Source organism: Schistocerca gregaria, chromosome 2 (genome assembly GCF_023897955.1).
Source record: "Schistocerca gregaria isolate iqSchGreg1 chromosome 2, iqSchGreg1.2, whole genome shotgun sequence".
NCBI classification, from domain to species: Eukaryota; Metazoa; Arthropoda; class Insecta; order Orthoptera; family Acrididae; genus Schistocerca; species Schistocerca gregaria.
Genome location: NC_064921.1, coordinates 755825616 through 755897704, shown reverse-complemented (window position 1 = coordinate 755897704; position 72089 = coordinate 755825616). Strand labels below are relative to the sequence as shown.

The 72089-nt window shown below is 40.5% G+C and overlaps 1 protein-coding gene and 1 long non-coding RNA gene across 3 annotated transcripts; one reads left to right on the top strand and one right to left on the bottom strand.

Annotated features, from left to right (window-relative positions):
• Positions 1-24775: 24775 nt before the first annotated feature.
• Positions 24776-25810, bottom strand: LOC126334952 (uncharacterized). Its single transcript, XR_007564791.1, has 3 exons — positions 25328-25810; positions 25133-25178; positions 24776-24873 (listed from the first exon to the last, which is right to left on the bottom strand). It is a non-coding gene; the product is annotated as an uncharacterized LOC126334952 (long non-coding RNA).
• An 18-nt stretch (positions 25811-25828) lies between these two features.
• LOC126334951 (uncharacterized) lies at positions 25829-57566 on the top strand. Of its 2 annotated transcripts, XM_049997697.1 has the most exons (3): positions 25829-26641; positions 54356-54469; positions 54817-57566. In XM_049997697.1, the coding sequence occupies exons 1-3, from the start codon at positions 26183-26185 to the stop codon at positions 54961-54963; spliced, it is 720 nt and encodes a 239-aa protein (XP_049853654.1). In that variant the 5' UTR covers positions 25829-26182; the 3' UTR covers positions 54964-57566. The 2 variants fall into 2 exon arrangements, with proteins under 2 accessions (XP_049853654.1, XP_049853655.1); XM_049997698.1 differs by having other exon boundaries at positions 54356-54896.
• The last annotated feature ends 14523 nt before the right edge of the window (positions 57567-72089 follow it).

Sequence of the window (72089 nt, the reverse complement as noted above, 5' to 3'; positions counted from 1 at the left end):
TCCTGGAAGCCCACACCTCCGCAGCCTCCCTGCTATACAGGTGGCCCTGGCTCTGGTCATACGTTGAGCTTTCTGTGGACTAACATGCATTTCTCCGCGTCGCGACAGATCGCGCTCAACCACAACGTGTCACCTTCACGCTGTCACCTGAAGAGCCATTGTTGCCACACAGAAACAACAGCACGATTCAGGCAGTGCCCCAATGAACTCAACTCAACCTGTTCTTCCGAACATTCTACAATGCTTACCGACTCTGCCGCCGTTTAATCCTGACACAGCAACAAAATGGTTCAAAATTGTGGACAAAGTGTTCGACCATTACAAACTTGACGAGTCAACCAGGTTTCAGTGCCTCATCATCCACCTGCACGACCAGGAGGACTTGATTGCTGATCTGGTTGATGCCCCAAACTCATCTACCCACTACACTCTAGCCAAAAAGACAGTTCTACGTAGGCTTCCACACTCAACTGAGGCAGCAATACGGCAGGTGCACCACATCAAGCAACTAGGCAATGACAAACCTTCCCAGCTCTGGAGACGTGCCCTGGTCAGCGCCGACCTATTCTCTGACACAGCTCTCCTCGCCATCTGGTCAGATAAACTATCTCCTCACATCTACTTTGCTCTGGCTCAAAGGTCTCCTGAACCTGTAGAGCAAAGAATGACAATTGTGGACAAGCTACACGATGCATCACTGCTCTATTTCGCCAGCCACTGCCTACCTGACAAGTCTCAGGTTCAGGCTCATCACCCTGCAGCCGGACGCGGCCGGGGCCGTACTGCACCGACTGTTCCGCCCGCTCCGGGAAGCAGTAAACAAGCAACTGGGACACCACCGGCTCCGCCCACGGTATGCCCCCTCCTGCAACCGAACCTGCTGCAGCCACCGAACCTCGGCCACTGCCACTGGCAATGAACTTTCCCCAGGAAATGCAACTGCACTAACCACACTGTTACTTCCACACACGGTTTGGTGAGGCAGCACAGAACTGCAGACCACCTTACTACTTCCCAGATGCCAATTGCAGGTAGGTCTGGATGCCGCCTTCTGCGCACAACATTACAGGCACTCTGCAGTGCTCCATTCTGTCTGGGAATGACCGGATAATTGCGGACAACTTTACATTAAAGACATTTCGTCGGGATACCTTTTCCTAGTGGGCACAGGCGCCAATGTTTTGCTGCTGCCTACGTCCTTAGCGTTGTCAGACATCTGCCCTCATCATACTTCACTGCAATCCGTGAATTCAACTAAACTACAATGCTCAGGTTCAACTTCCCACATCGTCTCACTCTCCACAAACTGCAAACTCAAGTGGACTTTTTTAGTGTGCAAAATTGACAAACCTATACTAGGCATTGACTTCTTGTGACATCACAAACTTTCACTGGACCTAGTGCGAAACACTGTGTTTCATCATCCGTCCAAGACTCACTTCCCCTGTGTTCCGTCGAGCTCCCCCCCCCCCCTCCTCTCCCCCCCCCCCCCCCGACACATGCTTGTCTTTGTCGACGACGTTACAAGAAACCACACAAGTGCCTTTCAAGCTTGAACATGAAACTCGCCTACGCAAGGAAAACTTTGAGCTCTCCCTCCTGCTCCATGAAACTCAGCTCCAGCTCTCCGATACAGCAAAGAAATTACAGACACTACAGCAAGGACAAAGCTAGGTCAGTAAGTGCACCGAATCTGCTTGCAATCCCAGCAATCAGGCCTCCGTGTGTTTACCTCCCGTAACCCCTCGCAACTGTGCTATCAAGACTGCCATAACGTGTACTGACAGTTCTGCAGGGCCACACCCCCCCCCTAACACGGCAGCATTTGACACTCGGCCTGACAAAAGTGCACATGTGCGACAAGCGTCATGTGTTCACGAACTGACAGCTCCTACCCTGCCCCTTGGGGACAGCACCTCAAACTATGAAATTCCAGCTCCCGCGCCCGCTGTGCGACCGCCACTGACAACTCAAACAGTGCACTCGTGCCAAGCATTACGCCCACGACTGTGCTGCCACAGGCCGCGCCCTCGGACAACGGACTCATTAAGAGCTCACGAGCTCTGCCGAGCTCACCCGACCACGATGCCACTGCTTCGGGCTGGCGACCATCTTGTCACGTTGACTCCTGGGACACTTCACTGCCTCGGCTCCCGTCGCATCTGCCGAGTGGCTCCGAACACAACTATGCCTCGCTTGCTCTGCCCGCCACACATTGTAAACAAACAGCCTCCTGTGCCACCGGCAACATTTCCATCATCACCAACGCTACGGTTCACAAGCTTTGCCTCATGCTAGGTCCCCCGATCTCCAGTAAACCACGTCGACTTTGTCCCGAGCACCTCTCTGACCTTAAAAATCAGATTTATGAAATACTAAGCTCCGGCGTCATTGAACCCTCTGCCAGTAGCTGGTCTACGCTCATACATATGACACCCAAGATAGACGGGTCCTGGCGCATGTGCGCAGACTACCGTCGACCAAACGCACGAAGAATTATGGACACCTACACCATACCCAACATTGCTGACTTTACCAGTTCCCTCGCAGGTGCGACCACGATCTCTGTCATTGATTGTAAATGGGCCTACCACCAGATCCCCATGGCACCTGAAGATATCAAGAAGACAGCAATCACCACCCCGTTCGGGTTATTTCAGTTCGATTCATGACCTTCAGCCTGAAAAACGCAACTCAGACCTGGCAACACTTCATCAACGAAGTGCTATTCAACCTAAAATTCTGCTTTGCATATCTTGATGACATTCATGTGCTCAGCTCCTCTGTCGAGGACAACATTCAACATGTGCAAACTATTATGAACACTCTCGCGGCAGCAGGCATCGAGACCAACCAGGACAAAATGCAGCTACATCAACCCGCTGTCATTTTTCTTGGTTTTCGGGTCTCTGCCGACGGCATTTCACCCCCCCCTGAGGAAGTACAAACAATACTAAACCGACCCAGACCTTCATCATTCAAAGAGCTCTGGCACTTTCTGGGGACAGTTAATTATTATCGCTGACATCTACCTCGGGCTATGGAGATTCAGGCTCCACTGATGGACGCCTTGGCAGGCACCCACACTTTTGGATCTCGGACCATCCCATGGACCCCTGCTATGACTGATTCTTCCACCGCCCTCATAAGTCTTCTTGCCGAGGCCTGCACCATTGCGCATCCTCATCCCAATGCGCAGCTTTTCATCACCACAGACACGAGCGATACAGCCATTGGCGCTGTCCTTAGCCAGACAATTGACGGCCAAACTTCGCCTCTGCAGTTCTTCTCATGCAAGCTCACCAATGCACAATGGAAATATTCCGCATTTGACAGGGAGTTGCTCGTGGTCTATGAAGCAACTAAGCATTTTAAGACTGACATTGAGGAACGCCATTTCTATGTGTTAACGGACCACAAACTGCTGGCTGCGGCCATTACAAACCTGCCAGCTGACCCACCTCCTCGCCGCTTCTGATAACATGGACTTCATATCTCAGTTCACCACTGATGTCAGAGACATAAAGGGTGCTGACAATATAGTTGCTGATTTTCTTTCACAAGTTGACGCCGTCCATTCTCTGTTAGACCTCTCTGAACTGCCTAACCTCCAACCCGCCAACGAGGAAACACAAAACCTGATTTCAGACTCTACTTCTTCACTACACTTCATCCGCACTACCTTCCCTGGAATTTCTGGTGAGATCTAGTGCGACGACAGTATGGGCACATTACGCCCTCTCATCCCAACCACGCTGTCGAGCTGTCTTCAACGCATTGCATAATTTAGCCCATCCCGGTGTTCATGTGTTCGCCCGTCTCGTAGCGGAGCGCTTTGTGTGGAGAAATGTCAACAAGGACTGCCATTAATGGGCATGCTCCTGCGTCGCGTGCCAACACTACACAGTACACAAGCACACTTCACCCCCCCTCGACTCCTTTTCGTATCCTCCTGGGCGTTTACAGCATATTCATATTGACATTGTCAGCACTCTCTCCCCCTCTAATGGCTTTCGTTATTTTCTCTCGTCTATCAACCGAACAACTCGCTGGGTCAAGGCTGTCTCCCTCCCCAATATTAAGACAGTAACTGTTGCTTGAGCTTTCGTCGAGTCATGGGTATCGCATTTCGGATGTCCAGCTATCATCACGACTGACCAGGGCAGACAATTTGAGTTGGCCCTGTTCAACGAGATTTGTAACATTTGCGACATCCGGCGCATCCATACCACTGCATATCACCTGCAAAGTAACAGGCTAGTAGAGCGCTGGCATCGCACTTTCAAGGCGGCTCTTTGATGCCATGACTCTCAATGGATGGAGGCCCTTCCCCTTGTGCTACTTGGCATTCGTGCGATCTATAAGGAAGACCTCAAAAGCACAACAGCTGAGTTCGTAAATGGCCAGAACATTGTTCCCCCTGACGAACTTGTGAGCCCTTCCCCTTCTCTCCCTCAGTCTGACTTACCTGTCTTCGTGGACCGCGTCAGACGCCGCTTCATCAACCTCCAAATCCCTCCGCCCGCCAGCCATTCCCCTCGTATGGTCCACGTCCTGAAATGTCTGTACAATTTCGAGTACGTCATGCTCCCAGATGACACTGTCCGTGCTCCCCTCCAACCTCCATACACCAGCTCATACTGAGTTCTCTGGCGCTCAGCCAACACCTATGACATCCAGATGAAAGATTCAGCTGTTACAGTCTCTCTCAACAGACTTAAGCCTGCTCATGTCGAGCCTTCTTCTACCCACCTTCAGGCCACGACCACGCCACTCACTGTCATGGCTCGTGACGCTCCAAACACTCCCTCCATGTCAGACTTACACACTCGATCGAGTGACTTCCAGTTCCAATCGTCGAGCTCTCCTCCGACCTTGCCCTCTACTCCAGTCTCATACACTCCATCAAATGACCAGATGCTCCCCACATCGAGCTTATCTACGATCACGCCCTAGCCGCCGGGCCCTTCACCGGTCCCTTCGACCTCTCCACCATCGCCTGCCTCGCCCTGACGAGGTTTCTCACCCCCCCCCCCCCCCCCATCTTAAATGTGCTCTCGCTCGAGGTGTTTGTGTCTGTCCCCCCAGACATAATCCACATCATCTCAATAATACTGCGCAATGATACACTGTTCACCATGTGATTCTTTTCATCCAGTGCTCATGACACAACCTCCGCCTTTCCCTGCCACCTGGTGAAATGTGTTCCCCTCGCACCCGAAGTCTACCTGGACATGCTTCGTGTGTTCACCATGCCCACCGGAGACATCGTCGTCGTTGCTCCGTTCCACCTGCAAATTGCCAGCCTACCTGTCGCCACATGACCAGTACAATGCCCGGCTCGCTTCAACGACTTCCAGGTTCAGTGGCCAAACCTTCCGTCATGACATCTACCTATGCAGCTCCCCGACGACGCTGTCGAGCTGACCGGGGTCCAGCTCCCGCCCACCATCCTGCCGACGCCTTAGTCACTCCCCCTCTGGCCTCTCAAGAGTACTCCGTACTGTGCGAGGGGGGGGGGGGGGGGGCGCTATGTGTCGCCGATGAGCTCGATACCAGCATTGATATGCATTCGTATTTGGACTCTGAATATCATCTTTGGACTCTTATCATTGTCTTTGGGCTGTTGCGCCATGTTCAGTTCTTTGTGAGCCTTGCATGTGTTAAGATGAATAAATGGGTGTTGTTTGGTGTAACCAACCCGACCTTCTCCCTCAAATCTGTCTTGCAACTCCAAGGAAATGTGTATTTTTGTCACCACATGTGTTTTGTTTTATTGAAATAAAAATAATATCAGTAGTCTTAATGAAACACACATACCATTTGGCTTGCTTTCTCCATATAAAAATAGTTCATTACAAAAGATGTTGATGTCAATACTTAAGATTTTTGCTCACATCAGAAAGCACCATCTGCTTGCAAGTTGCTTCCCCACCTCCCAGATATTTCTTCGTTTGTACTATTGTTGTACCGTAGCTGCAAATGCACATTGTCAACTTAAGGTTTAACTTACCATTGAGATCTCAAAATTTGCGAAGGAAAAATGTTCAAACTTGTCTGGAAATCAGGGAATTTCACTTGAGGAAACTTGTGGCAACCCTGATAACATGTGCTGTGTATCAGAAATCTAAGCATGAACATTTGACATAACAATACGATCAAAAACAGGAATAAGAAATTTGTGTAAAATCAAGCACTGTATTGCATGAAAATCACATATCAGAAAATTAACAAACCATATAATCAAAATGTCATGTGAAACCAATTTTCTATCTGCTCTACAAATTTTGTAATCAACTATCTCTTCAGCATATCCGACACAAATGCATATCTATTCAAGTATGTCAACAAAATACGATACATAAATAGTTCTGTCCTGGTCTCTGAACTTAAGTTTCCCCAGTGTCCTGGTCTCTGAACTCAAGTTTCCCCAGTGACTACACCTAAAAGGGGGTGCTCAGTTTCAATTGATTTTCCTGAGCCAGTCTAAAACTTTTTTTTACGCCTTATCCTTCAATTTAAACTTATAATTATGTGTCCACACAAGAAAGTAATATATCGTACAGGGTTGACGATCAAGTAAAAGTTTTTTTTTTTTTTTTTAAATTAAGAATATTTAATATCAATATCTGAAAAATATAGGTCACATTGAACATCGAATCAAATAACTTTGAAAGTGACTTTTTAACATAAAACTGTGTGCTGAACTTTAACAAATGGTTCATCAATGAAATGTAACCTGATAAAAGAAACTATTATGTAATGTTCCTTGTTGTAGTTTAAACATATGGCAAATGATGGTACCCCTTAGGGAAGTGGCAGCAAGAGACAGGAAAGGGCATCAAGTGCACTCAGTGTGTATGCCTGCGGGCCTCATTCAACATGTTGAAGACGCTATTGTGGCAGCCATTGAGGGAAAGGGTGCAACCAACTGCAGATTGTGATTCATGTTGGAACAAACAATGCCTGTTGTCTGGGATCTGATGTCGTTCTTGGGTCATTCAAGTGACTGGGAGAGGAGGTTGAGAAGACCAGTCTTGCACATGGAGTTTCATGAAATTCACAATTTGCAGCATTGTCCCCAGAACTGATTGTGGCACTTTGGTTCCGAGATGAGTGGAAATACTAAACCAGAGACTTCAAAGGTTCTGTGGCAAGCTAGGCTGTGACTTCCTGGACTTGCCCATAGGGTTGAAAACTGTAGGGTTCCCCTAAATAGGTCAGGTGTGCAGAATGCACCACAGGCTGCTACTCAGGTAGCTAACTGTGTGTTTGGTGGCACAAAAGTTTTTTTTTTTTAATTAGGCGACTCTCCATCCAGTCCAGATAATGATAGCTGTAGGAAAAACATAAGCATCTGTCTGAGATCAAAAGAAATGCCTACCACACATGAGAGTGTAAAATCCTAATGGTAAACTGCTGAAGCATTCACAACAAAGTGACAGAGTTTCAAGCACTCATGAAAAGCAGTGAAGTACACATAATACTATGTACAGAGAGCTGGTTGAAACCTGAAATTGATAGCATTGAGATTTTTGGGGAAAATTTAAGTGTACATCAAAAGGATAGGCAAATGGGAAATGGAGGTGGTGTATTTTTTGCAGTAGACAAGAAACTCAATTCCGATGAGATAGAAATTGAAGCTGCATGTGAGATTGTTTTGGCAAGTCTCAATATTATGGGTGGGCAGAAAATGATAATTATCCCTTCTATCACCTACCAGATTCATCTCCTGAAGTAGCTGAAAAATGTAGAGAAAACCTCATTTCACGTGTATGTAAGTTCCCCAATCATACAGTAATCATGGGTGGAGAATTTAATCAACCAAGAATTAATTGGGAAAATTACAGTTCTGTTAGTAGTGGGCATGAGAAAACACCGCAACAAACTTTATTAATTGTCTTCTCTGAAATTATTTTCATCATGGCAGCGACAACAACTGTTACCAAATTGTCTCGAATGAAAAACAGCCCACAGTTGCACCAAACTGTGTTTATTCTAAACCTTGACCATGGTTTCTGCTGTAATAATACAGCCTTCTTCAGAAGTCATACACACTAATAAATGGTGGAGGACATATGGTGTCATATGTAATTTTACTTATGTTCAAAACAGGCTTATGTTTGTTGAAGTGTTGACATGCTATGGATAGATACGTACCCAGTAGAACAGTTCATAAATGGGAGGCAACAAAAGAAAGATAAGCTTGACCACTTTTTAGTATACAGCTGCCTTTTATGTACTGCTAAGGTTTTCACTGATATATAATATGGAATGCTTGTCCATAAAAAATGGTTTGTTAAGTTTCATGCTGTAATTAAAAAAGTGGCCAAAATTTTCGAAGACAATGATGATTGGCTTTATCATTTGATTATGTACAGAACATCTCACTTCCATATTTGCTTTTGCAAGAATTTTTTTATCTCAGGCAGTTCTGGGTTTGTAGTATTGGGATACACAACACACAAATGGATGAAGGTAGGTTATATTGTCATGAGGGCCAACGTAAGAGAGGTCGTAATGAAATGTGAATCTTTCTGTAGCATTACATTGAGAACTTTGTTGACAACAATACGACAGAATGGCATTTCTCAGATATAAAGGCAGTCTCTGTTGTAGGTATATTTTAAAATTGACACATTTTACACTAGTGACACTTCGTCATAATTTCTTAGACTGCATAAACTGCACTGGTCAAAAAGCAGACTCTGAATGGAGCATAAGTGGAATTGTGAAATTTAAAACTGGAAGCCAAGTCATAGAGAAAACTGGTGTGTGGACTGGCTTCACTACAAGCCTATCCACACACTGGTTTCTCCATGATTTTGTTTCCAGTTTTATATTTTAATGTTGTGGTTACATTCCTTTCAATGTCTACTTTTTGACTGTGGAAATGCATCACTTTTAAAATAAATACCTGCAACAGAGACTGCCTTTTTATTCGAAAATTGAATTACTGTTGTTGAAGCAGGGTGGAAATAGAGAAACATTTTTAGAAACCCAGTTGTTCAGTGATGCATGTGAACACCAAAATCACAATTATATGAACGTAAAAATTGTTATTGGTCTTAACAGACAGTGGCAAATGTGATAAAATCTGTCACTGTTTCCCCATTAGAGGCAACTCTTATTTAATGTAATTAATGTGATTTAATGTACCACCTGACCGTGAGAGAGTTGCAAATGTCCGGCTTAGTGCTTATAGCAAATAAGTGTATTTCATCAGTGAATCCAACCACCTTGGTTCCATTAGAGTTTATGCATCAAAAACAACTGAAATTGTAGATTCCTTCATGCAGAAAGGCCATCGTATTATATGAAAAAAATTGGAAATAAGTACTAGAAAAGGCCGAAGCATTATTTGCTCTCTGGCACTTTGTGTACTACGAGTACAGTTCAGAAGAGAAAGGGCAAGTAGTTCCTAAACCCTATATCAGAGGACTGAAAGTCCATACCTTTAGTGAAAGCCAGGATCTATTTTCGCAGCAAGAACACTGGGCTTCCTCAAACAGAAGTTAGTTCCAACACATAAGAAAAGTTAAGATCTTATTGTGAAATTACTGTAGTATATTACAGAACCACAGTACCAACTCTTTTATAATTAGCTTAAGTTGTGGCTCACCATGGGAATGTATGAAGTTCACTGAAAAGCAGCTAGAACCAATCATCTTTTTTAACATGTTTTGTATTGATTTTTGTGTAAACTTAAGACAGTTTTGTGAACAAGTGGCATATCATCTTTTGTAATGTGTTTTATGTTTATTTCATATGGACTTGGGGAAATTTTCTAAACACTTAAAAATTGTAAGGTTAATATTAAACATATTTGGTGGTGTAGGTTCTGAATCATTCAGAAACAGTAAGTTATTTGGTTATCATTTAAATGTACAAGTACTTCATAACGTGATAATGTATGGTAATAATGTATTTTCTATGCAACAGTATGCTCAGGACAGACATATTTGCATTTATTATGATCAGAATACTTACATTCATACATTTTATATAAGTGCCTTAAACTATATCTGCTTCCTTTTTATTGCTATAAGGAGAGGAATCCAAGAGTTAAAAATCACCACAGCAGCTACAATTATTTTTCAAACGCAGTAATATTAGTCTCACATGGTGCAGAAAATGAACTGCTTCTTACTGCAGAAAGAAATTGTCATTAAATGATCAAACAAGTCATGAGTTATCTCTTTTTTTATATAAGTGACTCAGTAATGATAAAGTTCATAAGTGAAAGAGTGAATAGCTTTTTCAAAAAGTAAATATTTTTCCCTAATTCGCCTAATTTCTTCAAAACAACTAATAAATTTTAATGTCAAGCATTATGCGGCAGTTTTTACGCATCTCATTGTTCATGATATCAATATACCATAAACTGGGGTGAATAGGGACAGTTCTGTGTTTCTTTTGTCATCTCTGAACAGTAAATAACTTCTGTACTGAAGGTAATGTTTTTATATTGCATAGCAGTGCTCATGCAATCCATGCTATATCATGAAAATATGTTTTCCTTTTTATTGAACATGTTTATGTCCCTATTCCCTCCAATGTCGAGGTGAAAAGGGACATTATTTATTTATCATTGTGTTCCCTATTCAAATATCTGGTGGGTTGTATAGGGACATAATTTACCTTTTTAAGACGGACTTGATGATATTTATTACATAAGTCTAGCAGCACAAAGGAACTTTTGTTTATTTTAAACCCATACCTATAATTTTTACACTATAATTTACAATTATACAAATCAGGGGTAACAAAAAATGTGCAAACTGATTATCCAAACAAATCAGTCATTACAGAAATAGGTTTGGTTTGAAGGTGTAACATCCTCTTCGCACAGTTAGAGTCTTCAAAACACCAAGAATATCAGCTTTTGAGAAAACACACTCATCGGGCACAAAACATACACATTGAAGCACTTGTTCAATTGGCAAAGAAACATTTCACTGTATAGTCCATTTTCTTTATCAATTTCAGGAACCTTACCATTAGAAAACTTAACCTTCACCCAGTCTCCTTCCTTTAAATTGTGGCCACATCACCACTTTGAGCATCTGTGGCGTGCAGCGCCGTAAATATCGATATTTGTAAAGAGTGTAAGTGTGCTATCTTTGAGATGGAGAGTTTTGGAGGATGTTTTCCGCTAACGAGAGTTAGCCTCATGGCGTTGTATCGGTGTAGACGTGAAGTGCTAATAAATTGTCATATGAGAGAATACTAGTTGTTTACCTACAACTATCACCCAATTCCCTCACTGGTGACCCCGTTTTGTGTAATACGCGTTCAAGTTACGGCACGAAGTGTTATTTACGTGCTTACCGCGTCGGTTTTCTTTTCGCGATCGCGAGGGCCGGTGTTTTAGCTTCAGACAATGGCCTTTCAGCACTCACCGCCGCCCGGACCTCAGCAACATCTCTCCAGCATCCCTGCCGTCGTAGTGGATATGCCGCGAGATCCTTCGGAATCTTTCAGCCCGAACATGCAGTGAAATTCATCGAGTGCAGCCAGTTTCTGCCAACCGCCAACGGTCGCGGACTCTGGCTTTGTTAGCCTAGACTTTTCCACGTGTTCTCCACAGAGTGTTGTTCGGAACATTCCTACTCCTGTGTCGAACGCACAATTCAATACAGTTCGTGGTGTCGAGCGGAATCTTGCCACTTTGGAAAATCCAGCAGTAAATTCAATCCCGAGCCAGTTCCCGCCACGTGTGTATCCTTCCGTGCCGGTTAGTCAACATGTGCTCAATGCTCGCCAAACAGACAATATCACATCGAGTGTGCATCCTTGTGGACATGTGTGGGATCCTTGTGTTGCTCATAATCAAGTCAACAATTCTGTGCTGGACAGTAATTACCCGGACATTTACAACCACCCCCACCATTCACGGCCGAATGAATACAGAGTGCATAACGGACATTCACCAGCGTACGTAAGTACTAGCGGCTTCTCTCCGAGCTATCTAGTCAATGAGAATGCACATTGTGACTACGATTCTCACACTGTTCGTGCGTCCGTCGCTTCTCAGCCGCCCGCCCCCCCCCCCCCCCCCCCGGCGTCAAGTGAACTTTGCGATACCCGCATTACAGGACGCCAATAATTCGGACACTATCCTCTTCGTGCTCTACCCCCATCCGAAGAAATAGGTGCACCTCCACAGTGACTGCTGTGCCGAATCTGCCGAAACTACCAGACTTCAAACCCGCTCACCCGGAATTTTGGTTCAACCTGGTTGAGCAAACATTCAATGTCTGTGCTTTGGACGACGACGCGCGCTTCGTGTGCCTCATGAACCACCTTCACGACCGCGTCGATTTAATTTACGATCTGGTCAAAGCACCGCCCCTAGCAGAGAAGTATGCTATGGCGAAACAGACGATACTGGAGTGCGTCTCAAAAACCAGGAGAGAAAACGTGCGACAGCTAATTTACGAAGAGCGTCTCGGCGACAGGTCTCCGTCCCAGCTGTGGCGGTGCATCCGTCTTCTCGTCGACGAGCAAGTTATGCCTGATGACACACTCGCAGAAATCTGGACAGAAAAGCTGCCTCTGCCTGTCCAGACTGCAATCTCTGCGTATGAGGATAGGCCAGTAAATGAACGTTTACGTGCCGCCGATAGAGCTTACTCCGCCAGGCAGCGTGAGCTCCACGCACTGCATTCTGGACGTGACCGCACTAAGAAGCTGTCCAACACCACGCCCTTGTCTGGTGCTGCTAATAACAAGTTTGTTAAACTAGCCGCCCTACCTGCACCTCCAGCTCCGCCCAACGACAGCGCACCGGCCTCGGTGGAAGATTCTGGGTCGCATACTCCGTCACCTAGTTACTACCCACAGGAGCACAGGCCCGCTCAATCTTACTGTTTCTTCCACGCGAGATTCGGGGAGCAAGCACGCAAATGCCAGTCGCCGTGCTCTTACCCAAACTCCAACCGCAGGTAGGCAGCGGTGCCACCTCCTGCGACATAAACAACGTGCACCATCCAACGTTGCATTCCGTTTTGGACAACAACAGTAAGTGTGGTCGAGTCTATGTCCGAGATTTACAATCGGGTGTACGGTTTCTGGTAGACACTGGCGCAGATGTCTCTTTGCTACCGGCTCGCCTAGCGACCAATAAAGTGCAACCGCACAAAACAGTACTTCGTGCAGTGAACTTGTCTACCTTACAGTGTTCGGGTTCTACACTGTATACAGTGAAACTTTCGCCCGAGTGCAAGCTGAAGTGGACGTTTTTAGAGTCAACAGTTGAAGAACCTATTCTCGGAATTGATTTCCTCAGGCACTATCAGTTGTCACTAGATTTTGTGAAAAATACTGTGTTTTACCCCCCACTGAACATACATATTCCTTTCGCTCCGCCGAGTGACAGTTCGGCTAACACCAAACGTGCGCTGGGCTAAGAAGTGCCCAAACCTATCTTGGACAAACGAGTGGCTAGCGGAGCGCGCCGAGTCTCCGAACTTGCAGATGGAACGTAGGGAAATGCTGTTGCATCCCCGCGACATACATCACGAGTTGACCTCCACACAACAACGCCTCGCGTCACTACAAGCGGACGACTCGTCGGCTACAGACAAGGTTAGTCCGTGCCAATCTGGTGTTCCCGTGCCCGCACACATTAATGACAATGTTGTGAACTCTGCAAACTGTGTCAGCATTCCCCCTTGTAATGACAGTGTATGCCTGTGTGCTCATGTTCCATGCGTTTCGAATGAACAATTAACCTCCCAAGCCCGTGGCAATGAAATACAGCCGTCTGCTGTTAGGCCACACCCACTCGGGCCTACAGCGCGCGTAGCGGCACGGCCCGCTACCAAAAACCAGTGTACCAACCTCGCCCAGGTTAACATGCGTGCGTTCGCTACGCAGCCTTCGAGCGATTGGCATGCCTCAGCGCCACAGCTTTGCTTGCCTGCCACCGCCTGCTCCGCTTCACGGACATCTGACTGTTTTGCCGCGCCACGTATTGCAGTAGTCACTAATGGCACAGTTCACCGGTTACGTCTAACCGCTGGGCCGCCCATATCGCAACGCCCACGCCGCCTCAAGCCGGAATTTATGAAAATTGCAAAAGAAAAATTAGATGATTTATTACAAAAGGGAATAATTGAACCTTCTTCCGGTTGCTGGGCTAGTCCTATCTTGTTTGATCAAAAGAAAGACGGTACTTGGCGTATGGTCGGAGACTATAGGCGTTTAAATGCCCGCACCACCATTGATAAATACCCGGTCCCACACATTGCGGACTTCAATCATGCGCTTGCAGGTGCAGAGTACTTCTCTGTTTTGGACTGCAAGCACGCATTTCATCAGATCCCCATGGCTCCGGAGGATATTGAAAAGACTGCCATAACCACTCCCTTCGGGTTGTTTCAATACAAATTTATGCCGTTTGGGTTGAAAAACGCCCCCCAAACGTGGCACCGTTTCATCAATCAAACCTTATCCAATTTAGACTTTTGTTTCGTATACATGGACGACATATTGGTTTTTGCTCATACTTTGGAACAGAGTAAGGAGCGTGTTCAAGTCGTGACAGACACGTTAGCAGCTGCTGGTATAGAACTGAACAATAAAAAGACTCAATTGCACCAGTCATCCGTCACATTCCTAAGTTATGTTGTGTCGTCGGACGGTCTGAGACCACCGCAGGACAAGATCAAGCCTGTTCTTGAGATGCCACGCCTCCAGACCTATAGGGAATTACGCAGGTTCATCGGAACAGTTAATTATTACCGTAAACATTTGCCAGCTGCTTCTGCGGTGCAGGCACCTCTCACAGATGCACTCGCAGGCTCACAAACTTCCGGCACCCGCCAGGTCCCATGGACACCAGACATGGACAAGGCATTTAACGAACTCAAACAGCTGTTGGCCTCCGCTGTCACTATTGCTCACCCACGTGCGGACGCGACAATGTTTATCACTACTGACGCTAGTGACAGTGCTGTCGGCGCAGTACTGAGTCAGACATACAATGATGTTACGACACCCCTGCAGTTTTTCTCAAAAAAGTTAAACACTGCACAGAAGAAATACTCAGCATTCGACAGAGAATTACTTGCAGTGTACGAGGCCATAAAACACTTCAGAACTGATGTTGAGGGACGAGATTTCTATGTGCTCACTGATCACAAGCCGTTGGTTCCTGCGATAAAAAATCCTTCGTCTGATCCGCCCCCACGACGCTTTCGTCACATCGACTACATCTTGCAATTTACAAATGACATTTGCTACATCCGAGGAGCGGACAATGTGGTTGCTGATTTTCTCTCGTGTGTAGGTGCTGTCACAACCTTAATTGACTTAACAGACCTACCTCGGTTGCAATCGGCAGACCCTGATACCCTGCAGTTGATTTCGGACCACAGCTCCTCTCTCAAACCGGTACGCTCTACTTTCCCCGGCAGACCCTGATACCCTGCAGTTGATTTCGGACCACAGCTCCTCTCTCAAACCGGTACGCTCTACTTTCCCCGGCATACCTGAATTAGTGTGGTGTGATGAATCGACTGGTACGTTGCGGCCGTTCATTCCTAAGCCCCTTCAGCGCCAGGTCTTTGACAAATTACACACATTAGCACACCCCGGTGTCAAAGCTTCCACCCGTCTGGTATCTGAACGGTTTGTTTGGAGAGACATGCGCCGCAACTGTCAGTCTTGGGCCCGGACATGCTTGTTGTGTCAACAGAACAAAGTTTCCAGGCACACTTCCCCATCCCTTGGCTGTTTTGCCCAACCGCCAGGCCGGTTTCATCATGTTCATGTGGACCTCGTAGGACCTTTGCCCCCCTCCGAGGGTTTCCGTTACTTGTTTACAGCCATTGACAGGATGACTCGGTGGGCTGAGGCCGTGCCTATTCCAAACATTACCTCTGAGACAATAAGCCGAGCATTCTTAGATTCGTGGATCTCTAGATTTGGCTCACCTGTTTACCTCACTACTGACCAGGGACGGCAATTTGAGTCTTCAGTTTTCTCCGATTTATGTAAAATGTGTGGTATTGTCAAAATTCATACTTCTGCATACCACCCCCAAAGCAATGGGCTTGTCGAGCGATGGCATCGTACCTTAAAGTCTGCCTTGCGTTGTCATGACTCACTATGGACAGAAGCACTGCCCTTGGTGCTTCTTGGCCTTCATGCGACTTTCAAGGAAGATCTCAAGGGTTCCGTAGCCGAGTTTGTGTATGGCCAACCGGTGGTTTTGCTTGGAGAATTAGTCGCTCCCACCCCACTTCCTCGGCCCTCCGAACTCCCTTCACTTCTCGAGCGAGTGCGCTTGCACTGCAGCAAACTTCAGCCGCCACTTCCGGCTAGTCATACACCTCCGCGCGTGTACATACCGCGCACTCTAGACTCTTGTGGGTATGTGTTTCTCAGAGATGACTCAATCAAAGCCCCACTTCAGTAACCCTACACAGGTCCTTACAAGGTTGTCAAACGCTCCGGGAATAACATGGACCTCCTCATAAAAGACTCTGTAACCACGGTCTCACTCAACCGAGTGAAACCAGCTTTCATTGAGCCTCAGGTGGACCCCCCTGATTCGGCCCCTATCTCTTCCAGTCCTACTTCAAGTGGCCACTCATCTTCTCATACCATACATTCGGGTACTGATTCTCCACAGCGGGCTTCTTTGCCGAGCACTGCTTCTTCTCCGCTCTCATCTAATTCGAGTGGCCAAACTTTTCGAGGCTTCACTCCTCCCAGCCCTCGCAGTCGAGCTGCCAACCACTTGGATTCTACCATTGTGTCACCATCTTCGTGTGACAGCTCTTGGTCACGCCGTTCAATCCATGTGGGCTCCTCGTTGCCTTCGGCCACACTCCCTCGGCCGTCAGTTGATCATCCGAGGTTGTCGCCTGCGCAGTCCAGTGCACCTGCCACACCCCTCTCCGCAAACGCTTCTCCCTGCCATGGCTTCCCCACACCTACCTGCCGCCCCCCCCTGGCTCGTACAGGTGCCACCCAAGAATTCACAACACATGTACATCCTGATGACATACATAAATTATCTGTTGTTGTTGATGGTGATAAGGCGTGTGTGTTACTCTCGTGTGACAAAATTGAGGGAGGAAGTGCAGAAACTCGTGTGGTGCGTCGCTTTAAATTAAGCACAAGTGCTGCGTGTGGCAATTTGCGTGCCTTTGTTAGGCCTTCTGGCAAGGTGATTCTCCGCCTGCCTGCAGACGAAGTGCTACACCTCCACTCCAGGACAGGACGTCGTCTTTGGCCGCCGGCTTCGCTTGCTGATTTTGACGTCGACGTACCGGGTTTCACCCCCCAGTCTCCTACCAGTCGACCGCTTCCGCCTGACGCTGAAGAACTGTATGTTACCTTCCTAACTTCTCACCCCCCCCTCCCCCCATTCACAGGGACGTACTCAATACTGCGCTGGGGGGGGGGGGGGGGGGGGGGGGGGCGCTATGTGGCGTGCAGCGCCGTAAATATCGATATTTGTAGAGAGTGTAAGTGTGCTATCTTTGAGATGGAGAGTTTTGGAGGATGTTTTCCGCTAACGAGAGTTAGCCTCATGGTGTTGTATCGGTGTAGACGTGAAGTGCTAATAAATTGTCATATGAGAGAATACTAGTTGTTTACCTACAACTATCACCCAATTCCCTCACATCTTTTACAGAAGAGTTTAGCTCATCTGGAATGGTTTCTTTCTGACCCCTTGGAATACATACATTTTATAATTCTTTTTGTGATTCAATTTTGATTAAATATATACTATATGGTTTTCCCTAGTTACGCTGAAGTACCAGTGAAAACCCAATAAAATCAGTCTCAAAGTTTTCGAAATTCATGTGTTATTTTCGTGTTCCATAGATGCAAGTGTATCACTAGGATGTACATTGTGTCAGATTATTACAGTTATAACCATATCTAAATGGTCATGGGGTTACAAACCAAATCATATATAAAGATACATAAGGTTCAGGTGATTAGACAACACAAATTATAGTGGTAACAATGGTTGCACAAACAAATTATGTGTCTTACATTGTAATAAATATTAAAAGCATTCTGTCTTCAATTGATATACATGTTACATGGTCAGTTCTCAGAGGAATGCTTAAAATTAAACACATTGTACTAATTGTTACACACTGTAAAAAAAAAACTCCTGTAAAGAATAGAAAGGAAGATTCCATGGTGACTGATGTTACATTCTCAAATCAGTTTTATTATGATGGCATTTTATCAATCTATAAACCTATATTTTCTTTTGTAAAGATCTGGAATTAGTATTTAAGCAAGGAAGAGCATAAAAATTAAAGAACAAGAATGTAATTTATATTGTGCTCATGTTACAAATTTGGGACATCCTATTGCTAATGTGAATTTTACGTTATAAGTGTCCGCAAACAATTAGGAGTGTGGGTCAAGGTTTCATCAAAGAAAATGCAAATTAGGTTGGCATCCAGTGACATAGTTACAGATTTCTACAAATATTTATACCATGTAAAATATTAAAGTATATTAAAAAAAGCGCATGACTCAGTGTTACGCGACTCATGTTACTTGCTACTTATTGTCAGAAAAACTTTCTTCTGTGAGCATAGAATTGAAAACATGACGTTATTTAGCAATAAGATAATCTTGAGATCACCATTTCACTTTTTAAACACTATAAACATTACATGAGCATGACATCAGGAAAAATAAACTGTAAACTTAGTGAGAAGTCAGAGGACGGAATATATCGCCTTGCATCGACAATATCAGGTGGATTAATTTTTTTTAATAATTTTCTCCTGTGTGAACAGAATTTCATCACATTTCGCAAGCCATTTCCAATAGTGACCAGCATTCTCCACTGCATTGATTAGATAAGAATTTCCAAAAATTGTATGTACTTCTCCACATAGACTTATCAATTATATACTACTTTGTATCAGTCTCCAATTTTCACACTATCTATAGGCCTAGTTCCTTCAATATGATGATCTGCATCAGGGAAATTCTTTGGAGACAGCAGATATGTTTGTAGTACTCCTTTCTTGTAGTGAAAGCAGTGACTGCTTTTTTATGTTTGGTACTGATGATGCTGACAAAAATGTTTGAGCCAGATTAAGTTTCATACTGATTACTTGAATTTCATGAGTGGACATATGAAAAACCTGTATAGTTGTGGTACTTGCACATGAGTGAGTAAAAGTAAATGCATCAACTTCTACAATTTTTTTACTCCCTTTCCCAAAGTGCACCAATTCCATCTAAGGCTCCTTTAACATGGGATGCAGCACAAAAATTCCATTAGATTTCCACACAGAGGGACGACTGAAGTTGAGATACAAGGGCAGTAATATTTTTGTTTTTAAATTGTGAGGCAGGTCCATCGGACCAGATTGAAACTACCTTCAAATTTTTTTGGTATAGTTGACAGTACCTTGCTAATGTATGCAATCACAGTAACCTTGGAATGGGTTAAGCTGTCTGAAACAACAGCTGTATGATGAGAGCCTGAATGGAACAGTGAAAATACTAACTTGTGTTTGTGTTCAATACACAACTTGCACCTCGTCTAGATAAACAGAAATGTAATTTCAGCAAAATCAATATGCAGCAATGTAAACTCCTTATAATCTTGGCTGAGAACCATTTACTTTTACTGATAATAAGATGCAGACTGAAGCCTCTTTGTACAGCAGTGGGCAAGAAACTGAGGATTTGTGGAAATTTTGCATTTCGCTGTCCGCCGTAGAGCCTTCTTCTTTCACTTTAATAATTTTAGAGTCGTTTTCTTTCCTCTTCCTAATATACCATGATAAATTCACAACTTCCAGCTTGTCAATTTTATAGGCTTCTTTGAAAATTCTACCATTTTGACAATTTACATTCATTCCGTCAGCAAAGCTCACTGGGTGGCTGGCATTTGATGGATGATGTAAAACTGTTGCTGTAAGCTGAACTGTTACATCATGTTTGCTATGAAGGCTGCTGACACCATTTATGAAATTTTCGTGATTTACACTAACATATGTTTTGAGGTAGTTTGCTACGCAATTGAACATGAGGTGGCCGTACTTTTGCATCTTAGATATCACAATTTGAACTTCAGGGTCTTTCTGTTTGAACGCCTCATGTTTCCATGATGGACATGATTAAGTGATGAATGTGAACTGTATTTTTCTCATTATTTTCTCTAATCACTTTTGTGTCTTCCCTGTCTGGTGACTGGCAACTGACGTCACAACGGTTGAAACAAGTTACAAAGTCTCTAGTTTCAGAACTAAGGTCTCTTCTATTTATCAATATGGTGTCCAGTGCACATGTGAACAATATTAGTACTCCTAAAAGTTACAGTTACGTTGTAAAAAGTGGTGCCTGCGAAAAGTGTAAAGGTGAAATTGATAAGATAAATGAATGCTTAATAAGCCTCCAGAAAGTTATAAGCACTTTGACACGAGAACTCACTAATCTCAAAAACGAAAACCGCGAGTTACAAACAACGGCATCAAGCAAAATACGAGGTAAAAATGTAATACGGAAAACTACTAATGATTTGAAGCTCCTGTACACAAACCGTCACAGTGCAATAGTGGAAAATAATGCCTATAACGGCCAAAAGTGCGTTAATAATTCAAACACAGTTCCAAGTGAAAATACTGATTAAAAGTGCGTAAACCATTCAAACATTTTCCCTGCTTCTCAAGAACTGCCTACCAAAGCGCGTAAAAAAGTAACCTTCTCTCAACAAAATTCATCAAACAAAACCGGTCTCGTATGCACAAATAGGTTCAGTGTTTTATCAGAAGACAGCAGCAAATTCGTAAACATTGAAAATAAACATTACATCCAACAGGAGAATCAAATTAAAATTGCAAACGGTAAAATCAAAACCACCGGGAATTGTAGGCAGCAGGCAAAGAAATGCAATGTGCTTTTTCTAGCTGACAATCACGGGAGAAAGCTAGCTAGTATTTTACAAGAAGTGAATACGGATCTGTGTGCAACTGGCATCGTGATACCCGGCGCGAAGACCAAAAACGTTATTGAAGGTGTCTCAGAACACGGGAATACACTGAAGAACAGTGACATCGTTGTTTGTGTGACTGGTGTCAACGACGTAACTCATAACGAAGCCGGAAAGTGCATAACAGGTTTGAGGGATTTTTTAAACGTAAAAAACACTGTTGTTGTGAATATACCTCATAGACACGACCTCGTGTATAATGCGTGTGTGAATAAATAAATTCGTAAAACCAATGCTAGAATAAAACAATTATGCTCTACTTACGCAAAATGCAATGTAGTAGATATTAACAGACTGGCGAAAAATCTGCACACTGAACACGGTGAGTATCTGAATTACCAGGGTAAAAAATTACTCTGTCACGAGATAAGCAAAATTATAAACGAAATTCACGAACGCAACTGTCTAGTTTTAAAAGACACTATTTCTATGGACACTTATGGACCTCCTTTTTTAGGCAATACAACGTTACAGGGGAAGGAAGGGTAGAAACCACGATAAGGGAAAAATGCAGAAAAGTAATTAATTCAGATAACTGTGTTGTTTTAGATCAATCGGTGAAAATAAATGAACATACAAGACCTTGTGACATCAAAATACCTTTCTGTGCAGATAACAATGTTCTCCTTTTACGTATAAATGTACAATCACTTCGTGGTAAAATCAATGAACTCCAGTACTGGCTTGATAAAATTAATTGCAGTATATTGTGTATCAATGAACACTGGATGAAAGAGTCTAAAATAGGCTTGTGTGTTCCTCCAGGATATTTGCTAGTTACTAGCTATTGCAGAAGAAGCATTTCACATGGTGGAGTGTCAATCTATGTTAAAAGCAAACTAGATTTAGATTATTCAGTAGTAGACCTTAGCAAAATGTGCCTTGAAGGCATATTTGAAGTAGCTGGTATGGTAATGCACACACAAAAAATTGTAATTGTGTCAGTGTATCGAACTCCAAGATCTGATGAAATAATATTTATAGAAAAAATTAACACTCTAATTTTGCAGTTGTCCAAATATAAACAACATAAAATTATAATTGTAGGGGATATTAACATAGATATAAGGGCAAAGAAGAAAAATGTTATCTATATGGTTAATTCTCTGAAATCACTGAACTATTATTGTCTTAATGAAAAGCCCACCAGACAGTATGCATGTCTAGATAACATAATTAGTAATGTATATAAAGATACTCTTGAATGTGATGTAATAGAATTAGGAATATCAGATCATGCAGGACTATGGCTTCGAATAGAAAATACAAAACTCAACCCTAAAGAAAGACAAGTAACATATAGACTTCTAGGAGAATCCAATGTAAATAACATGATTAATGAATTACAGGAAATTGATTGGTCTCATAAAATTAATAATAATAAAACAACTGACAAATGCTTTACTATTTTCCTCGCAGAAATTAAGCACATTGTAGAAAAGACGTGCCCCACTGTAACAAAAAGACAACATCCTAATAATACACATAAGCAGTGGCCTACTAACAAGTGGTACACTCCAAAACTTAACAAACTTAGGATACTACTCCTAATTCTGAAGGATAAGTCTGGAAAAAGTGATCAAGACAAGGCAAATTACATGAATATGAGAAAACTTTACAAATCAGAAATAAAAGGGGCTAAGTGCAATGCAAATGATGAATATATTTTGAATTCCAAAAATAAATGTAAAGCAGCTTGGAAAGTCATAAAACAGGAAATTAATAACATCAATAAAGAAAACAACAGCCCTATAGACTGCGATACACTCAATGATTATTTTGTAAATAGTGCCACTACCACTCCACTCAATAATTCTACCACAGATGCAGAAACACTACTCATTCATACAAAACAGACTAGTGAGAAATTTACTTGGACCCCTATCACCCTAAATGACATTTGCAAATCGATAAACAAACTAAGCAATTCCAAAACAGAAGACTATTATGGACTCAGTAATTTCATCATAAAGCGTATAGCAAAGGAAATCAAAATGCCACTTCTCTCACTGTCAAACAGAGTACTAAATGAAGGAATTTTTCCAGAATGTCTTAAGCTCACAGTTACACTACCTATGTATAAAAAAGGTGATAAAAACCTCCCAAACTACTACAGACCCATATCAATAGTACCAATCATATCCTAAATAATAGAAAATTGTATGCATATGCAGCTATACAGCTATTTTGAAAGCAACAAACTACTAAATGAACAGCAATTCGGATTCAGGTCTCACCTATCAACTGTAAAAGCAATTGAAGCTTTGGTGAACAACGTATATGAAGCATATGAAAAGAGGCTGCATATATCTGGAACACTTATTGATTTAAGCAAAGCATTTGATTCAGTGTCTCTTGACATAATCATTAAAAAATTAGAATACTATGGTGTTGAAGATATACCACTCACCTTATTCAAATCTTATTTAAGCAATAGGTTACAGCTTGTATGTGCAAATAAACAGAGATCAGCAATACTCCCTATAAAAAGAGGAATACCCCAAGGCTTGGTTCTTGGGCCTTTCCTGTTCATTGTCTATATTAACGATTTCTCAAATTATATTCCATGTAAGAATATACTGTACGCTGACGATATAACACTAATAACCTCAGGTGACAATTTACAATCTGTCCTGGATAACAACAGAGAAATAATGCAAATGACTAGTCACTGGTGTCAGGCCAATCAACTGTGCATAAACAATACAAAAACAGAAGAAATAATTTTTAACCTAAAAGCTACAAAAAGTAAAAATAAAGCAGTGAAACTACTTGGATTGCACATAGACCAAAAACTGTCCTGGGAAGAACACGCCAATCACCTGTGCAGCAAACTAGCCCGTGTACTTTTTTTACTGTACAAATTGAGAAACAGTGTGAGCAAACAGCTGTTACTCCAGTCATATTTTGCTTTCTTCCATTCCCATCTGGAGTATGGAATTTTGCTCTGGGGTAATTCCTCGGGGGCTAAATGTATTTTCAGATGGCAAAAGAAGGCCATCAGATGTATACTAGGATTAGCACCCAGAGATTCCTGCAGAAACCACTTTAAATATCTCAATGTAATGACAGTACCTAGCATGTACATATATAACTGTTTAATGTATGCTAAAGAAAATCTGGACAAATTTAGCACGAGATGTGATGTACACACACACAACACTAGAAATAGTCGCTTGTTGGATTTTCCTTTCTCAAGGCTAGCTGCTGTACATAATAACTATAAACATTTGGGCATAAAATTTTTCAATAAGTTACCATACTCAGCTCGTACAGCCCCATTTAATAAATTCAAGAGTGTATTGCAAAATTGGTTAAAATGCAGTGAATTCTATACAAATGAAGAATTCCTAGGAAATACTCATTATAATATAAGCTTTTGATAAGTCATAAATGTTTTCAATCCATAAATAAGCTAAATAATTCTGTGTATATAAGTGTTTATTGACCTAACTGTACTCCATTGTAAACTTTGACAAAGCCAATTGTATGAAAAATACTGAAAGGCGAATAAAAATATTCTATTCTATATATTGTATCTACTGCCATGACTGGGTCTTTCAAACTTTCCAATGGATGAATTTCCACACAAGTCACTGAATAGTTCACGAACAACTACGACTTTACATCATGGTGAAGATGGCAAGAAACGTATGTTTTCTAACTCTCTCCCTAGTTTCAGCTCTTCTTTCTTCAAAAAAAGTCATTGCTTGTGTGCACACAAATGTAGAAACTTTAGTTTATGCTTCTATTGACTTTTGTAGCTTCTTCCAGATGCCTCCTCTTCAATTTTTCATATTTTTCTTCGCTCTTTAACTTTTCCTATCTCATTTTTTGTCTTTCCGCTGCTGTTATGAGCACTCTGTTCCTGTAACCTTAAAAAAATATAACTGTGACTCGAGATAACGTGACTCACGTTACACAAAGAAGTAAATAACTGAACAAGTTAGCTCTAACATTCCTCTTAATATAAAAACTTAATTACATGAAAATGACTCACGTTACATGAAAGTTCATGCTGTTGTATTATGTTATTTATCCTAACTTGGAATTTACCTACTTAAGTTTTATACCGTTTACGCAATACAAGAAGGTATATAACAGTAATACAAATAACGATATGCTAATTCTTACCTGCCAATTAGTTGAAATCGTGGCCCAAAATCTCCAATAACTAACACTGCGCCATTGCATGAAAAATATAAGACAGTATAAAAATTATGGAGGGAAAGCAATAATGAGCAACAAACATTGTTGCCATACAGTAAAAAGTTCAGTCGTATCAAACAATATATAAAAAGTACCAAATTTTTAAGTTATAAAACTTACAAATCTGCCCACTTTATATGGAATATCCCGAAAGAACTATTAGAAAGATAAAGTTTCAGCTGTCTTTTAAATTAAGTCATATCTCCAGTGAATGATTTAACATGAAATGGAAGTTTATTTCTACTTTTGTGCTAGTAGTTTTAGAGCTTAGCGTGTTCACCGACAAACAGTCTTCGTATAAATTCGTTGACAGGGAGCCGGGTGACGTGGCCGAGCGGTTCAAGGCGCATCAGTCCAGAGCCACAAGGCTGCTGCGGACGCACGTTCGAATCCTGCCTCGGGCATGGATGTGTGTGATGTCCTAAAGTTAGTTAGGTTTAAGAAGTTCTACGTCTAAGGGGACAGATGGCCTCAGATGTTAAGTCCCATAGTGCATAGAGCCAGTTTTTAAACTATTTTTGTTGACGGGGCCATTTCCGAAACATTTTCTTGCTAACTTCTCTTGACTATAGAACGAAAATGTCTTCTGTTACTACGGACGTAAAACTTTTTTACCTCCATCTCTGTCGGTACGCATGTTGCAAACAATATTTGTAGAATAATTTAGGCATTCAGGTTCAATTAAATACCAGTTGTGTAGACAAGGCATTAAACATAGCTATTTCAATGCCTCGTGTTGTATAGTAGTTGTGTACTCCGTTCTGATCTTCGACCATAGATTTATAGTCGAAGCTCGAAGGTTTTGATCGACAAATTTTCATCTCCATAATTATTCACTGCGGTGTATGTTTACTGTTTGTATTTTGTTTTCGCGGGAACAGTGGAAGATGGGTTGTTGTTGTTCTTTTGCATCAGTGTGTTTAAAATACTAGTATAGCAAGTAACGTTTTTGTAAATGACATTTTTGTTGTAGTTATGGCTTCAAATAAGGAAATTGGCGCAAAAAGTGAGAAGCGTGTGACTTTCAAAGATGACATAAAACTTAATACACAACAAGTGTCAGTTCCGTCTCGGATACCCGTTAGATCAAACTCCGTATCACGGCATAGCTGTAGTTCAAGAACTGGAGCAATTAAAAAATCGCCCAAGAAATCTCAGGCGAAAAAATCGTTAGTTAGAAATGTCGAGCAACCAGTATCAGTCAGCCGACATAAGGGACTATCCCAACGTGTCGATGTCCATAGTTTGTATTCAACAACAAGCAGTAAAACTAGTGACCTAGGCGAACCTCCGCATAAATATGCTGTCCCAGAATTGTACACAACCTTATGCTTGGCAAATGAAATCCGTAAAACAGCTCAAACAGTACCAAAGGCGACGATCAAAAGCACCAAGGATTTACCACCTGTAAAATGTCAAGTAGCGGAAGAAACGGTAAGATAAGTAATAACTTTACAGAAATCGCATACGTTCAAACAATCATGGCTTACATTACTAAATGTAATTAATTTTTAATCAGTCTTAAAAGTCACCTCTTGTCAGGCGTTCCAGCTGCCCATTTGATCATATGCAGTACGATGTACTAGATGAAGTCGGACATTCAACGTAAACTAGAATATTCATGTTTGCTAACATTCACTTTCACTCATTGATTAAAAACAGTGATACCTTAGGTTTTCCCTATCCATAATTCAAATACACTGTTATTTAGGTAGTATACATTTTATGCTTTGTAGTAATTTGTTAAACAATTTTATTTCTATATTGGTTAGTATGAACCTTTCTGACACAAACATGTTTTGATTGAGGTAACATCCGAGTTTCATTTTATTGTATTGTAATGGTAGGTCCTGTAGTCACAATTTTTCCTCATACTACGAGCAACACATTAAATTTTTTTAAAAAATATACATTATTATGTCTATCATATAGATGCATGATGCACTTTTAGATAAAAATTTGTGTGACGGTCTAGCTTGTAAAATAGAACAATTATTCATCTTTCAACGTGTTTACATGCATTCAGTGTTGTATAAAATTCATATACACTTAGAGTTTCAAATTACAGTGATTTTACAAGGATCCTTACCTAATTATACTGGGTTCTCATTCAGGAAGGTGATGGTTTAAACCAACTTCTGGCCATCCAGATGTAGGCTTCCCATGATTTCCCTAAATCGGTCCAGGCAAGTTCCAGGATGGTTCCTTTGAAAGGCATGGCTGTTTCTGAGCTTGTGCTCCATCTCTAATGAAATCAATGTTGATGGGATGTTAAACTCAATCTTCGTAACTTCCCCAATTATGTCTGAAGCAGGCTTTTACTTGGGTAACTTCGTTAGGAATGAAATTATTATACAAACTGATCAATTTCTTTCAAACCTAATATAGTATGCCACAATGAATCAGCATATCACATCAATGTCTTTTTATAGCTAAATAATTTGCAAATAATTATAATAATCACAAAGTCTTATACAATATGACAAAGTAAATCAATATATCACACTGTTAGCTTCATAAAATATTATGGTTTATAGTTTTGTGTACTCCCATCTCAAAACTGTATTGTATCTTGTCATCTATTGTACATTCTTGAAATTCCTTCGCTGTATAGAATGCTTACTTTTTATCCACTCCGTTATTACACTGTTAAATATATTCAGGAACACTGAATGTGCATTTTTAGGTAGTTTGTTAAAATGTTTGTTATGGTCCTGTCAATTGCTTTCGGAGTAGAGTAGGTGGATTGAAAGCCACACTGTTCAGGGCAGATTAGGTTATTATATTCAAAATATTGGTTCATCTGATGGGGTGTCCAGTGCTGTTATTTTATAAATAATTCGGATTAGTGAAATGAGTTGGTAATTGCTGTGCTACCTAACTTATCGACTGGCTTGATTATGAAAAATTAGAAAAGCCATATGGTCTTCAAGCCAGGAATTACTGGATTTAGTTATTGCTTCACTGACATGTGAGCAAGTTACGTGACTCCATTTAAAACATTCAGATGCTTAATTGGGTAATGGTTGCAGTAATCAGTCTTGCTCATGTTAACCTTAATGTTGGTGTCTACTTTAGACTCTGCAAAGAATTTATTAGGTGTATCAGGAGGAACTGGGATACTGTAATCTATCTTTTGTCAATTTATTTCAGCTTTGATGCTTTTCCATGCTGGTTTACGTTATTTAAAAAGTTAAGAATATATCCATCACTGGCCTTGCATTGAGCTGTCTCTTGTAGTATAGTGCTATCTTGACTGTAGATATTTATTTTATTTTATTTGCACGTCAAGTTCTTTAGGACCAAATTGAGGAGCAAATCTCCAAGGTCATGGAATGCGTCAGTACATGAAATTACAACATAAAAGCAATAACATAAAATAAAATGTTTGTGAACCCAAAAAGAGTCAAGTCATAAATTTAAGTAAACACAATCAACTATATAACATAAGAATCAGCTTAATTTTTCAAGGAAGTCCTCAACAGAATAGAAGGGGTGACCCATGAGGAAACTCTTCAGTTTCGATGTGAAAGTGTGTGGAATTTTGCTGACATTTTGAATTCCTGTGGTAGCTTATTATGGATACGGCAGTATACTGCACACCTTTCTGCATAAGAGTTAAGGATGTCGGATCCAAATACAGGTTTGATTTTTGCCGTGTATTAACCGAGTGAAAGCTGCTTATTCTTGGGAATAAGCTAATATTGTTAACAAGAAATGACAGTAAGGAATATATATATATTGAGAGGCCAATGTCAAAATACCCAGACTCGTGAACAGGGGTCAGCAGGAGGTTCGTGAACTTACACCACTTATTGCCCGAACTGACCGTTTCTGAACCAAAAATATCCTTTTAGAATGGGAAGAGTTACCCCACAATATAATACCATACAACATAAGCAAAGTAGACTAATTTTTGTGCCGAACAATCGCTCACTTCAGATACCATTCAAATAGTAAAAACGGCAGCATTAACTCTTTGAACAAGATCCCAAATGTGGGCTTTCCACGACAGTTTACTGTCCATCTGAACACTTAGAAATTTGAACTGTTCAGTTTCAGTAATCATATGCCCATTCTGTGAAATTAAAACTTCTGTTTTTGCTGAATTCTATGTTAGAAACTGTAAAAACTGAGTCTTACTGTGATTTAGTGTTTATTTTCTACAGGCCATGAACTTATGTCATGAACTGCGTTATTTTAAACAGAATAATTTTCACTTAAGCTTCTGTGGTTTTAATGAAGAAGAATGCCTGATTTATTTTGTGGTGTTAGACTTAGCTATGATTTTCTTCTTTTTAAAATGTGATATGTTGTTGAAATATTTCGAGAGACTTGATCAGTCAAGGCAGGAAAGGCTTGGAAATTGTATGTTGGAACTTACTTTATGCCCGGTCACAGGAAGTTCCTCTGTCCTTCTGTCACCTTTTGGTATGCCCTTATTGTGTATGCAAGTCAGATATAGTTAGTAAAAATATTTTGCTGCCATTATCTTGTATCCAGTTTACTTGATCATTGCTGTCTCATGGTTCCATCTTAATTTACTTATCATAGCATTGCCCTCCCATTCTAATCCTAACTTAAGGTTGGAGCTACTAGTGTTGTGATCTTCAAAGAACAAGAAAAATAACAATGTGTGGTGCAGAATGCGAAGAAGGCACCAGGTTTTGATTACTTTTAACATCAAATGTGGAGCCCATATTAATTTTTCTCATTGTACATTTTCTCCATACTCCATCTAAAGTGGACATGTATGAAACTTATGATCTTGTTAATAAACATTGAACATTAATTAGTTAAATTATTTATCAGGGATAGATTTTGAGAACAGTACTATTTATTACACTTTAAAACCTTTTTTCTGATATGTTTTGATGATGCATCCTGCTTAGTATTGGTTTTTAGTCAGTTATTTTTCCTTGCTCCATAGTATTCTTTTAAAATAACTTTCAGATACATGTGAGCTCTGCAGTGGATGCAACTAGATAGTGCACCACTTTTAATAAATAAGTTTTGTTTATATTGATGTTCTGATGTAAATTGTGATTTCGAAATGAAACTGTAATTAATTCGGCAAGTTTTGTATGTATATATCAGTAAAGATTGTTCATTTGTAAACCTAGTATTAAATTGCATACCAGAAGACCTCAGCACCCTCCACTTTGCATTGATCGAAATGAGAGGTGCGTTGCTAAAAGACTGGAACAGAAAAGGGAGGTAATGACAGTGGCACGTAAAGTGCCCTCCGCCACACACCGTTGGGTGGCTTGCGGAGTATGAATGTAGATGTAGATGTAGAGCCAATGTTGCTCACAACATCCTTTGCTACCTGTAATACTGGAGGGCATATCATTTATATAAATAAGGAACAGGAGTGGCCCCAACACTGATTCCTGGGGCACCTCCCACTTGACTGTACCCCACTCAGACCCCACATCACAACCATTCTCAACATTGTGAATAATGACCCTTTGCTGTCTGTTGCTGAATGCTGAATCAAAAGGTGAACAAATTGTGAGCTGCTCCCTGTATTCCGTAATGGTCCAACTTCGGGGGCAATATTTTGTGATCAACACAATCAAATGCCTTAGTTAAATTAAAAAAAAAAAAAAAAAAAAAAAAAAAAAAAAAAAAAAAAAAAAAAACATGCCAAGCATTTGAAACCTTTTGTTTAACCCATCCAGTACCTCACAGAGAAAAGAGAATATAGCATTTTCAATTGTTAAACGACTTCTAAAGCCAAACTTTACATTGGATAGCAAATTGTTATATCATCATCATTTAAGACTGATTATGCCTTTCAGCATTCAGTCTGGAGCATAGCTCCCTTATAAAATTCCTCCATGATCCCCTATTCAGTACTAATATTGGTGCCTCTTCTGATGTTAAACCTATTACTTCAAAATCATTCTTAACCGAATCCAGGTACCTTCTCCTTGGTCTGCCCTGACTCCTCCTACCCTCTACTGCTGAACCCATGAGTCTCTTGGGTAACCTTGCTTCTTCCATGCGTGTAACATGACCCCACCATCTAAGACTGTTCGCTCTGACTGCTACATCTATAGAGTTCATTCCCAGTTTTTCTTTGATTTCCTCATGGTGGACACCCTCCTGCCATTGTTTCCATCTACTAGTATCTGCAATCATCCTAGCTACTTTCATATCCGTAACCTCAACCTTGTTGATAAGGTAACCTGAATCCACCCAGCTTTCGCTCCCACACAACAAAGTTGGTCGAAAGATTGAACGGTGCACACATAACTTAGTCTTGGTACTGACTTCCTTCTTGCAGAAGAGAGTAGATCGTAGCTGAGCACTCACTGCATTAGCTTTGCTACACCTCGCTTCCAGTTCTTTCAGTATGTTGCCATCCTGTGAGAATATGCATCCTAAGTACTTGAAACCGTCCGCCTGTTCTAACTTTGTTCCTCCTATTTAGCACTCAATCCATTTATATTTCTTTCCCACTGGCATTACCTTCGTTTTGGAGATGCTAATCTTCATACCATAGTCCTTACATTTCTGATCTAGCTCCGAAATATTACTTTGCAGACTTTCAATCGAATCTCCCATCACAACAAGTCATCCGCATATGCAAGACTGCTTATTTTGTGTTCACATATCTTAATCTCACCCAGCCAGTCTATTGTTTTCAACATATGATCCATAAATAATATGAACAACAGTGGAGACAGCTTGCAGCCTTGTCTTACCCCTGAAACTACTCTGAACCATAAACTCAATTTATCGTCAACTCTAACTGCTGCCTGACTATCCATTTAAAGACCTTTAATTGCTTGCAAAAGTTTGTCTCCTTTTCCATAATCTCATAGAACAGACAATAACTTCTTCCTAGGAACCCGGTCATATGCCTTTTCTAGATCTATAAAGCATAGATACAATTCCCTGTTCCACTCATAACACTTCTCCATTATTCGCCGTAAGCTAAAGATCTGGTCCTGACAACCTCTAAGAAGCCTAAACCCACACTGATTTTCATCTAATTGGTCCTCAACTAATACTCGCACTTTCCTTTCAACATTACCTGATAAGATTTTACCCACAACGCTGGTTAAAGAGATACCTCTATAGTTGTTACAATCTTTTCTCTTTCCATGTTTAAAGATTGGTGTGATTATTGCTTTTTTCCACTCTGATGGAACCTGTTCCGACTCCCAGGCCATTTCAATTATCCTGTGTAACCATTTAAGACCTGACAGTCCACTATATTTGATGAATTCCGACTTAATTTCATCCGCCTCAGCTGCTTTATTGCACTACAATCTATTGACCATTTTCTCCACTTCCTCAAATGTGATCCTATTTCCATCATCATTCCTATCCCATTCTACCTCGAAATCTGAAACATAACTGATCGTATTTTCACCTACATTGAGCAACTCTTCAAAATATTCCCTCCATGTGCCCAAGGCATCCACCGGATTCACCAGCAGTTTTCCTGACCTGTTCAAAATACTTGTCATTTCCTTCTTACCTCCCTTTCGAAGACTGTTAATTACACTCCAGAATGGTTTTCCAGTAGCTTGACACACAGTCTCCAACCTGTTTCCAAAGTCTTCCCAAGATTTCTTCTTAGATGCTACAATTATCTGTTTGACTTTGTTTCTTTCTTCAACATAACTTTCTCTGTCTACCTGAGTTCTAGTATGTAGCCATTTTTGATACGCCTTCTTTTTCCTTTTACAGGCTGCCTTGACTATGTCATTCCACTAAGCTGTTTGCTTCATTCTACTTTTACACACTACTGTTCCAAGACATTCTTTAGCCACTTCTAGTACTGTGTCCCTGTACCTTGTCCATTCCTTTTCCAATGACTGTAATTGACTACATTCAACTAACTGGTACCTTTCTGAGATCACTGTTACGTCCTTGTGCCTGATTTCCTTATCCTGAAGTTTCTCCACTCTTATCCTCTTACATATGGACCTGGCCTGCTGCACTTTTGGCCTCACAATCCCAATTTCACTGCAGATTAAATAATGATCAGTGTCATCAAAGAATCCCCTGAATACACGTGTGTCCCTCACAGCCTTTCTGAATTCCTGATCTGTTATTATATAGTCAATGACAGATCTGGTTCCCCTGTCTTCCCAAGTATACCGGTGAATATTCTTATGTTTAAAAAAGGAGTTTGTGATTACTAAGCCCATACTGGCACAGAAATCCAAGAGTTGTTTCCGGTTCCTGTTGGCCTCCATATCCTCTCCAAATCTACCCATGACCTTTTCATACCCTTCTGTTCGTTGAGGGACTAACCAGTGGATTAGGTAGTCTTTGCCGTATGAGCACAAAGGTGACCACGACTCAGAATATGTCAGAGATGCCCAGCCTTCTTCCAAAGTAACTGGTATCTTGACTGTCGGGACCACGTACTTGGCCACTCATATATTGCCCTTGGTTCATGAACTAGGACATGACTACAGGAACCCACACCATGAACCACGCAAATCGTGATATAAAATGATAAATTATCCTTACATACACAGTGTTGTCAATAACTTTAGCAAACATTGATGGAATATAAATAGGTCTAAAATTGTTTACATTATTCCTTTCTCCCTTTCTGTAAAGCGGCTTCACTACTGAGTACTTTAATCGTTCAGGAAACTCACCATTCCTAAAGGAAAAATTACAAGTATGGCTAAATACAGAGCTAACATGTGCAGCACAGTACTTTAATATTTTGCTAGGTACTCCATCATATCCATGAGAACCCTTAGTCTTTAATGATTTAATTATTGCCTCAATCTCCCCCTTGTCAGTATCACAGAGGAGTATTTCAGACATCAGTCTCGGAAAGGCATTTTCCAAGAGAGTTATATGATTCTTTGTAGAAACTAAGTTTTTATTTAATTCACCAGCAATGCTAAGAAAATGATTGTGATTCTTGAATACTGTACATATATCTGACCAGTAACAGAAATATTTTTACTACAAACTGATTTTATGTCGTTGACCTTGTGCTGCTGACCTGACAATTCCTTCACAGCTGATGATATGGTTTTAATTTTATCCTGTGAATTGGCTATTCTATTTGCATATCATAAGCTCTTTCCTTCCTAATAACATTTTTAAGCACCTCACAATAATGATTGTAATGGGATACTGTAGCTTGATTGAGACTACTTGTAACATTTTGATATAATTCCTGCTTTGTTCTACATGATATCCTAATCCCACTGTTCAGCCACTAGGGCTACCTATTACTGCTTGTACTTCGTTGAGAACATTCTAATGGAAAGCAACTCTCAGAGAGCATGAGAAATGTGTTAAGCAAAACATTATATTTGTCGTCTATGTTATTAGCACTGTAAACATCCTGCCACTCTTGTTCCTTGACAAGGTATAAAAAAACTCTCTGTTGCTGTTGGATTAACTTTCCTACATAGTTTTTAGTTGCATGTTACTTTTGTTCAAGTACAAAAGCCTTTTAGTGTTAAAATTTGTGCATTGTGGCCTGAAAGACCATTCACCCTTTTACTAACAGAATGCCCATCTAGTAATGAAGAATGAATAAAAATATTGACTATGGTTGTGCCACTGTTCCCCTGCACCATAGTTGGAAAAAGCACAGTCTGCATCAGATCATATGAATTTGTCTTGCACCATCATATACAAAATTTATATTTCTGGTACTTCTTACAAAGTGAATCAGGAATACTCTCTATCATAAACAGAAATGCTCTCAAGTCAGAGTTAGGGGACCTACAAACAACAACAATTAGAAGTTTAGTTTCACTAAATTCAACTGCCCCTGCACAACCTTGAACTATCTGTTCAGTGCAGAGTTGTGATACGTCTATGGACTCAAATGGAATACTGTTTTTTACTTACATAGCGACTCCCCCACCCCACAAGGAACTTCAAAAACAGTCAGCTAATTTGTATCCTCATGAAGGAAGCCTCTGAATCATCAAATTATTTAAGTGGTGCTTTGACATATGAATAATTTCAGAGTGAACATCTATAAGCAGTTCACTAACTTTATTTCTAATACCTCATATATTTTGATGAAATATGCTAATTCCTTCTCTACTTGGAAACATGATATCCTCTGAAAGTGAGCACTCTGTTAGAGGAACTTCCTTTTAGCAAGTATACCTATCAGCTAACTTCAGTCTAAAAAGGCGCAGCTCTAACACCAACTACTACAGGAATTTTTCCGTCACTGATCCCACCACCATCCACTATATTGTCACCTACATGCTTTGCCAGCCTCCCCTTCGAATATCTATTGAGGTGCATTCCATGCTGAGTGAAACCCGATCTACTCATAGACCCAACTTTCACCACTGAAGTGTGACCTATGCCCTCTGCTATCAGTGCCCTCTCCAGTCCCATGTTAACGTGCCTAACAGCTGCATTAAGATGAGGCCAATCATGATGCTGAAACAATTGTACGAAATGCACATTAGTACCACTGGTTTGAGTAGCAATCTTTACCGGGTCACCACCTACATCATATTTCCCGTCCCTGCTCAACCCACTATCAATCCTTCCTTTGTAAAATTCCTAAATAACTCCCCTATGCTGTCAGTTATTTGAGCCAACTCTGCAGTAGGCTTCATAATGCTGGTGACCTGGTACTCACTCCCCAACACTTTCTGCAACTACTGTCCCACACATCTACCGTGTGAACTACCTAGCAGCAGAACCTTCTTGTTTCTGTTCGGCTTTGCAACTGACCTAGGACTCCTAACTGCTGAGGACTGCTGCATGTTCCCTACATCTACAGCTACAAGAGGCTCCTCTCGACTCAACTCTGACAGTTGATGAAATCTATTGCATATACACAAAGTATACCTCCTCCTTCTAGCTGCCTTCTTGCCAACTGCCAGTTCCCATTGCATATACGCAAAGCATACCTCCTCCTCCTAGCTGCCTTCTTGCCAACTGCCAGTACCCATTCCCCACCACCCTTCACGCCCCTCAACCTATCTAGTTCCTCCTTTGTGCATTGTAACTGCACCTGAAGGGCACAGATCTTACCCTCCTGCTCTAGTATCAACTTGCTTCTACTACAGATTCTGCATTCCCAGGAGAGGATCTCAGTAGACTGCCCTCTGTCTTCGCCACTGCATCTCCCGCCCCAATGAAAATACTTTGAGCAAATACCACACTGTAACCCACTATTCACAAACAAATGACAGAGCCCACTGGAAAAAACTGTGTGTCTATGTTACGTAAGTTCAGTTATACCAGTAGGACTATTTATAGTAGCAATAGGGGTCTCAAAATTCTCTGTCTTCTAAGAAAGCAACCACTTACTACTTGTATTAATACTACTACACCATAGCTAATACCAATATCAACAAAACTTCACAAAAGAATTAACTAAAACAAAAAAATTCAAGCAGCCACTGGAACACTCAACAAAGTTAAAACAGTGAATAAAAATTTTACTGAATTATTTCACTAGAAACAAAAAGAGACACTTGCTGAAAAATAAAGCACAAAATTTACTAAACAACTTCAACACACAGAAAACTAAAAAAACACAGCAAGTGAATGTTTCCAAAAATTTATTAAATTGTTATTTTGCCACAAAACAGAATGAAACACCGCTGAAAACTATTAAATTTAGTAACTGTATAACAGCACACAAATAACTTTGTCAATACTTAGCTTAATAAGAACTACAGCTGCAACTGCATGCCGCAAAATGTAAACACACTATTGAGGCACGAGGCTTGGATGAATGGCGTATGCATATTCATGAATAACAGACCACTAGAGTCAGTAACACAGGAACAAAGACTGAGATTAATGTGAAGCCACTAATAAGATCCTTTTAAAGCAAATATTAAAATAAGTAACTGAAGACTAAAAACTTGTAGTGCTTGTTTATGGTCTTGTGTTTATACCTATCTGGCATAGTCCATATCAATTCAGGCAGGCTAGGAAAAAAATTTTACTTTCATAGTCTCAGATGTTATTGAATTTAGCATATGCTAGAATGAAAGACTAAGTAAAGAACACGTATTTTTTTGTTTTCTCCAAAACAATTTCTGCTCCGAGATACAGCCCTCTAAAGATGACACTGTACGCACCATTTTGAAGATGCATAGTTTGGAAAAAAATTTAAAATGCTGTATCTCTGAAACAGTTCTAGTTTTTTTTTTAAATATTATTTGAAATATAATTGTTTCAGTATTACAAAGAAATCCTCCATTTGGGCTTATCTGTCAAAATTATTTTACTATAGAATTCTGAACTTTTTTGTAATTTATGGGAAATTTTTTTTTTTCAAAATGCCAATCCATAAAATTTTGATTATTTTTCTGTTGATTAGTGCCATATAGTTCTACATTGCGTGAAAATGAGAGCTTCCACTTTTGGGTTGAACAGGTTTTATAAACAATTGAAATTTTTGCCATACATAAAACCTTTTTTTATTATCACATAACAGTCTCATAAAAATCAAAACCTACCCTTATTTAACATAATTTTGGATTTGAAAGATGAGTAAGAGACTCATTTCTCAAGCACTTTAAATGATTCCAAAATGTATGTGAAAGGCCCAAAGACTTAAAGGTTTTAATTTATACAACTTCTGGGCACTCTGTTTTGGACAGAAATTAGTCAGTCAATGAAATAAAAAAATTTTTCACTGCTTCAGTATCTTCCTTTCACATACAATGATGCCTTCCTGTTGAAGCAATAGGAACTGGAGCAGTTACAATCTTCAAAACGTTGTGAATAGGAAGTGAGTATTGATGGGATTGTTGCTGTCATTGAGCTGGAAATCTATACCCAGCAGCTGCTCCATGTGGTAGCATAAAGTTCACTACAGTTTTGTTTAACTCATAACTGGTGTCTATAATATCTGCAATCCACCAGTCACACACACACACACACACACACACACACACACACACACACACACACACCCACACACCCACACACACCAAACATCCCCCTTGTCAAGTTGTGAATCTGATTATTATCATGCTGTTTCTGAGGTGTTGACCGAACAAACGAAATTTATTCTTCCTTGCTGTTTAAAGTGCTTGCAATATGAGTTCTCCCCTCACACTGAGTCCAAAAATGTGTGTTTTGAATTCCTTTCATAGTAGTAGTTTGTTTGGATCTTTCTTCTTTTTCTGCTCACAGAATTCTTTGATTTCCTCTTTGGACGGAAGAATGAGGGCTGTGGATGTGTAAGATTTCACAACTCTCGTAAAATCCTAAGCATTCTTATTCACAGCTGTATTTGGTCTGGGTAGATTATGTTTTGTAGCATGGTGCTTCAGCAGGCCTCCTACACCATCACAAGGCCCCTTGCCGTGACCAGTAGCACTGTATACCCCGTCAGTTGGCACAAGTGACTGTCTCAATTCAAACAGCTGATAACAATTTTGAAAATGACGAGGAGCACCATCAGAGATAATGGTGATCTTCTCTGCCCTTGTTTGTAGTTGAAGAATTTTGCGCATTGCTAACAAAGAACGTGTTGAGTCGTGCCCTGTGTCATCACTTATTACTGCAACACTTGTGGTCTTGCTTTGAAAATATGTCACTCCTGTAAAAATTGAAACCTGGTCATTACTCCAATGACGACATCCTTGTACTTCTTGTGGGAGAATTGCAGACTAGTTCTCAGCAAAATCACAGTGAAGTGCCAAAGATAGTTCTTCAGCCTGTACACACCATTTTACTTCTGCAGTGTGTTGTTGTCGCAATTTCTTCAGATGCTGGTGTGCTACTGCCTTCAATGACCATTTACCAAGTTCATCACTGAAACTGTCAAAAGCAACAGTTTTCTTAATTACTTTATTTTCCTTCCATGTTGCATAAGTAATTTCTGCTGTTGCATATGTAATTTCTGCAGAGTTATCTGCTATGTCTTCCAGGCCAAGTGTCTGTAAAGACAGTCCTTCATTTCTAGGGCAGTCACCACATAAGTCCAAAATTTGTACAGTACACACAATGTGCGAAGTTGTATAGTTGCTCTTATAAACTGCAAGAGTTTCTTTAATACTGCAAGTTGTGTACCTCTTCACTTTCACAACTTTTTGACCTTAAGCTGTAACAGTTATAGTATCTTTTTTGTTGGCACTCTGGCGAGAACAGTCCCATTTATCTTCCAGATAAAATGACTGCACTATTTGAACTTGAGCTGCTTCTACTGGATGACCATAATAGGGATCTGGTCTTCCAAAGACTCCTTTTCACACCTCACATTTCTCGATTTGTCTACCATGTACTTTGATACTGATGGAAGGTGGTTCAAAATTGTTTTCTTTGAAAATGTCTCTGGAATAATAATTAAAACTTGCACCTTTACACTGTACAATGCACAATATTCAACAGCTGAATTGAAATTTGTGAAAAAGTCCTGGCAAGAGGTGCAAGAATGCTTTGGTTTATTTTGTTCTGAAAATGGAATTTCTACTTTGAAGAGAGTGGTCAGTTTTGCTGTAGTGAATTCATCCATAGCTTTATTAATTTCTCTGCACTTTCTTGTCGCATAGAGCTTATGACTCGACTTCACTGACCACAGTTTCTTAACAGCACTAACACTGACCTCTGTAGTTAACTGTTTCCGGGTATATAATTCTTCCTCTATTGGTGAAAAATCTGCTTCATTTGCACCTGGGAGGCTTCAGCTTGTTCAGATTTTATCATTGTTGTTATTCTGCCAAAGCATTTAGAACACAAAAAGTCGTCACAGGAAACATCTTCACTTTGAAACAGAGTCTTCAAATGAGAACACTTACTCCCAACCTGAACAAAAGTCTGTTTTTTTTTTTTAGTTTGTCTCATAAATCATTCTTTTATGGATATGCACACTTCACTCTCATGTGGCTCCAGTCAGAAGACATTTTAAACAGTCCTTTTCACAAAACACACTGCAGTTGTCAACTGGCAAATTCCTCACAAAAACACAGAACTCACTGGATGGTCTCAGTTTTCTTAGAAGCCTCTTCAGTAAACAAATTAGCACTGGAAAAAAAATTGACTTTTCTCGATTGACATTTTTGGGAAAAAAAATCTGTAAATTATAAAAAATATTCAAAAGGTGACAGTAAAAGAACTTCGGCAGATATGTCCAGACGGAGGATACCATTGTAATCATAAAGCAATTATCTTTCAAATAAAAATAAACTCTAACAAAATATCTAGAACTGTTATAGAGATACAGCATTTTAAAATTTTTTCCAAAATTCTCATCTTGAAAATGGTGTTCACAGTGTCATCTTCGGAGGCCTGTATCTGCAGGCAGGAATTTTTTTTGAGAAAACAAAAAAATGTGTGTCTTACTTACTCTTGAATTTTAATGTATTTTAAATTCAATAACATCTGAGCCTACCCCTTGTGATGTGTACCAGTGTTTTAAACTTCCTGGTTTAGAATGCGGGTTATGCTTGTAATATTTCTTATGATATCTAGGGAATATTTTTTCAAAGATTTCAGTTACCACTTCTAAATATCTTTTGGTTGACTTATTAGCATCCATATCATGTATAAGTAGTTCATTCCATTCTATTAATGTTAATATAGATTTTAGTTTGTTTAGCTTCTGTTCATTTATGGGCCTGATTATTCTTTCCTGACATATATCTGTTTTATGATCCAAAGGAATTCATGCTCAGAAATATGTAGTTTGATTATATTAAACTGTTATCTACTCATGTAAAAATTACAGATGGGTTTGTCATTTATATAGTAAAAATTTAGTGACCTTAATGTATTGAGTAATTGCTTACAGTTCTATTTCTAAAAATAATATCTGTATAAATGTGACCAAACATTAAAACTCTGCCATTTTTGTACTTGAAGCAAGACTGTTTCGGAAGACTTTGTATAAATGATTCTTCATTGTGATTGGCAGGATGATATGCAGACTCTCTTATAATATCCAGCCTTAATAATAGTACTGCAGCAACTTCAAAGCTAGATTCTATATGAAGTACACTTACATCTATAATTTAATAATTTAGTTTTAGTGTTTCATTAATGTAGAGAGACACACCACCATGTTTCATATTTGGCCTTTAGTAACTTGCAAATAATTCATAATCATTTTGTACTCTAACTGTAATTCCTTACATGATAACCATGTTCATTTATCATAAGCATTCTACAATTTACCTCTTCCAGTCAATATTGGAGTTCCGGAAGTTTATTTTTTTAAGGACCTTATATTTACGCAAAGGAATTTTGTATTGCAAGCTGTTTTTAATATTTTTGCTTCAGAATTATCATGATCACTTACTCCGCTTGTCAGTTCTAGCTGTTCTGCATTATTTTCTTTTAAGACAGAGGAATATGTACTTGCAGATGTCACATTATCATTTATTCAATGTAGGGTTTAATAATCATAATGGCATTTTTGTGTATTCTGAAAGGCCTGCTGTAGTGTTTCTTATTAGAGAATCAACCGTTGTTAATAAAACTGAATCAAATGCTGGTACATCTGATAATGAGATCTCTGAATCAGTCTCATCCATATTTATTTTACTTATTTATTCATCCAGAGATCATCTCACAATTGTATAGGATTTGTCATCATAATAAAATGAAAATAAATAGTTCAAACATACACACATATAGGCCTAGAATGTATTAAGATGTTTTTATGATGATAGCGCAAATGATCTGCCGTGGGCTGGCTAAAAGAACCATCCAAGCATTTGCCTGAAAGGCTTTAGGAAAATCTAGATCAGGATGGACAGGGAGGGAAATCTCGGGAATACTGAAGAATGGGATACAACCCATCAGCTTTGATCAATGATGTCACAAGTTATGACGGATGATATATGGAAAAGATTTAAAAGCATAGATGAGTGTTGAGAGCAAAGGAATGTAGTACCGGGAAAACAGATCGTAGACGCGCATCACGACCATCCAGATTTCAAACGTAATTTACAGATGACCTATATAGATCATACATACATACATACATTTATATGTAACATTACTCAGCACGAGTTTAGCTAACAAATTTTGGTAGATACATGTGCCCAACACATTTGAGAAAACACTTAAGCAGACAATATGTATCCGGCAAAGTTCGCCTCTTAGAATATTCACCCAAATGTCTTTGTAAATTTGAAAAGGGGCATATTCCCTTCCCCTCCGTGCAACAGATTCAGTTGACCTCTATAGGACAAGTGAAGAATAGGGTACTAATGCTGGCAAAAGCAAAAAAAGCTACATATGTAACATTGGCGTGGAATACCTCAGTTGACATGTATAGATTGTATCCTGTACTTCAGTTGTTCAGTAAAGGTCAGCTAAAGTACAGGATACATATTTTAAATGTGTTAATTTTTTTCACTTCACTAGTATTAGTATCAACTGAAGAATGGGATACTAGTATTAGAGAAGACAAAAAAAAGTGACATTCGTAAAATTTGTATCTTATATTTCAGTTGATTTATACAGGTCAACTAAAGAACAGGATGCAACATTCGTAGCTCAACTGAGGTACTGGGTGCCACCGTTATGGATGTCGTTTTTTTAGCTTTCAGAAGTACTAGTATCCTATTCTTCAAATGACCTACATACTGCAGGACACAAATGAATTGCAGAGGAAAGAACACCCCTGATAGTAGCATTCATGAAATACTAGTATTATGTAAACAGTAAACATAAAAACATAAACAAACAAACCCTAACACGAAGCAGAGAACAATATGAAACGACTGTGAAATAAATGAAAGGAGACAAAATAAAAATAAGACTCTAAACTCACCATACACAAACTTCTCCAGAGAAAACCAAGGCTGGCCTTGAGAGACACCAACAAAAGTCATATACCCACATACACTATATAGAAATAGATAAACACATATGTACAAGGACATACACCCACAAATTGAATAAACAAAATTAAAGGAAAGTAACAAAAAACAAAAGCAGATGATACTCTACTCAAATGGTTCAAATGGCTCTGAGCACTATGGGACTTAACAAACTCTACTCAACACAAGAAAAGGAAAAAAGATTAAATAACCCCAAAAAACCCAAACCAACACTGTAAATCGTCACCACCAAAACCCAACCTGTTCCACAATCATCATTTACCCTCCACCCACTTCCTCAGCATGAATTGAACTAACTAATGTTGGTGGAGATGTGTGACCAACATGTTTAAGAAAATACTTAAACAGGTAATATGTGTCTGGTAAACTCCGCCTCCTAGAATATTCTTCCAATTGGCTCTGTAAATTTGTAATGTGACTTTTCCCATCCCTCCAACAGATTCATTTATTTCTATTTACGGTGATGACACTTCACCATAGAAGATAACTGATTTATTATCTATGCTTGAAAATTAAGAAATGAATATCTATGACTAAAATGTGACATTGTTGGTCAAAGATAACAAGGTTTATCCAGTTCTTAGTATATCCCCAATTGTCTGTCCTCCCAAATATTGAGATAAGTGTCTTAACAGCTGCATTGCCTCATTCATTAGGTGTCAATTGTACAATAGCCATTTGTAAAATTGGGTCAAAATCCATCACTTGTGTATTAAACATTAAACTCAGGAAAATGACATAACATTACAGTATCTTGTGTGACAGATCTTGGCGTGTGATTTTTTTTTTTTCAAAAAGTATTACTTTGTGAATGGATATTGTTATGTGATGGGAGTTGTAGTTGTCACTTTTGCGTATTAACCTGTAATATGAGTTCTCTAAGCAATCTTCAACTGTACAATATGCACTACATAGGCCTGTGAATTGTGTTTGTCCATAATAATATAGAGAACTATTAGTGGAATACTTGCTAATGTCTTTCCTTAATGCACTCCATATTGATAGATTCAGTAGGGATTCTTTTACAGATGGACGTTGCTAGATGCTAAGTTTGTTTTGTTTGAAGATTACACAAACATTACAGCAAGTAGCAAGTGAGATACAGACTTGGAAATGGCTGCTAATCAAATTTTCATTGACATTAAGAAATGGTTAAAAGTTAATTCATTGTGATTAAACTTTGAAAAGACCCACTATACGCAGTTCAGAACCTGTAAGAGATTTCCTTCCAGCACGTGGATAATATGTGAAGACATGTAGAGGGAAGAGGTTGATAGCATTAACTTTCTGGCACTATAACTCAATAATAAATTTAGTTGGGACGTGCATAACACAGAATTTGTGAAGCGTGTGATAAAGTCTGTATTGCAGTGTGAATAATATCATATGTAGGATATATATAAAACTTCCATACTTTGTTTACTTTCATTCTATTATGTCATATGCGATCATATTCTGGGGTAACTCATCAAACCAAGCAAAAGCTTTTAGGATGCAAAAGTGTGTAATAAAAATCATTTGCAGTGTAAATTCAAGAACATCATGTAGGGTCCTGTTCAGTGAACTGGGAATTCCAACCACTGCCTCTTGGTGTATTTATTCTTAATGAAATTTGTTGCAAATAATATGTATCTGTTTCCAACCAATATTGAACACGTAGTGTCAATACTAGGAATAAGAATACTCTACTTAAAGACATAAAATCACTCACCTTGGTCCAAAAAGGGGTCCTGTTTTCAGGAACACACATTTTTAATAAATCACCAGCAGCCGTTAAAACCTTGGTGTCAAATAAAGCACAGTTTAAACAGAGTTTGAAAGAATTTTTGATAGGCAACTCCTTCTATTCTATAGATGAATGTTAAACTAGCTTAAGTAAAAATGTCTCCTAGATTTGAGTTTTGGCAGTACTTTGTATTAAGCTTATTAAAAGTGCATAACTGTACTTCATTCTGAAAGTGTATTAATTCTGTAAATATTAGCAGTTACACTTTACTGTAATGTATTCACATATTTTGACAATCTCCTGACAAATGATCAGGGAAGTGAGTATTATATTCAGATGTTCTATGTTTTTTATTTTGTACTTTTTGTCGTCTTCCACACCTACAAGAATCATCTCATTTTTGGGTCTATGGAACGAAAACTGAATCTAGTCTAATCTAATTTAATAATCTGTGAATCCAGCATTGTGCAGAATGTTATCATATGCGTGAATGTTCTCAACATATTGGCAAATTCAGTATGGGTTTTGTTTTGTGATGGTCCTTGGATGTCACATTGTAAGGAATGTTAAATTGTGTGCCTCAGTAATACAGTCATTGAAAGATTGTTTGAATGGACTTTAGTGATGTCTTCTTAATGTCTGATTGAAATCTCCACTTCTAAAAATAAGAATTAATTTTCCTTGCGGCCCTTTTCGGAGAACATTCTCTATGTTAGTATCTGGATGATCTGTCAGAATTTACACGCCATCATTGTGTGTGTGTTTGTTGTATAGTCGACATCATCAAAAGAGATGATTGCTGAGTTACTACATATAAGATATCTTTTAACATCATTGTATACCTATAATGTTTTTTGATGCCACAACTGACTATATCTCTCTTGATTTTTTAAGTTGTCAGTGTAAATAAAGTTTTGTTTTGAACTCTGTAGCTTCCAAACAGGGAGGATTTTATTGTGATTCATACTCTCATTTTCATCATTACAAGCAAAGGTGTCATGTAGCTAATCACATTATCACAGAGGAATAAATTTCAGTAATGTTAATTTTAATGACTCTTTTGTTCTCACTATTGCAACTGTTTTGATGTTTATGGACACAACACATGCCCATATTGGCAGCCATTGACAGTGTGGCCTATTCTGTCAGGACAGACATGTGACAAACATCACAGTATTTTAATTTGATCTTCTTCCCAAATAAGTTGTAATAATCAATGGCCTAGGTGCATTTATAGAATGGGGTTTATATCTTGTGCTGTTTTGCTGCGCTGAAGTACTGAAAACTGTGATGATATAGTTACTCACCTAGAAAAATGAAGACAAATAACATTTAATTATTGACTATACTCTTTCCAATCTTTTCAAACGTACTCAAGCATTAGCTTCTGCCAAGAGAGGAGTCCATAGGTCCCTAAAATTTTTGGGGCAATGTTATTTGTGTGTAATCAGGGTATCTGTGTCATCCATATATTTTTGTAAGTGATCAGCTAGTTCAAATTCCTGTGCATCCATTTCAGTTCTCTTCTTGTCTTAGTTAGGTTTCTTTTGACCATATGAACAATTTTAATGCTATAGTCCACTATGTGAGCTAGTGTGTTTGTGCAGGTGATCTAGGAGTGTAGACTGGAACGTCTTTGGATCCACTGCAGGTAGTATGAGCAGATAGTCTTGTGAACATAGTTTTCCAAAAACCGTCTTAAACGGTGAGTTAGATAACCAACATGCAACGGAAATATGTCAGATCATTAAACTTGCCTGACATTATCAACAGTGTCAATATCGAAATGGAAATGCCATGTGGCTAGGGCCTCCCATCAGGTAGACCATTCGCCTGGTGCAAGTCTTTCAAGCTGACGCCACTGCGGCGACTTGTGTGTTGAAGTATAGAAATTAGGATTAGTGATCATGATGTCATCATAGTGTCAACAGGTAGTGAAGTCAAGAAGGCCAGGGTAATGTTCATTCTAGAAAAATCAGATAAGTAGTTGTTAGCATCCCATGTAAACAATGAGTGGACATTATTTAGCTCTAGTATGTCAGATGTAGAGGTATTATGAGCAATGTTCAGACTTATTGTAAAGTGCGATCTGGAGCCTTTTCTCCCAAGTAAGTGGATTAAGGATGGAAAGAACTCTCTGTGGGTTAGTCATCAAATTCTGAAAATTCTGAGGAAACAGAGATAGTTGCACTATTGGTTCTAAAAAGAGTGTGCAAATGTTGACAGGGAAAAGTTATAGAAATTTGTGCTTCTGCAAGAAGAGCAGTCATGAAACATACAAAAACTTCCTCCTTCATACCATAGTGAAAGCTGTTGCCGAGAACCCATTGAAATTCTGGTCATAAGTAAAATCTTTAAGTTGGTAGAAGGCTTTCATCCAGTCAGTCATTGACTAGTCTGGGGTGGCAATGGAAAACAGTGAAAAGAAAGCTGAAGTTTTAAATTTTATATTTAAGAAATCATTTGTGCAAGAGGATCATACAAATATACAGACATTTGAATGTTGTACAGACTCCTGCATGGAGGACAAAGAATTTGCCAACTGTGACTTAGGGAAACAACTGAAAGAATTGAAAACAGATTAGCCACCAGGGCCAGGTGGAATCCCAATTTAGTTTTACAGAGAGTACTCTGCAGCTCTGGCCCTTTACTTAACCTGCATTAATTGCATACCTCTCAGGGGCAGGTGAGTCCTGCACACATAGAAAGGTAAAAGAACTGACTCACATAATAACAGACCAATATCCCTAACACTTCTTTGCTGCAGAATTCTTGAACACATCCAGAGTCCAAAAATAATAAATTTTCTTGGCAGAAAAATTTTGTCTACAAATCAGCACAGATTTAGAAAGCCTCACTTGTGCGAATCTCAGCTTGCCCCTTTCTCACATAATACCTTACAAACCATGGATGTAGGGCAAAAGGCAGAGTCCATATTCCTAGATTTCCAGAAGTGTTTTACGCAGTGTCCCACTCAGGACCATTGATGAAGGTCTGAAAGTACAGTTCAGATTCCCAAATATCAGACACAAAAGCATCATCAGGTGTGCCCCAGGAAAGTGTGATAGGATTTCTCTTGTTCTCTGTGTACTTAAATGACCTGATGGATAGGGTGAACTGCTATTTATGACTATGTGTCGATGGCGTTGTAGTGTATGAGAAGGTGTCATCGTTGAGTGACTGTGACTAAGACAAAATTTCTAGTTGGTGTGATGAATGACAGTGTGCTCTAAACATAGAAAAATGTGAGTTAGTGCAGATGATTAGGAAAAACAGTCCTGTAACATTCAGATACATCATTAATGGAGTGCAGCTGGACACAGTCTCTTCGATTAAATATCTAGGCGTAACATGGCAAAGCAATGTGAAATGGAATGAGGACCTCAGATTGATAGTAGTGAAGGCAAATGCTTGACTTTGTTTCATTGGAAGAATTTGAGGAAAGTTAAGCTCATCCATAAAGGAGACAGTGTACATACCTTTAGTGTGACCCATTCTTGTGATTTCATTTCCTTGGTATTCTATCAATAAACCAAAGACTCCCACCTGCTTTACCCATGACTGAGTATAAGAGATCATTCCAGTTCATATCCATACAAAGTGTTACACCCATGTATTTGTATGAGTTTAACAATTCCAGTTGTGACACTCTGACAATTCCAGCTGTGACTCACAAATATTATAGTCATAGGATCTATGTTAGTGTCTTTTTCTGTAAGTGCACAGTTTTACATATTTGCACATGGAAAGCACCACTTTGAAATCATATCAAGGTCTTACTGAATATTTGTGCAGCTGCTTTCAGGCTTACTTTGTTATAGACAACCACCTCATTGCAAAAAGTCTGAGGTTACTATTAATATTGTCTGCAAGGTCATTAACATACAACACAAACAACAGACATCCAGTGTACTTGGCTAAATCTCACATGAAGTTAGTTCTGCAATCTGTTGATATCCAAGATAACATGCTACATTGCTCTTACCAAGAAACTCTCAGTACAGTCACAAATTATGCCTCATACACCATACAGTCATGCTTTCAGTGATAAACATAGGTGTGGTACTGAATTAGATCATTTTGCAACTCAAGAAATGTTGCATCCATTTGAATGCCTTGATTAATGGCTTTCAGGATGGGTGAGGAAAATAAGAGTCATGTTTCACATGAATAATGTTCTTAAAATCCATCTCGGTTGGCAAGGAGGGACTGATTCTGTTAGAAATACCTCATTGCATTTGAGCTCATAGTATGTTTTAAAATTCTACACCAACTGGATGTCAAGGATATCATATGGTAGTTTTCTGAATCACTCCTGTTACACATCTTGTACATATGTGTAATGTTCTCCCACCACTGGATGTGATTTTTATGTTAGATGGGTCTACAGTGTATTATGGTTAAAAGAGGAGCCAATTCGGTGTTAAATTCAATATAGAGCCTGATAGTGATTCCATTGGGCCCTGGAGCTTTGTTCAGTTTCAACAATTTGCACTGTTTCTTAACATCACTGGCACCAATATCTATGTTGTCTATCTTAGCATTTGTGTGAGAATTAAATTGAGGCAAATAGAATTATGCAGACATGCATGAACATTTGAAAGTGGAGTTCAGCATTTTTGCTGTAACTTTGCTACCATCAATTTCAGTTTCTGTCTTGTCCACGACTGTCTGAAGCTAACTTTGGTGTCAGTAACAATCTTTACATATGATGAGAATTTCTTCAGATATTGTTAGAGATCTTTTGATAGTGTTCTGCTACAGTGGTCATTGAAGGCTTCAGCCATTGTCCAGTTGACAGCATTTCCCTATCTCTGGATTTATGCTTTATTTTACACCCATTGAGATGTGACAACCACTGCCTCTTTGTCTAGTTTGCTGGACATATGAACCTTTCTTCGGAGATGTATATCAACAGTAGAAAGTAGAGGATAACACATTTCTAGACTCCATACAAAGAATAAAATTAAACACAGATTAAAAGAACATAGGAAAGACATTCATTGATGTTTGATGCTCAACTCCCTCATGATCCTGACCTACATATATGGCCCCACAATGTCAATGAAATGTTTGTCAGAAGCCAAGTATTATCAAAATTAGTTTCTACCTGATTAAACTGCTTCAGGAGAAAGTGCTAGGAAGTCAGTAACTTTTGACAGTATTCCTTCAGTTGTACATTTTTTTTGTAAGTGTGGTACAAAATGAAGGAACTGATAGAGGAGTAAAAATACAACAACTGTGGAATAGAAACTTATGGTCTTGGAAGCAATCCAGAGACAGAGAAAGCTTGTGGAATGCTAGGAACAAAAAGGACAATCAATGCACACATGCTGTAAGTTCAGCAACTTTTAGAGGATGTGGATTCAACTAGAAAGAGCAGCTGCATGCTTTTCTGTCCAAGTACATGACATACTCAGTGTCATATATCTCAGGCTTTGAATTGTAAGGACATTGTCACCTCACTCCCCTGTTGTGATGCCCCTTTCTTTGACAGGGGAGCTGTAACACTATTCGTGACAAACAAACTCTTTGCAGTGATACTTGTAGCATGTGAGGAGGATCATGCAATGCCTAGTGTACTTCTTAGAGTGTACCGGAATTATCTGTGAAGAAGCTAGTGCTATATTGAACGCAATGGTCACCATTTTGAAACATTGTTGAGTAAACAGTACTTTATCTTTGCTTCTACGTCTCAGTGGTAAAGTCCCTGACTACAGATCCGAACATCATGGGTTGGTTCTCCAGTCAGTCACAGGATTTTTATCTCACTTATCAGCATTTCTTCCACCTCTGCCAATGTTTGTTGATGTGAAAAATAATGAGTTGCGCTGTATTTCAGAGTCTGCTATAGATCCCCCTAATGGATCACCCTTTAACTGGCTAGGTAAGTTTGTTCAAAGCTCGGAAGAAGGCACCTCCATACCACCTGTTGTTGCTGTGTCCTCTTGTAATGTTTTGTGGTTCCTTGCTGGATGAGGAGAGGGTGATATGATGAGTGGGTGGCCTGTTTCCTCTCACTACAACACAAAATGCACATGTGGTTAAAATAAACTTTATTACAGGATCCGACTGAGTTCTTAACTCCAGTGATGTCCGATCTGAAGCTGTGTAGTTAACAGCAATCAAATAACATATACTAATTCGTGAGTCTTGTCTGTGTCCATATCACAATTATTTACAGTTCCTAACATTCCCTCACTGTGGAAGGCTAGAGAACAGTGCGACGTGTTGAGGTGCAATGCGAACTGAATCCCGATGCCACGCACTGAGATTGAGAGAGAGACAGCTCAGTCATTGGCGGTGGCATATATGCATGCTGCCCAGGGGTCGTTATAGGTGCGTAGCCTTGGTCTTCTATTGCCATCAGCGTGCTTAGTTCAACGCCTGCTATACAATGTTTCCTAGTGCCGACCAGTGTGCTGGTGAAAGTGTACGCCAGCACACCACCTCTATTGGGGCCATGCTGAGTAAAGCATTGTGTTGTTCAAACCAACTTCGGGTTGACAACTGCTTTGTCTTAGCTCTTCTGATCTTTTGTGTATGTGGGGGAGTGGGAGGGTTGCAGTAATTGTTCCTGTTCCTGGCATTTCAAAGCTTACACTGGCGCAGCATTACTTCCAAAACCATAAGTTCATAGTCCAGAGTTGTTGTATTTCAGTTTTTCAACTCCTCTATTGACTATTTCAAGTTGTGTGCAACCTTTTGAATCACCCTCTGTATATCACATCACAGTCCCTCGCAGATATGGAATCAACTATGTGGACCTGTTGTGCACAGTGTGGCTGTATTTCTAGTTAAAGCCTATTTTATTTGTGATGGCATAAACTGACCACTTATCAGTGATGATAATCTGGTGTCATTCTTTTGCCAGTTCCATTCCGCAAATGTATCTATCTGTTTACTAAAAATGTCTTACTCGACTTTCAAGCTAGTTTCATGTAGATAATGGAAGGAGTAAAAGTACTGGTAACAGTTCTCCATATCTTATAGTTGAGTGGTTGAGAGGAACATAAAAAAAACGGAAAGTCCTCAGAGTTTAGTAATTCAGAATACATGTTCACCTTCTTGGCCACTTTGTCTTAGCCAGCCCCATTGAATGGGCACTGCACTGTTACAATTTAATTATCTGGGACAATTTAGCCCCCCTCTCTCTCTCTCTCTCTCTCTCTCTCTCTCTCTCTCTCTCTCTCTCTCTCTCTCTCTCTCTCTCTCTCTCTCTCTCTGTTTGTGTGTGTGTGTGTGTGTGTGTGTGTGTGTGTGTGTGTGTGTGTGTGGGGAGGGGGGGGGGGGGGGGGAGTTAGATGTGAAGGAGACACTACACCTTCTTAGAGCATAACTACATTTTCAGTCATTTCATATGTTCCTGTCAACCACTCAGTGCTGCAGCTGTGCAGTGAGTCATTTACCTAACTTCTTCCATTACTTGTATTTCCCATTGCTTTGTACTTTTCACTAACAAATTTTAGAAAACATGTTTTATAGCCGGCCGGTGTGGCCGAGTGGTTCTAGGCGCTTCAGTCTGGAACCACACGACCGCTGTTGTCGCAGGTTCGAATCCTGCCCCGGGCATGAATGTGGGTGATGTCCTTAGGTTAATAGGTTTAAGTACACTCCTGGAAATTGAAATAAGAACACCGTGAATTCATTGTCCTAGGAATGGGAAACTTTATTGACACATTCCTGGGGTCAGATACATCACATGATCACACTGACAGAACCACAGGCACATAGACACAGGCAACAGAGTATGCACAATGTCGGCACTAGTACAGTGTATATCCATCTTTTGCAGCAATGCAGGCTGCTATTCTCCCATGGAGACGATCGTAGAGATGCTGGATGTAGTCCTGTGGAACAGCTTGCCATGCCATTTCCACCTGGCGCCTCAGTTGGACCAGCGTTCGTGCTGGACGTGCAGACCACGTGAGACGACGCTTCATCCAGTCCCAAACATGCTCATTGGGGGACAGATTCGGAGATCTTGCTGGCCAGGGTAGTTGACTTACACCTTCTAGAGCATGTTGGATGGCACGGGAAAAATGCGGACGTGCATTGTCCTGTTGGAACAGCAAGTTCCCTTGCCGGTCTAGGAATGGTAGAACGATGGGTTCGATGACGGTTTGGATGTACCGTGCACTATTCAGTGTCCCCTCGACGATCACCAGAGGTGTACGGCCAGTGTAGGAGATCGCTCCCCACACCATGATGCCGGGTGTTGGCCCTGTGTGCCTCGGTCGTATGCAGTCCTGATTGTGGCGCTCACCTGCACGGCGCCAAACACGCATACGACCATCATTGGCACCAAGGCAGAAGCGACTCTCATTGCTGAAGACGACACGTCTCCATTCGTCCCTCCATTCACGCCTGTCGCGACACCACTGGAGGCGGGCTGCACAATGTTGGGGAGTGAGCGGAAGACGGCCTAACGGTGTGCGGGACCGTAGCCCAGCTTCATGGAGACGGTTGCGAATGGTCCTCGCCGATACCCCAGGAGCAACAGTGTCCCTAATTTGCTGGGAAGTGGTGGTGCGGTCCCCTACGGCACTGCGTAGGATCCTACGGTCTTGGCGTGCATCCGTGCGTCGCTGCAGTCAGGTCCCAGGTCGATGGGCACGTGCACCTTCCGCCGACCACTGGCGACAACATCGATGTACTGTGGAGACCTCGCGCCCCACGTGTTGAGCAATTCGGCGGTACGTCCACCCGGCCTCCTGCATGCCCACTATACGCCCTCGCTCAAAGTCCGTCAACTGCACATACGGTTCACGTCCACGCTGTCGCGGCATGCTACCAGTGTTAAAGACTGCGATGGAGCTCCGTATGCCACGGCAAACTGGTTGACACTGACGGCGGCGGTGCACAAATGCTGCGCAGCTAGCGCCATTCGACGGCCAACACCACGGTTCCTGGTGTGTCCGCTGTGCCGTGCGTGTGATCATTGCTTGTACAGCCCTCTCGCAGTGTCCGGAGCAAGTATGGTGGGTCTGACACACCGGTGTCAATGTGTTCTTTTTTCCATTTCCAGGAGTGTAGTTCTAAGTTCTAGGGGACTGATGACCTCAGATGTTAAGTCCCATAGTGCTCAGAGCCATTTGTTTTATAAACAATGCACCCAGTAGTTTTATCATCAATCAATACATCGAACAACAATATTTTTAGAAGGAACTATATGTTTATGGATATTGTGTCAGCCCTGTGCCCCTCTCTCACCCCACTTAATGAAAATTGGACATTAAATTCACCCTCCTAATTATTTTTTATCTCCATTTATTTTCATTTTGTCAATTTGCTGAGTCATTTGTTGCTAGTAGTGTTTGAGATGTTTGGTCTTTTGCACACATCTCATCATGTAAGCAGCATGCTTTGTGGAATTGTGTTAACAGTCAAACAGTCAATTTCTCCTAGCCTGCATTTAGGGAAAAAAAGCAACTAAGTGCAGTAAATTTGTGTCAATATAATGCCCAAATATTGTAGCATTTTTTTAAATATTGGAATTAAATACAATGTAACCATGTCAGTATAATCGTGGCAAGGAACTCATTTTTGCATTATCTGATGTGAAGGCTCTATTACTTCTCTTTACTACTTCACTGGCACTACTATACCAAGACTTTTCTTTTTTCCTAGATTGCCAAGAAATTGAATTTTCCTATCGAGGAACATCTGTACCGGGACTTGATAGCCCTTAACGTGCGTGAAGAAGACATTGTTCCTGCCATTGGAGACCGTCCTTCATCTCGGGTATGGAAAAAGTTTCCTAAAGACAAAGAACCACAACTGTCAGACTTTTTCAAACCACAGCCAATGCCAGAATACTGTTGTATACCAAAGGTGATTGTAAAACCAATAGGAAAGATTCAAAGTTACGATGGTTTGTCACTGTACAAGCGCCAACAACTGTGGAACATGAGCCGGCCTGAAGATACCTGATCGTGATGTGGCATTTGTGGTTTATGATTACAGGCTGAAAACAGTTGCGTAAGAGATTCCATGTGTCATCATTGCCGATACACTTTCTTTCAGGTTGATTTACCCTTAGATTATGCAAATGAGAGTTCTGCTAATTGTTGTATTCTTCATTTGCTTAGGTTGGGGAAGCTCCCGAAAAGATGCTGTTTTGTCCTTGCAGCTTGCAGTTGATTTCTGCTAGACATACTGCTAATTGTAAAAAGATGATTTCACTGTTTGGTGCTATTGTGTTTATTGAAAGTGACGTGTATGCATATCATATGTGACAGAGACTATGCATATAATTAATTTTTCTTTTGAAATGACTAAATCCACTATTGAGTCTTGAAATATGTGATGAAACCATGTAGTTTTAAGTTAAGCATTTTCTTGTCATTGACTAGATATTCATTGAAGAATTCCTTAAAAGTAATGCTTCTTTTGCTGTCTCACAAGGCATCTTCATAGATTGAAAATGTAATTTTAATGTGTCTAGGTATGCTATGTCAGAAAAAATGTAGTATACAATTAATTCTAATGTAATGAACCTGGTTTATGGCTGTGTAATATAAAGGGAAATAAGTTTTTCCTAGCTGGCAGATGTAATGCTACTGGGAAAATTGTACAGAGTAAGTAGAGAGACCCACTTACCTGAAAGTGAAGTAACCTTTCTGTAGTGGAAGTTTTAATTCTTAATACAAACTGAAATTATAGCTTAAACAATTGCAAGGCCGAGCTAGCCAGAGTGCATAAAAATGTTATCGAATGCTAGTAATGAAACCTCATTGACTTCTGTCAGCCAAGCCTCAGAACTTGAGACAAGGAGTGGAAATGGTACACTAATCTGCAGCATTGGTATTTTCTATTACTGTGCTTTCATTCATTAAGGTTCTCTTTGATACCACATTTCTTCTGATGGTTAAACCTGTATCTCAGTGTATCCTAGAGTGACATTAGATTATTTACCCATACTTTATACTAAACATGATAGCCAAATGGAAACTTTATGCTCCTTCTTTCTGTGAAGTTCCATCCTAGATAACTGACCACTGCACTCCTCTAGCCTAATTGTGTAGCATGCATACATTTAACTATATACAGTACAGGTGGTGATGACTGCACCATGTATCTAATGCGGGGATTATACTTGAGTAACCGTGTGGTTCTGAAAGGAAAGAAAACTGTAAAACATTGTGACAACATGGCCCTAGTTGCAGACATATGAAATATCTAAGGAAATAATACAACCATTTCCTCTCAAGTGATTCAGTTGGAATAAAATCTTTATTCTGTAGTACTGGTTCATTTTGATTGTCAGTGATTGATGACTGCATGTATATCATAGCATTAACAATCTAGATACAACAGAAATCAAAAGAATAAAAATGTGTTAAAGGGCTACATATTTTTATTTTTGAATTTAATGAAACCATGATGGAAGCTTATTGCTAGGCTGTAGAACATGTCAAATACTTAAAATAATACTCATTTATAAATGGTTAGAAAGCATAATCTAATGCATATGTAAACAGTTCTATGAAAATAGAGATTCAAATACTTTGATAATTGCAGTAATAACAAGCATGCTGCATAGTTACAAGGCTTACCATCTGACTTGTATGTAAACAGCTTTGTTAAAAAGTAAGATGTTAGTGCTAGGTAATAAGTTCATACAATAATTTCATTTGCTTGTGATTGTTTTCTCCAGAATATGCTGCCATATGTTGTAAGTGAATAGAATTATCCTTTGTACACCGCTTTGATTATTCACCTGTCACAAATAGATGTAATCAAACAAATGGAAAATGCTGCTAATCTCAAGTCTTTAACATAGGTCAAGGATGTGAACTGACCAGTTTAGGTTGCTATGAATAAGTATTCTCTAAAATTCGAAGACTCTGCTCTCTCTGTCTTTATCCTTATATTTCATTTTAACATCTTCCTGTTGTTTCTTTGTGCCATGTGGAACTGAATGAACTGAGTCTTGTTGACAGTGAGTGACAGACCATTTTAAGTGAACCAATCTAGAGCCTCAATGAATGTGTTGGTAGAGGTGTTTGTAACGTGCCGGGCTGTATCCTTGTATTAGTGCCACTTAAAGTTCACATCACAACCGGATGTATTGAAACATTTTCTCACCCAGTAGACAGTGCGCAGTGTTCCTGACCTACCTTGCTTTGCTTGTTCAATATTGTCTTCCCGGTAGCTGCGTCCATCTCACCTAAATCACACTGAAATTAAGAAGCCAGGATCCTAGATTAAGTTTTCCAAAATAAACGGTCAAGACCGTATTCATTGTTGAACATTTATGACAACCACAGTGCGATTTATTTGTTATCACTAACACACACAATATTCATGTGACCAGGCTTCTTATACTTAATCGTCACATTAGGTAGGTCAAAAACTTCCAGTCTTTAACAATGTCTACAATTACACTTTTTTGGTACTGACCGGAAAAATTAACCGACTTGCCGCACTTTAGCTCCATGGGAATCTGACCAAGAACTAACTTGGTCCTTATGTAGACGAGTTCTTGAATATTTGACTATTTCTGTTAATATATTATAGTTTATAATTTCCCAGGGTTAAAACGATCCTTTCTAATTGGTTTTGAAGTTAACTATTGGGTTTTATTACTTAAATAACATAAGTGAGCTGTATCAATTTAAATACTCGGAACGAACTTTTGCATCCGCAGTGGGAATTCCCGGCTTATAACCATGGCAGCCCTCTTGAACAATAATTTTTACTTATTCAAATTTACTTAATTCTTAATGCACTTACAAAGTTGAGACTGGAGTCATTTTACGTAGAAAAATAAAGGTAGCAAAAGTATCGAAACAGATCTCGAAATTATTTAGTAGTTTTGTCACTATTTATTTATTTATTTAACCTGGCAAGATTAGGGCCATCAGCCCCTCTCTTACATGTAACCAGGCATTCTACTTATGTTACATTCATATGTTTTAGTAGGCATTTTAAACTACATCTAGTACAAAAAGTGAAATAAACAATTAGAAAGGCACACCTGGAAAAATACATACATATAGAGTTTATATTCGTAGATCGTAAGTACTGTTATAATTAGACATTATTGAGGAGTCAGATTTTAGATAGGAGTGCTAGCAGCAGAAAGTATGGTGAAGGGGGGAGAAGAATAGAGAGACATGATGAAACATAATTAAGGAAATATAAAGGAAAAGAAGATTGCGTGGCTAATAGAGATAGATGAAGAGGAAGGCATCTCAGGAGCAAGATAGGACACGCTAGCTTTGCTATTTGACAGATGAGAGGATTGGCCTTGTACATTAATTCTGTGGAGAACGTTATGAGGATGATAATAGGAAATGCTTCAACTTCTTCTTAAAAGCAGCAGGAGATTGAATTTTGCGCAAGGTAAGGGGCAGTTTGTTCCAGAGGCGGACAGCGGTGACTGAGAAGGAGTTTGCAAAAGTTTTTGTTTTGTGAGTGGGCACAGTTAGGATACCAAATAAGAGTGACCTCGTGTATCGATTATGATGGCATGACAGGTTTTTAATCTCTGAAGCAAGGTACTGGGCAGCTTGTGCGACGAGGAGTCGATTAAGTAGACATAGAGTGTGGTAGTCACGCAATTTGTCCGGCTGCAGCCACCCTAGCTGGAAGTATGAAGCACTAACATGATCATATCGGCGACTGTTGCAGGTGTAATGCACACAGGCATTCATGGTTAGTTCTAGCCGTCTTTTGTTTTCACTACTCATGCCTTGTTGAATTACATCACAATAGTGGAGGTTCGGTAGAACGGGTGCTTGCACGAGCTGGCGTTTCAAGTCCTGTGGAAATATGTTCCGAAACTTTTTGAGAGCATAGACAAGCAGACGTCTTTCGGCACACTGCGACTGTATTCTCCGCCCAGTTAAGATGCTCATCCAAAGTTACACCCAAGTTCTTAACTGTTTTCTGATATGGTATTGGAGTACTGTCGAGCAGAATAGGAGGTAGCCGTTCGCGAAAATTAGAACTTATTAATTTCTGATGGACTATTAAGATTGCTTGCATCTTTTTTGCATTTAGTTTAAGCCCCAGGCTTTTCGCCCATGTCACTACTGACGACTGATCATCATTCATCTGAGCGATTGCAGTGTTTACATCTTCAGGTCTGACGCTTAGGTAGAGCTGGAGGTCGTCAGCATAGAAATTATATTTACAGGAGGACAGAACCGACGAAATATCGTTGGCATATAAAGAAAACAAAAGTGGTCCTAAGACTGATCCTTGTGGCACTCCTGAGGAAACATGTTTTCAGGAAGATTTTTCATTTACCCAGACAACACATTGCTGTCTGTCTCTTAAGTAGCTTTCAAACCATCTCATTGCAATATCTGATAAATTAAGCTGTTGCATTTTTCTGAGCAATATGTCAAAGTTAACAATGCCAAAAGCTTTGCTGAAGTCCAGTAGCATCAATATTGTTGCCTTTCGATTGCCGATGGCATATTTAAGGTCATCAGTTACTTTAATTAGAGCAGTGTTTGTGCTGTGATGTTTACGGAAACCGGATTGAAATTTGTCATATAGGCTGAATTCATATAAGTGTTCAGTGATTTGGTCATGAACAATATATTCAAGTGCTTTGGAAACAGCAGGCAGTATGCTAATTGGTCAGTAATCACTAGGCAGTTGCGGGTTTTCGATCTTAGGGATGGGTCGAATTATGCTTCTTTTCCATGCAGTGGGGTATATTCCGTTCACGAGGGAAAAATTAAATATGTCAGTTAAGACAGGTACTAAGATATCGGCAACATTCTTAATCATGGTTATACCAATACTGTCATTGCCTATTGCTTCAGAAAAGAGTCTTATTATTGCTTTTCTTGCCGTATTTGTTGTTACATGTTTTAGATGGATGGTATCGTTGTTAGTTATCCTGTTTGGGGATTCTTGTGGACGGTAATTAGCAGCCATGCGGGTATTCAGAGGTACAGAGAAGAATTCATTTCATTCGTTAGCTGATTTTGCCTTTCTGTCCACCAAGCTACGGAGATTCTTCCATAGAGTCGTGGGTGACGTATCGCTACATACAAGGGAGTGAGCGTGCCGGATTTTAGCATTGCGAATGCATTGTTTCACTCTGTTCCGTAGCTTTCTATATTCTTCAAAACGCTCGGGTTTCGGATCTGCCTTGAAACACCTGTGGGCAGCATCCCTATTAGTCATCATTTGACGTAATTCAGCTGTCAGCCTTGGAGCAGGAGATTTTCTTACACGGATTGTGCGTACAGGTGCATGTTTGTCATAGAGGGCAGTGAGTTTATCACCAAGTTCATTAATTTTGCCATCGATTGTAGGTTCTCTGCTTATTTGATGCCATGAGATTTCTGAGCAATCGGCTGTTACAGCGTCAAGGTCAATATGTTTCATGTTCCTACAAGTTATGTAACACGATTTGATCCTTGGGGGCTGCACAGAGTAGCCCAGGAATATTACATCATGTGCTGAGAGGCCAGGGGCCGATTTTTGACCAACATATCTTAGTTTGTCAGTCTGTTTCATTGCGATTACATCTATAAGAGTATGACTGTGTGCCGTATGGTTTGTAGGTTGTAATGGAAGAATGTTCATGCTATTGCAACTAAACAGTCTTCTTAGGTTTATTGCAGAGGGAGTGTCTCTTAGCAGGTCTATGTTCTAGTCACCCATTACGATGACATGTTCGTATTGACACTGAAGTGAATGTAATTCCGACTGAAAGGAACTCATTGAGCTTATTTTTGGTGGCTTGTACATGACGCCAGTCAAGAACTTCCGACTTTGTATATTTATTTCAATGAACATGAATTCAGCCTCTTTTTCTTCAGCAGGGTTTGATGTACATAAGACTTTTGCTTTGAGATCTGGCCGTATATACGCGCCGACCCTGCCACCTCACTTTTTTGATCTGTCTGCCCTAAGAAATGTGTACCCTGGTAAATGAATAAATGCAGAAGATATGTGTGGTTTTAACCACATTTCGGTTAAGAGGATTACATGGCAGTTTAGTTGGTTGAAGAGGAGGCTAAGCTCTTCGTAATATGCAGGCAAGGGCTGGATGTTGCAGTGAGCTGCTAAAAGCTCTGACGCGTTCCACTGAGCAGCCTGGAGTAGGGTGGCAGACTGGTTTGTCCCTTTGTTAGGCACTACCTGCCGCGAGGGGCACTGGCCGGTGCTTCCGCCAAGTGACATAACACAGGGGTGTCCGAGATTTTGCACGCCCTGTTTGTGACTCCGCGAGCACCGAAAGAAAGGTGACTGCAAGAGATTTCCTGAGGTTGCAGGAGTATGGAAAATGGATTAGTGGTAATCAGTGCAAGGAGAATATGACCAAAATAGTGACGGCTGTGTGTCACTGTGTATCCTATGTCGTAAGAGGAGAAATGTAATTAGCGTATTTGAAACAGCTTAGGGTGGAAATAAGAGAAAGGGGAGTGATTTAAGAGGCCGATACTGCCAGCAGAGAGAAGTAAGCTTAATAATTAATAGATTATCTTAGGAAGCTAGAATTAAATTGAAATTTACTAAAGTGATACTAGTAGTGGTTATCGTAGGAAGCTACAATTAGATTGAAATCTGCTAAAGTGTACTGATAGTGATTTTTGTTATGAACAATTTAAACCGAAGGGATAGGTGATTAATGAACTAAAGGAGAGACTAGTAATTGCAATAGAACTATTACAGAATGGAAGATAATAAAATGAAAATGAGAAAATGAAAAAAGTATTAGCAGTAACTAAAATTAAGTAATGGTTAGAGCTACAGATACAAAAAAAAAAAAAAATAGTAAAAAGTTAATACAGTTACAAAAACAATTAGTTGAAGGTACAAATATGGGTATAATTAAAAAGTTAATACAATTACAAGACTATATCTGAGTATAGGGCTGTTACAATTTACAAATGGTGTTAAGTTTGCACTTTTGGCTCGAGTTGCTTCACTTAATACTACTCAGTTCTGTCATGTTTGTGACTGTTTTCTTTCCAGCTGCTGTCTTCATGATTACTCTGCTATCCTGAGTCCACACATTCTGAAGACCGAAATGGGATATGGCACTGTTTAAAATCTTTAGCTGTTCGTGTGTCAGATTTTCCCTTATTGTAAGCCCTGTCCTTGCTAACTTCTTCTTCTGGGTAAAGATCTATGCCCTTTTTTGGTATGAGACAAATTTAATTATTATTGGACGAGGTTTGGTATCACCTGGTAGTTTTCGTCCCACCCGATGGCTCCTGTCAATGTCTGCCTTAGTCACTTCAGCACCTAATTTTTCACGTGCAACATGTATAAGCAAGTTGTCTCTGTCTTCTTCCTTATTTTCTGCTACTCCAAACAGTCGTAGACTATTTCGCCTTTGGTACTGTTGTAGCTCGTCTGTTGCGGAAGATAGTTTCACTTCCAACTCTCGTGCCTTATTCTCGTATTCAGACACAGACTTTTTTAGTGCTGTAATTTTGGCAGTATTGGCCTCAACAGTTTCACCCATTTTGGCCAATACTGCTGCCGTTACAGTATCTGATATAGTGCCTGCTACCAGATCGAAATTGTTTTTATTGCGAAACGCAGCGTTTACCTCAGAGCGGACCAGCTCTGCTATACCGGGAGCCGCGGCCACACCTTCCGCCAAGAGCGAGCCCGCCGCACCTGCTGCTTCCCCGCTGCTGGATGCGCTGCTGTTGACTTCCCTGTTTACCATTTCCTCGAAGATATTGGCGGAGCACAGAAAAAAAATAGCACTACTGCACAGAACACTGTTGTTTACACAATTTACACTGATAGTAGACAACACCACCTGCGAGAACACCTTCGAATTCAACTAAATTTCGCAAGCCGAACTTAACACATGTTACACTGCAGCCGCCATGACATATTGGCACTGAAAGTCATACAGGCTACAGGTTTCAAGTCTTAATATCTATTTAATTAATATACTTTACGTTAATTTAAACACTTTGCTGGAATCAGTAAAATTCAGGCTTATAGCTGAATTCAATCTATTAGCTCACTCGAATTTTACTTAATATGTATTGCACAATATACACTCCTGGAAATTGAAATAAGAACACCGTGAATTCATTGTCCCAGGAAGGGGAAACTTTATTGACACATTCCTGGGGTCAGATACATCACATGATCACACTGACAGAACCACAGGCACATCGACACAGGCAACAGAGCATGCACAATGTCGGCACTAGTACAGTGTATATCCACCTTCCGCAGCAATGCAGGCTGCTATTCTCCCATGGAGACGATCGTAGAGATGCTGGATGTAGTCCTGTGGAACGGCTTGCCATGCCATTTCCACCTGGCGCCTCAGTTGGACCAGCGTTCGTGCTGGACGTGCAGACCGCGTGAGACGACGCTTCATCCAGTCCCAAACATGCTCAATGGGGGACAGATCCGGAGATCTTGCTGGTCAGGGTAGTTGGCTTACACCTTCTAGAGCACGTTGGGTCCCACGGGATACATGCGGACGTGCATTGTCCTGTTGGAACAGAAAGTTCCCTTGCCGGTCTAGGAATGGTAGAACGATGGGTTCGATGACGGTTTGGATGTACCGTGCACTATTCAGTGTCCCCTCGACGATCACCAGAGATGTACGGCCAGTGTAGGAGATCGCTCCCCACACCATGATGCCGGGTGTTGGCCCTGTGTGCCTCGGTCGTATGCAGTCCTGATTGTGGCGCTCACCTCCACAGCGCCAAACACGCATACGACCATCATTGGCACCAAGGCAGAAGCGACTCTCATCGCTGAAGACGACACATCTCCATTCGTCCCTCCATTCACGCCTGTCGCGACACCACTGGAGGCGGGCTGCACGATGTTGGGGCGTGAGTGGAAGACGGCCTAACGGTGTGCGGGACCGTAGCCCAGCTTCATGGAGACGGTTGCGAATGGTCCTCGCCGATACCCCAGGAGCAACAGTGTCCCTAATTTGCTGGGAAGTGGCGGTGCGGTCCCCTACGGCACTGCGTAGGATCCTACGGTCTTGGCGTGCATCCGTGCGTCGCTGCGGTCCGGTCCCAGGTTGACGGGCCCGTGCACCTTCCACCGACCACTGGCGACAACATCGATGTACTGTGGAGACCTCACGCCCCACGTGTTGAGCAATTCGGCGGTACATCCACCCGGCCTCCCGCATGCCCACTATACGCCCTCACTCAAAGTCCGTCAACTGCACATACGGTTCACGTCCACGCTGTCGCGGCATCCTACCAGTGTTAAAGACTCCGATGGAGCTCCGTATGCCACGGCAAACTGGCTGACGCTGACGGCGGCGGTGCACAAATGCTGCGCAGCTAGCGCCATTCGACGGCCAACACCGCGGTTCCTGGTGTGTCCGCTGTGCCGTGCGTGTGATCATTGCTTGTACAGCCCTCTCGCAGTGTCCGGAGCAAGTATGGTGGGTCTGACACACCGGTGTCAATGTGTTCTTTTTTCCATTTCCAGGAGTGTATGTCATTGTTCATAACTTTTAATAGGATGCATTTCCAATAAAACTAATTAGCTCATTACTTTCATAATATACATTAGAATGTACTGAAATAATAGATTTTACCAGGGGCATTTTATTTAAACTATTTCTGAATTCTGTACTATGAGGCTGAAGGCCACAGAACCTGTAGTCTGAATCTGAATAGTGAAAATGAAAAAAAAAATAAAAGTTCATTGCTTAACTAAGTTACCAAAGGAGTGTAAAACCAAAACAAGATAGCAGTGGGCAACCCTGCTTCGTTACATCACCCCTCCCCCCCCCCCCTCCTCCATGGAATTATACTGATGAATATTTTAAAATATGAATCTGGATAATTCCATGGAAAAAAATTACATACAGGTGTTACATATATACCAATATCATTTCACTTTAAATTCACACATGTAGCTTTCATACACTAAAACATTTCAATAGAAAACCCTAGAGGCACTGGTCATCAAATAACACATATTATTCAAAAAGACAGAGTAAGAATTAACACATTTAAATTTGAATTTTCGATGACATATTGAAATCTTCCTATCTCAATACAAGAATAGTTACAAAACAAAAGAAAACATGTACAAAAAATTGACATAATAATATTTACATTACATGAAAACATTCTTATTTCACACATATGACAGTTATCTGACAGCTTGTAAGTTATATCGATCATAAAACAATTCGTAGCTTACTGGTGAGTCATTCCTCACACTTGAGCTAACTCATTCCACATGAGTTCACTGCCGTAGTGTCCATTATTTACCTATTACCCAGAGGTCTTATCCTTTCACCACTAGGGTGCTTTGTCGCTTCTTTCAACACCACATTACTGATTTTATATATATATTTTTACCAAACGAAAGCATTGGTATGTTGATAGACACACAAACACACACACAAAATTCAAGCTTTCGCAACCCACAGTTGCTTCATTAGGAAAGAGGGAAGGAGAGGGAAAGACGAAAGGATGTGGGTTTTAAGGGAGAGGATAAGGAGTCATTCCAACCCCGGGAGCGGAAAGACTTACCTTAGGGGGGAAAAAAAGGACAGGTATACACTCACGCGCGCACGCACACACACATATCCATCTGCACATATAAAAACACAAGTAGACATATGTAAAGGCAAAGAGTTTGGGCAGAGATGTCAGTTGAGGCGGAAGTACAGAGGCAAAGATGTTGTTGAATGACAGGTGAGGTATGAGCGGCGACAACTTGAAATTTGCGGAGGTTGAGGTCTGGTGGGTAACGGGAAGAGAGGATATATTGAAGGGCAAGTTCTCATCTCCGGAATTCTGATAGGTTTGTGTTAGTGGGAAGTATCCAGATAACCCGGACGGTGTAATACTGTGCCAAGATGTGCTGGCCATGCACCAAGGCATGTTTAGCCACAGGGTGATCTTCATTACCAACAGACACTGTCTGCCTGTATCCATTCATGCGAGTGGACAGTTTGTTGCTGGTCATTCCCACATAGAAGGCTTCACAGTGTAGGCATGTCAGTTGGTAAATCACGTGGGTGCTTTCACACGTGGCTCTGCCTTTGATCATGTACACCTTCTGGGTTACAGGACTGGAGTAGGTTGTGGTGGGAGGGTGCATGGGACAGGTTTTACACCGGGCGGTTACAAGGGTAGGAGCCAGCGGGTAGGGAAAGTGGTTTGGGGATTTCATAGGGATGAACCAAGAGGTTATGAAGGTTAGGTGGACGGCCGAAAGACACTCTTGGTGGAGTGGGGAGGATTTCATGAAGGATGGATCTCATTTCGGGGCAGGATTTGAGGAAGTTGTATCCCTGCTGGAGAGCCACATCCACAGTCTGACCCAGTCCTGGAAAGTATCCTGTCACAAGTAGGGCACTTTTGGGTTTCTTCTGTGGGAGGTTCTGGGTTTGAGGGGATGAGGAAGTGGCTCCGGTTATTTGCTTCTGTACCAGGTCGGGAGGGTAGTTGCGGAATGCGAAAGCTGTTTTCTCGTTATTGGTGTAATTTTTTTATGTAATAAAATTGCAGCCAAATAGCCATATACAGTTACTTTGCTTAACATTTTACGTTTACATTTTGCATTTTTGCATATTCATTTATTGATTTCACTCTTTTACTGCACAGTTCTATGTGATATCGTTCACAGGCTTCGTTACACAGTTCACATACACATGTTGCGGTTGGGTCATGATAAGTTTTGTTTTTGGAGATTAGATGATGAAAGTCGTGAATAGAAAGTCTAGTTACGACATGTCACTGTTCGAAGTTTGGTGCTGTCCATGAGCGGTTCGTCATTGCTTTGGTGCCATAAAACTCCGGCCATATTTTTTCTCGTTTGTTCTCCATGATCTTCAGTTGCTTTCTGGAAGCCCTGGTGTGTGGCATCATATATCGAAGTCTGATGTCTTCAATTAGGAGTGTCTCTCTCGTTAGCAGGTACACTAGTCTGGATCTTGTTGTCTTTGAGAGACCTAGTGCTCTTTTTAGATAGGTCGATTTTACCTTTTCTAGTGTTTCTAGATTTTTTTTTGTCAGGTGTTCCCATATAACCTTCAACCCATAGGCCAGGATTGGCAAGATTTTTGTGTTGAATAATTTCATGGCTGTTTCTAGACTTGAGTAGGCGGATGTTTTTGATGTCCTGTATTGCTATTATTGCTTGGGCTGCACATTCTGTTGTATGTTTTGTGAAACATTTGGCTGTTGGTTGCAATGTCACTCCTAGGTATTTAAAGTCTGATGAAATTTTAATTTTTTGTTTTCTGATACTGATTTCCGCATTCTTGGGCGTTTTGCCTCCTTTTCTGAAAATTATCATTTCTGTCTTTGTTATGTTTATGTGTAGTTTGTGTTCACTGCACCATCTGTCTATTTTCTCAATGATTCTCTGCAGCTTTTGTATATCTGTTGAACCTATGGCAATGTCGTCAGCGTATGCATATACATACACATCTTCTGCATTTTCTCCAATTTGGAGTACTTCTTCAGTGGCAAGAATGTACAGCAAAGGACTCATTGGGTCACCCTGTAAGACTTCGTTCGACTGCAGAATGGGGTTCGAAAAAGAGAGGTTGTCTGATATTGTAATTAAGTTGTATTCGAGGATTGACTTGATTATTCTTGCCCATACACTATCATCTCCCATTGTGTTTTCCAGTTTTCGGACTATGAGCTCTCTTTCCAATAGGTCAAAGGCTTTGGTAAAGTCTATGAACACTGTGTTGAACGTTTGTTTCTTTTGTAGCGCCTCATCGATGTTGTTTAGAAGAAGCCTGACTGCCGTAAGTGTTGATCTTCCAGATCTGAAACCCATTTGTCGTTCTGGGAGATGACTGTCCACAGAGGCTTGGATTTTTTGTGTTATTATCTTTGAAAACATCTTGAATTGTGTATTTTCCAGGGCTATGCCTCTATACTTGTTTGGGTCCATTGGGTCTCCTCTACCTTTGTAGAGTACTTTTATTGTCGAGTGTCTCCATTGTGTTGGAATTCTTCCAAGTTCCAGGCATTTGTTAAACAGTTTGGTCCATATGTGTTGGAGGGCCTCTTTTGCATCTTTTATATGTTCATTATATATATTATCAGGTCCTGCTGCTTTCTTGTTCTTCAGTGCTTTTATTACTTCTTTCACGTCACCTTCATTTAGGGGTTCCCATGTATTGTCTTTTTCCTTAGTTTGGTGTTGTTTCTATTTCTTTGGGGGTGTTTTGAGTCCTCATTTGTTCACTATCTTACTGAAGTGGTCTTCCCATTCCTTCAGGTCTATATTTGGTGTATGAGCCATTTTTCTTGGTCTTGCTGCTATGAATGGGTCTTTCTATGCTTCATCTGCTTCTCTTTTTGCCTCTCTTTCTATGTATTGTTTTTTCCTCTCTTCTATTAGTTTTTTTGTAGATTCTTCTGCGTACATTTTGTATGTTTCCTTGTCATGCTGGTTTCTTAGTCTGTGGAGGGTTCTTAGAACAGTGTTCCTTTTGCTGTAGCATTTAGCATCGAACCATCTTTTGGCTGTCCTTGTTTTGGGGATTGTTTGTATCATTGAATTTTTTAGGAGGTCTTCTATTTGGTCTGTTGCTTTTTCAAGGTCTCCTTCCTCTATGAAAGTTTTTATTTGTGTTAACTGTTCTTGCTTGTTTGTTAATTTTTCTATATCAATTTTCCTTTGTGTGATTTGGTGGGTCTTTCTTACTGGCGGTGATGTGGCGATATTTATTTTTATCTTCATTGGAATGTGCTTTTGTATAGGAGTAATTGAGTCATGCCATATTGGTTGAATACTTCCTTCTATGTCTCCTCTTGTTAACGCGATATTAATGGTGCTCTACCCATTGTGCCATATGTATGTAGGTATCTGTTTATCGTTAAGTAGGGTGAAACCATCTTCTTCTACGGTTTCAACGACTAGTTTTGTTTTATAGTTTTCTGTGTCTATTCTGCAGTTGAGATCGCCTGCAATAATGGTGGGTTTGCTGTCGCATTGTTTGATGAGTGTGACTATTTCGTCAATTATTTCTACAGCATTTGTGTGTGGTTTAAAATAGGCTGCAATTATATTTATGTTTGCCGCTTCTATTAGCATACTATTTTCTTGTTTTATGACTTTTTTTGTGGGCGTCATCCAGGGTTTCAGTAGGATAGATATTCCTCCCACGGGTCGTCCTCTTTCTCCCTTCTTTGCCATTAGGTGATAATTATAGAAATCTTTATGTTGCCAGCTGTCTATCAGGAAGGTTTCTGTTAGAATTGCAAGATCCGAGTTTTGCAGAATGTCTGTTGGTGTTAGGTTAAGAGCACTTTTTACTCCCTCTGTATTCCACAAGACTGCTTTTATTTCTTGCTCTTCTGGTTTTCTTCTTAGTTTAGTTGAGCTCTGCTCCCTCTTCCATTGATCATCTTGGGAAATAAAATCAACGTACTTTTATGTTTTCTGGCCAGAATTCTGGAAGTGGCATGGGATTTGGAGTAGGACCAGGTGAATTTGATGGAACCAAAGGAGTTGAGGTTGTAGAGTGATTTGTAGCTTTTCAAACGGAATGCCTACTTTGAAAGCTTTTTTGTCGCCCAGTGTGTGAAGTTCTTCACATTCTAGTTGTCCCAGTATTCCGTTTTTGTTAAGGTATTTCACTACTGCAGCAGTTGTGGTGGTTCTCTTTAAGTTACCGGTGTATAGCCACGCTGTTGTTTCTGCTGCTTGCATTTCTTTGTCTTTTTTGGTACCCATTATGGTTTTATAATTGCTCTGGTTTCTTCTGTACCAGCTCCTCCCTGCCACAGTACTCCAAGTCGGTTCCTCTAGTTCATTAACCTGATTTCGGGTTTTATTATGTTGCTCATGTGCATTGATTTGGACTTGTAGCTGAATTTGTTGCTGGGGCAGAGGATTTCTGTATATTGTCGTTCCCTCTGGTTTAACTTTGTTGTTGTATTTAGTTTGTATGTTGTTTCCATCTGTTTTTGTTTTCTCTGCGTCTAGGTGGCTTTCCTTTTCTAGAGTTTTCTTTGTTTGTTCTTGTATTAATATCCCTAGTTGGTTTTTTAGGAAATTAGTTATATCCTCCACTTTATGCCTCAGTTCTCCCATTTCCATCTTTTTTTGCTTTTTCCAGAAAGCTACCCACACCGAGGTCTCCGTTGAAGTTCTTCTCAGATCCTGTAGGTGTCTCTTCCGTCTGTCTCTGTCTGCTTTGTGCTGTTTCCTGCATTTCGCCAATAGATGTCGCTACGTGACTAGCAGTCCACTGTCCGCTATGTGCTGTTTCCTGTGTTTCGCCAATAGATGTCGCTACGTGCCTAGCAGGCCACTGTCTGCTATGTGACGTTTCCTTAGTTTCTCCAATAGATGTTGCTAGTTGTCCACCAGTGCAGCTGTCTTCCCCCGCGCTCGTCTCTTGTTGGATGTTCCTAACCTCTCTTGTAGGATTCCTATTCTCCACCTCATTTGCTTTTGTTTCATTTTTCAAAGATTTTAAACATTTTCGTATTTCACTCACCGCCTCTAGTAAGTCGGTCTCCTTTTCCTTCTTCATATATCCTCCTCCTCCTGCCACTTTTCCGATCATCACAAGAGTGTTCTCAATACGATACACTGCACTGTCCGCCATCTTACTATGGTGTAATGGTTCAGGGATTCCGGACTGGAGCAGATTCGTTTACCACAAAGACCTAGGCTGTAGGGAAGGGACCGTCTGATATGGAATGGGTGGCAGCTGTCAAAATGGAGGTACTGTTGCTTGTTGGTGGGTTTGATGTGGACAGATGTATGAAGCTGGCCATTGGACAGATGGAGGTCAACGTCAAGGAAAGTGGCATGGGATTTGGAGTAGAACCAGGTGAATTTGATGGAACCAAAGGAGTTGAGGTTGTAGAGGAAAATCTAGAGTTCTTCTTCACTGTGAGTCCAGATCATGAAGATGTCATCAATAAATCAGTACCAAACTTCAGGTTGGCAGGCCTGGGTAACCAAGAAGTCTTCCTCTAAGTGATCCATAAATAGGTTGGCATATGAGGGGGCCATCCTGGTACCCATGGCTGTTCCCTTTAATTGTTGGTATGTCTGGCCTTCGAAAGTGAAGAAGTTGTGAGTCAGGATGAAGCTGGCTAAGGTAATGAGGAAAGAGGTTTTAGGTAGGGTGGCAGGTGATGGGCATGAAAGGAAGTGTTCCATCGCAGTGAGGCCCTGGACGTGCGGAATATTTGTGTATAAGGAAGTGGCATCAATGGTTACAAGGATGGTTTCCGGGGGTAACAGATTGGGTAAGGATTCCAAGCGTTAGAGAATGTGGTTGGTGTCTTTGATGAAGGATGGGAGACTGCATGTAATGGGTTGAAGGTATTGATCTACGTAGGCAGAGATATGTTCTGTGGGGGCTTGGTAACCAGCTACAATGAGGCAGTCGGGATGATTGGGTTTGTGAATTTTAGGAAGTAGGTAGGGGTGCGGGGTGTCAGTGGTGTCAGGAGGTTGATGGAGTCAGGTGAAAGGTTTTGTAGGGGGCCTAAGGTTCTGAAGATTCCTTGAAGCTCTGCCTGGACATCAGGAATGGAATTACCTTGGCAAACTTTATATGTAGTGTTATCTGAAAGCTGACACAGTCCCTCAGCCACATACTCCCGACGATCAAGTACCACGGTCGTGGAACCCTTGTCCGTTGGAAGAATGACGATGGATCTGTCAACCTTCAGATCACGGATAGCCTGGGCTTCAGCAGTGGTGATGTTGGGAGTAGGATTAAGGTTTTTCAAGAAGGATTCAGAGTCAAGGCTGAAAGTGAGAAATTCCTGGAAGGTTTGGAGAGGGTGATTTTGAGAAAGAGGATGTGGGTCCCGCTGTGACAGAGGATGGAACTGTTCCAGGCAGGGTTCAATTTGGATAGTGTCTTGGGGAGTTGGATCATCAGGAGGAGGATTAGGATTATTTTTCTTCGTGGCAAAGTGATTTTTCCAGCATAAAGTATGAGTGTAGGACAGTAAATCTTAGACGAGGGCTGTTTGATTGAATCTGGGAGTAGGGCTGAGGTGGGGCCTTTGGATAGGACAGAGGTTTCGGATTGGGAGAGAGGTTTTGAGGAAAGGTTAACTACTGAATTATATCTAAAAATAACTTTCTGCCATTCTTTTTAAAATTATAATATAAAGTGTTATCTAAGGTGACAAACAGATACATATTTTACACTATTTAGTACCGCAGATCAACAAGGATTTCGTCAAAGCTTTCAATAAAGTTATAGTATTATATAAACATTGCATATGAAAAAAACATTTCTCTTTATGGAAGCTGTTTCTAATATAAGTTCTCCACTTATTGTTTCCTAATTATTTTTTTTGCAAAGGAGGTAAGATGTAATGGAGTCTAACCAGCAGTACACATACTTTGTCAAATGCTAAATATTTTTGTAATTTGGATGCAACGGGTGCCATTTTAATAATTAATT

Excerpts from the sequence above, each read along its gene's own strand:
- LOC126334951 (XM_049997698.1), top strand. The coding sequence starts at position 26,183 with ATGGCTTCAAATAAGGAAATTGGCGCAAAAAGTGAGAAGCGTGTGACT. Across the intron at positions 26,642-54,355 it reads GTCAAGTAGCGGAAGAAACG|ATTGCCAAGAAATTGAATTT; the intron begins GTAAGATAAGTA and ends CTTTTTTCCTAG.